The sequence below is a fragment of the Leuciscus leuciscus genome, assembly GCF_965113295.1.
Source record: "Leuciscus leuciscus genome assembly, chromosome: 20".
Taxonomy (NCBI): domain Eukaryota; kingdom Metazoa; phylum Chordata; class Actinopteri; order Cypriniformes; family Leuciscidae; genus Leuciscus; species Leuciscus leuciscus.
The window spans coordinates 15,568,872-15,631,187 of record NC_138744.1 but is presented as its reverse complement, the minus strand read 5'-3'; the positions used below and the strand labels follow the sequence as shown (position 1 = coordinate 15,631,187).

At 38.8% G+C, this 62,316-nt stretch overlaps 4 protein-coding genes across 7 annotated transcripts; 3 read left to right on the top strand and 1 right to left on the bottom strand.

Moving 5' to 3' along the window:
- The first annotated feature begins 7,040 nt into the window (after positions 1–7,040).
- Positions 7,041–40,589, top strand: znf1035 (zinc finger protein 1035). 4 transcript variants are annotated; one of them, XM_082149441.1, is made up of 6 exons: positions 7,041–9,284; positions 10,016–10,085; positions 12,351–12,413; positions 17,883–18,025; positions 31,459–31,512; positions 31,594–40,589. In XM_082149441.1, the coding sequence occupies exon 6, from the start codon at positions 31,629–31,631 to the stop codon at positions 39,720–39,722; it is 8,094 nt and encodes a 2,697-aa protein (XP_082005567.1). In that variant the 5' UTR covers positions 7,041–9,284; positions 10,016–10,085; positions 12,351–12,413; positions 17,883–18,025; positions 31,459–31,512; positions 31,594–31,628; the 3' UTR covers positions 39,723–40,589. The 4 variants fall into 4 exon arrangements, with proteins under 4 accessions (XP_082005567.1, XP_082005566.1, XP_082005569.1 ...); XM_082149440.1 differs by lacking the exon at positions 12,351–12,413; XM_082149443.1 differs by lacking the exon at positions 17,883–18,025.
- A 4,646-nt stretch (positions 40,590–45,235) lies between these two features.
- LOC309483552 (uncharacterized protein) lies at positions 45,236–51,542 on the top strand. Its single transcript, XM_082149444.1, has 2 exons — positions 45,236–45,526; positions 46,897–51,542. The coding sequence occupies exon 2, from the start codon at positions 46,978–46,980 to the stop codon at positions 51,094–51,096; it is 4,119 nt and encodes a 1,372-aa protein (XP_082005570.1). The 5' UTR covers positions 45,236–45,526; positions 46,897–46,977; the 3' UTR covers positions 51,097–51,542.
- Positions 51,543–51,998: 456 nt separating this feature from the next.
- On the top strand, positions 51,999–59,182 carry LOC309483553 (uncharacterized protein). The gene is made up of 2 exons (XM_082149445.1): positions 51,999–52,624; positions 55,952–59,182. The coding sequence occupies exon 2, from the start codon at positions 55,997–55,999 to the stop codon at positions 58,985–58,987; it is 2,991 nt and encodes a 996-aa protein (XP_082005571.1). The 5' UTR covers positions 51,999–52,624; positions 55,952–55,996; the 3' UTR covers positions 58,988–59,182.
- Positions 59,183–59,564: 382 nt separating this feature from the next.
- Positions 59,565–61,987, bottom strand: prss1 (serine protease 1). Its single transcript, XM_082149446.1, has 5 exons — positions 61,860–61,987; positions 61,513–61,672; positions 60,152–60,405; positions 59,904–60,040; positions 59,565–59,805 (listed from the first exon to the last, which is right to left on the bottom strand). The coding sequence occupies exons 1-5, from the start codon at positions 61,897–61,899 to the stop codon at positions 59,656–59,658; spliced, it is 741 nt and encodes a 246-aa protein (XP_082005572.1). The 5' UTR covers positions 61,900–61,987; the 3' UTR covers positions 59,565–59,655.
- Positions 61,988–62,316: the final 329 nt, after the last annotated feature.

Here is a 62,316-nt window from a genome sequence, read left to right as displayed (position 1 = left end):
TTATGCTGAATACACAAATTCTGCTTGCCCTTAAAGATCTTAAATTTTGTTACAATTTAAAATGAATCTTAATTATCATGAAGAGTTAAAGATGAAAATTGAGTAGTTGAAAAAATGAGTAGTTGAACATTTTGAAAAATGAGTAGTACTTTTTAAAAATGTGTTTACATCGCTTAATAAAAGCCTAATAAAAATAAATTTAATCTAGCAGACAAGTTGTGGTTCTATGAACAGTGGAATACTACACGCTTTGTCTTGTAATCCCTGTTATTACTCTTACAAACGTTTGCCCGTGGAATAAGTTTTAAACCATGGCTTAAACCATTATACAACTGAGAACCGTTGCTACTGGTTGATGCTATATTCACAATGCAAGATGTCAAGTCTGACTCGACTGTCATTTGGCCAGCACAACATCAAAATGAAAAAACTGCTTATGTATGCTTATATAACATGATATTATGTAATGTAATTTATACCATTCGAACTTTGACTAAAAAAATGTAAACTAATATTTTAAATTGTGAAATTGTATATGGATTTTGCATTTGTTTTTATTAACTAAAAAAAGAAGCCAAAGTATTTTTTTATTTTTTTTGTGGTAATCAACAGCATGCTACAGATTCTGTTTTCACAACTAAATATTACTTGTGTTACATGTGGTCCTTCGATCTTGCTTTGTTGTCAAATCTCAGTTCAGCCAGTGGTGTGGGTTCAATTTAGGTTTATGTCTACCATACACTAATCAGATGCGTTTGGGGGTATTCACATAAGAACAGAATACAGGTCTCAATCCATGTTTTTAACTATGAAACTATTGCAGATGATATGTTGGAGCTTCCACAGAAATAAAAATGCTGGCATACTGTGTCTATACATGACACCAGCATTGTAATGGGCAATTAGAAATGTTACATTTTAAGTTTTAATTAAAGTAATAGAAATAAGCTAATGGTCATGGGTAAATGACCCATTTCATCTGACACATCTGCTACCATGTTTACAAAGATGAAACACCCAGAAATTATTTAAAAGGCTGGACTGTCCTGAGGTGGCAAGCAATGAGTGCCACACTTTGAAATCAGAGGCCCCGTTTACACTTGGTATTAATATGGATTTTTGTCAATCTGATGGCAAGTTTTCAAATAAGACACATTACCATTTATACCTGGGCCTGGTTGCATAAACTCTTTGATGTAAGGGTACACCTAAGGAGAAAACAAACGTTGATCGACACCTTGGTAACCAGGGTTGGGGAGTAACGGAATACATGTAACGGCGTTATGTAATCAGGATACAAAAATCCAGTAACTGTAATCCGTTACAGTTACGTCAAAAAACGTAGTAATCAGATTATAGTTACATTTTGAAAAAAGAGGGAATACTTTCAGGATTACAATGGTTTCATTTAAAACTAAATAAATAAGTATTTTGGCATAATAACACTATATGAAGCGCTGCTTGATTGTGGTTCCTGGTTCTGTTGCCAGTAATGACTCACGTGTGCCACGCGCTGGTGCATGTGCAAATAACAGCTTTCTACAATCTCCTCAGATGCAGATTGAATCACTGCTGCTAGTAGAAACGATGCTGCCTGCGGGTAAAATTGCTTTTAATTCATGGAAATTCCGCTGCTATTTTGGAGAGTAGCTTTTTTAGTACCCAAAATGTCCTTTCTTATCTTTTCTCACGTAACGGGATGTTCGCTGTCTAGGTAAGGTATAGGGGAACTCCCACTGCCGACGCCCCAAGTTCAGTCAGGCAAATTAAGAAAGATCACGGCTTTAGTCAACATGTAGGCCTATTTTAAAATAAACTAATATGTAGATTGTGTAAAAATGTTAAATGTTGTGTTTTTATTTTTTAGTAAAAAATTTGTTAAAAATAAAACAAAATAATCTGTCATACCATACATTAGCCACTAGATGTCTGTATAGCCCGTTACATAAATTTGTCTGTGTGTATATTTTGAAAATATTGTACACTGGACCAAATTCTTAATAAATAAAAGTTTTTTAAATATTTTTTTAATAATATTTCTTCTTGCTTGACTTTATTTATATACGTGACCTTGAAGTAATCCAAAAGTAATCAGTTACATTACTTTCATACTATAGTACTTGGATTACGTTACTGAATACTTTTTTTATGAAGTAATTTGTAACTGTAACGGAATACATTTTTAAAGTAACCCTCCCAAGCCTGTTGGTAACCGTAGCAATGTTCTAGCTTCTCATTTGTTTGGTACCCGCTATTTTTGACCAAAGTAATATAGGTGACCAAAGACTTACGTTCTACAATTTGACAGAAGTGTCATGTTTTATGTTTGGAAGGCTTTGTCGCAGAGCACACTATTTCAGTGTTGCCATGTCCACTTTGGTCAGCAGTTTGGTCAAATGCATTTTTGTCCTCCAAATGTAGTTGAAAGTGGACAATCTCAAAACATATAACGCTGTCCACTTGTGATCAGGTTGACCAAAACCTTAATTCCAAGTGTAATTGGAATTAGAGATTTGAAGCAGTTTAGAGAACAACAGTGTCCATTGCTGACAATATTACTAGCTTATCTTGTCCATTGAGTAGTCTGAGAGAGATTGGTGATAATACAAAACACTAGATATGACCATATGATACCATAGACATAGTTCATCAGACAATACCAAGTTGTGTTTTTTCTATTGTAACAAAGTCATACTGCAAGTGAGGATATTTTATTTGGTGCTGTGGTTCATGAGGAACTCCTTTATCATGTCATATTTCTTTCAGACTCTTTAGAAAGTGCAGGAATTGGTGTACATGTTTTAGAATGGCTACAGTTATGTGGGGGCAGATCAGATAAGTAAGATTCAAGTAGAGCATCCTGAACCATCTGATAAGTTTCACTGTAGTACTGGTAATGTTGTTGCACCTTTATTGAAATTACTCCCTCTGCATTGTGAAGCCATCACAATAGGTCTTCTTATTCAAGGACATCTTTAAAGACCCTCACCTATGTTCTTGCATGACTCATTGTAACTGTTAATTAGCCCAGTCATGATATTGGCCAACTTTACTGCTGTGAGTAGCTGTACAGCAGCCTGGAAATCCAGACCCAAATCCGAAAGATTAAGGGTCTGGCATTGAGTAATGAAAATCGCCCTACTCGAGGGGCGGCACCAAGCATGCATTTGAAAATCTCACTGCACTCAATTGGATAACACTACGACCAATCACAACAATACATGTCATTCACACGTCGCAGTGCTGTCTCATCTGTTTAGCTCGCCTCTGGCCCGCCTATATCAGATACACTGGTGTGATTGGTGCAACTAGGCTACAAGGGCATAGTTAATGAGCATCATTACTCAATGCCAGAGTGACTCGCTGAGCAAATTTAAATTGTGCTCTCATTAGAACTCTGGATTTCCAGGGTAGCTGTACAGGTGTACAAGGAGGCATATAAGTATAGACCAGGACTAAAACATTAAGCTAGAGAGGATGTATTGAGGTCTTCTTGTTAGGAATTCTGGTATCCAACTGTAGACAGAATTGCCTAAGCCCTGGTTCTAAAGTTTCTGGAAAAACTTGTTAGGAAAAAAAGAGCCCCTAATGTAGATTAACCAACCATTCAGATTTTCAAGGCAAGTATACAGTATTAGTTCAAGGATTTCTGCAATGCAGCTGCTTAAATGCAATAGATTTAATCTTTCCATTTTGGGGTTATATCTAGAGGGTAGAGACAGCTCTTCCATTTGCTGATGTATGAAGTGGCCACCTCTGTTCATTTAAAATTAAAGGAATCATCTTTGAATATACTTGAATCTGTTATTTCAAAACAACCAACACTTGCATGGTTCTCACCATAAGTAGTGACAGGTAGTGAGCTTTGTTCCTCCAGTGTTGTATTACAGTTTTGTATAACAAATTAGTTTTTGGAGAACATTTACCAGATCAACAACCTTTATAAAACTGTACTGCAAACACCCAGAAAGTCTTCACAACATCTCCTCTATCATCCTCCACATTCTCCCTTCACCTCTGACTGGTTACATCTTTGTCAAATAGCGCGCCTGGGCAGCTACAGAGAAACTGGTACCATGCAACAGACAAGTGAGCAATCCTGAGTGGTGACGTCACTACACGCATTCTACCAGAATGGTTCAGCATGGTTAGCCAACCGTGCTGAGAATTCTGGGCCAAGAACGGTTTGTAATCGTGCCCTGTCATGCCGTGCCATAACAGGCTCAAGTGGAAATACAACTAGAATCATTCCTTACCGTTGTTAGAACCGTTCAGCCCAATGGTGGAAAAAAGGCTAATATCCCCTAGAACATGCTTATTTTCCTCAAACCATCTCTCTCGCACTCTTGTCTGTACTCTCACACACATCATAAACATGTCTATTTCCAGTGGAATCTTCTCCGCTACATTTAAGCAGGTTCAGGTATACCCGCTGGTCCCCCACTCAAACCAATACTTAACCCAGCAGTAGTACAATGCCATTTATGTATTTGCTGGTGCATTTATCAAAAAGCCACTACAAGTGAATTTAAAACTCAAATCAATGATGATTCTAATTTCTGATTTCTTCCTGTCCAAAAACATTGAAAAGGCAGTCTTCAAATTTTGGCGTTCCTTTTTCAGAACTGAAAAGGAGACATTTCAAATTACTGCAATGCTCTTCTTTCCTGAATCCCTTTGTCTGGCATGACTTTGAGATCATCTGTCCTCAATCTGCTTAACCTTTGACGTCATCAGATCTCCTGTCAACCCTTTCAAAATTGTGCATCACTGGTACTGTTCTTTACTGCTTTGAGTCCCATCTTACAGGTAGATTCTTCAAGGTTTCATGGGAGAGGGGAAGAGTGTCTGAATCACACCTGCGAACCACTTGAGTTCCCTAGGGTACACTAGTAGCCCTTTCCTTTTCTATACAAATAACACAGCTCTTCTGGTCTTTCCAGCCTGAGAATCCTACTTTCTCATTCTTTCTTTTAGATGAATTGTTTTTGACATGGACTGAATTAAGGAAAGTCATGTCCAGGTCAATCTTGCAAAGGCAGAACTCCTTGACATCCCAGCCAAGGCCTTCAATTGAGCACAACAACAACACCAAGTTGTTGTTAGACTCAACCATAAAGCAGCCATATTTGTGTAGTATTTAACAACCATCCCAATAACTGCCCAGTTTATGCTCTTTAACATAAAGAAAATTAGCCCACACCTGTCGGATTATGCTGTGTAGCTCTGGGTCCAGACTCTTGTCATCCTAAACCTGGAGAATTGGAATGCTTTACTATCTGGCCTTCCTACTGTCAAGCCTGGCAGATGATCCAAAATACATCAGAGTATCTTGTTCTTGTCTTCAGTTAGCCAGAATTTGGAACACCACACAAACCTCTTGACTCTCTGCCTATAGGCATCTACATCAAATTCAAGGCTCTAATACTAGCATACCGGACCAGTACTTCATTCTCCCATCATCCCCTGCAGTCAGTCAAAGAACACATGATGGTGCCATTATAGTGTCACAGGGTACTTCCTAAAACCTTCACACTGTTCCTGTCTTTTGGTGGTGGAATGAACTCTCAACCTTCACTCTAACCATGCAATCCCTTACTGTCTTTAAGAAATGGCTAAAGTCACATTCTGTAGGAGATTAAAAATCTATATGCACTGACACTGCATAAACATACTATTCTAGTACGTAAAAAAAAAAAAAAAAGTTTGGTATGATATACTTCTGTTGTGTTGTCCCTTGGATCAATTGCTTCTACATATGTTATTCCCAAGTCGCTTTGGATAAATCATCCTCTAAATCAGGGGTGCCCATTTTAGCTTCTGGAGGGACATGCCTATACATTTCTACTAATCCTTAATACCTTGATTAGCTGGTTCAGGAGTGTTTAATTAGGGTTGGACTCTGTAGAACTCTGCAGGACATTGGCCTTCTTGGAGCAGGATTGGGCACCCCTGCTCTAAATGAAGAAATGAAAATGCTTATTTGCAAAGTTCTATCCTATATTATAGGTAGATTAACATAAAGAATGTTTAAATAATCTGTCAGAAGCTACCAGAGCAACTATAGATAAGTGAAGCGACTCTGACATCAAGTAACTGACCTGGATAATTAGGTTGTTTTGTGTCAACCTCAACTTAATTTTATTTTAGAAAGAATGTTACAAAACCCCAAATACCCAGACACAAAAAGGCACAACTATACTGTCAAGAGTTACTTCACCTCCTCCATTATAAATCAGGCAAAGGCTAGTGTTTTTTATTTATTTATTTAACAATATAAGGAAGCCATTTAAAGGCTTTAAAACAATATCTCGTTTTAATGGTCCTTTGTTTGTGTTCTGTAGAAATCTGTTTTTCTATACTCATCTTCTCCAAGCAGTAATGTAGTCAACACGTGTGCCAGTGTGCCCCTTTCTGAGTGAGAGCATGTCATTGGATTTAAAAAAAAAAAATCAAGTAGGCTACAAGTGTCCATTGGCATATTGCCCCTACCTCCCAGTTAGAGTCAATTCCTTATACAACACCCTTTCTTAATAGTCTTATGTCAGGGATGGGCAATTCCAGTCCTGGAGGGCCACTGTCAGAGTTTAGCTCGATCCCCAGTCAAACATACCTGAAAAACAAGTCTAAAGGATTGCTTGAAAATTATAGGCAGGCTGAACTCTGAAGGACAGTGGCCCTCTAGGACTGGAGATGCCCGTCCCTGTCTTATGTAAAAAATTAATCTGGGCAAGTTTCCACCCAATTCGGTTATACAGCATGTAGTGTATTTCAAATATTTCTTATTGAGTAAAGTAATTTTGTTTTTAGGACCATTTTAGTGAGTGGCACAACACTGTGTTAAAAGGTGAAGTATGTAGTTTCTGTGACACTAGTGGCACCTAGCAGAATTACAAAAATATAGCATATTTTGCAAATGGCCATTTTGTGTGTCATGCCTCCACCAATTCAAACATCACAAATACAGCTATTATGGGTGCTTGTGAAGGCATGTCCTAACAGGTAAAAGCAGGCTACTTTCAATAAAGGTCCTAAATTTTAGGAATACTTTTAGCTGTGTTGCTATGCGTCATGAGTAAGCAATTGAGAAGGCTAACCCTCTGCCAAGACCAAACCTGAGCATCTGGGGTTTATAATAAACCCATTCAACGTAAGTGCACCAGGCGTATTTTATGACATGACATCTCAACTATTTGAAGCTGTCTACACTGGACATGTCAAAGTAAACATTATAAACTTGTACTTTGTTTTTCTGAAAGGATGCATGATGATTCTGTATGGCAGAGGTCTTCATCCCTGCTCCTGGAGACCCATGTCCTGCGGAGTTTAGTTCTAACCCAAATCAAACACACCTGAAGCAGCTAATCAAGCTCTTCAAGATTGCTTGAAAAACACAGGCAGGTGTGCTGAAGCAGATTGGAAATAAACTTTGCTGGACAGTGTGTCCCCAGGAGCAGGGTTGAAGAACTCTATATTGAAGCTTCCATTGTAACATGTTTCATCGCAGTGCCCGGTTCACTTTGATGTGTTCATAACCTGTTTAACCTTTGAAGGTCTAAATGCAGTGAAATTTGGCTTGCACTTCTGCAGAATGTCTTTTCCCATGTAACATGTCAGCCTTGGTCCCACACTGGCTCAGCCTGCAACAGTAACCTCGCCAAAAACTCACGATGTTGGTTGAGCTGGAAAGAGATTGACAGATCTGAGCAAACCCCTCTCAATGTTTAGATGGTGCCTGGAGGGCTCAATGTTTAACAAACTGGGTTAAGGGAATGTATTTTAACATTTAAAAAAAAAATCTTACATACTTCACCTTTAAGGTATACTAGTAAAAGCGCTCCTGTTTGCCAAAGTCAGCAACCTCCCAAACTGTTTGCATGCTTACATTTAGTAATTCATATCAATAGGCCTTAATGACATTATAGACTCACCATGTTCCTTGTTTTTTTTTGTTTTTTTTCTCAAGTTATGTTTTTGGCCTGTTATGCCTTTATTAGATAGGATAGTGTAGATGAGACAAGAAGCAATGGAGAGGAGAGAGGGGAACAGGACAGGCAAAGGACCTCAAGTCGGTACTCGAACTTGGGTTGCCTGAAGCACAGCTGTGCCATATGTCGGAGTGCTGACCACAAGTCTATTGCTCTGAAACTATGTTCCCTGTTTATAATATATGTAGCCATAATGTGTTGTTTCAACCAATTTACACTTTTTAACGGTTCCCTTTCACTATGAGTGACAGCTCTCTAGTATTGAATCTATGCTCCTTACAGAGATACAACTCTAGGAAGAAGAGGGAGGGATTCATCCAAATAATTGAAATTGAGCTAAGAAATGGGTAGAGCTGGTGAAGGAGTATAGGGGGAAATTGTAAATATTAAGGGCTGTTTAACTCCCTGAGCAAAGTTGAGCCTTTCACTGAGTGGTACATTTATGCATCTTTGCCAGGACATCCCTTGGGGTTAAAAAAAGTAAGCATTTGCATTAGTTGTGCCTACAACCTGCTCAAATGAAATGAGTGAATGGATGCTTTCAGTGATATATATTTTTTTTTATCAGACTCACAATGTTAATCTGATTTATCCAGAGGAACCACATTAGTTGTTTAGTTCATTAGTTGTTTGTTACAATTACCTTTTCCAATATACAAGATAACAGTCCACATTGCTTATTAAACTTTTACAGTAGGTTATCAGGTGCAAAGGTGTGGTGGGCTCCAAAATCGGTTCTGTGACATATTTGTCACAATAGTAATAATGAAATATCTTACCGCATTAAAGAACAAGATAGGTGGCTTGGATTGTTGGAACGCTGGGTAAGTCAAGTTCTTTGACAAGAAACTGTGGTACTGCACCCTGCAACAATCAAAGGCATCATGTAGGATGGTCGACAGAATATATCTAATAAGCACCTCCCACAACATCGGCAGCCATTTTAAGGTATGTTCCTAAGATACCATGCGCAAAAAAATGCTTCCACACATTGGACATTGAAATGGAGGCCCCGTAGAACTGGAGGCGGGTCTTCCTCTCCTTTTGCCGTCTTCTCATAGGTCCAAGTGGTCGAGTGTCACGAAATATCCCGGGGTCGGGTGAGCCACATTGTTTGGTGAATGTGCATCGAATTGTACTAACATCAAACCCGTAATGATTTTTTAAAATAATGAATAGTGTTCCAATGAGCTTTAACTTGGATTGAAAGTTTGGGAATATCTTATGTGCGCATTGCGCAACGGGAAGGTGCATCTTACAAAGGAAAACGACAGCAGCAGGAAGCCGAGCACGACGGTGAGTACGAGCCGTTCTGAAGGGGAGAATCTCATGGGGAGAAGCTTATACTGCTTTGCTACGTTATTTAACGGGGAAATATAATACTAAGAGTATAATGCACTAGGCAAGATTTACATCGCAAATTTAGACGTTGATTTGCGTAGTTTCTGGGATCGCCAGTTCTTGTTTGTGTGCTCGTACTCCAGGTTCCAAGCATGCAGCCCATTTTGTTTTGTGACGTTGGACTTCCATGTTGCTAGCCAGCCAGCTTAGCTTCGTGCATTTCTCTTTCTGGTTGCTCCGTTAGCATTATATAAACAACCAAATTACAAATAAAATGCATAAATTAACGTTTTAATTCAGTATACATCCTTATATTTATGTTACTGTACTTGACACATCTGATCATTTATTGACTGTTACAAGTGTCACTATAACTAAAAATCTGCATCACTTTAAAACAGCCACTGGTTTGTCACTGTACACTGTCAGGAGGGACTCATACTCCATCATTTAGAGGCTAAAGGTTTCCATGGTGAACCTATTATATAGCTGTTTTGTTTTAACAATATATTTAGTTTGTATAGTTTAAAGAATTTGAAATGGTTTAAGATGTTCGTGAAAGTAACACTGTTTTATGTGTAAAGAAATGTATAAATGTATTATGATTAGAAGTCTTTCCCCTTTAGACATGAATGTTTGATAATGATGTCAGCCGTTTTTTTCTCTCTTTTTTTTTTTTTTTGCAGTGTATGTTTAACAACGAAACGTTGATCACTGGAGTGAGTTTGCTTTTGGAATGTGTACTGGCATATTAGGGTAAGTTGACTTTACTAATTTTGCAGGCTGTTTTTAATTCTTCTCACTATATGTTATTGCTCATAGAATATATGGGTGTTTACTTGCTTTCATGTATAGATAATGATGTATGGTATCTTCTGGTGGAATTGAGAGGAGTTATTGCATCTTGTCAATGAACCTTCCTCATGTATCTTTATTTTACAATATAATAGCCACATGCAAAAGCTTTGAGTACTGTCAAAGCAGTGACTTTTTTTACTTACTGCACACATTCATATAACACACAAGTTAGCGTGTTATAATATAATTATTAGTAAGGTAACTTGTGGAATACTCTCTGCATGCACATCACCCTGTTATCCAACCTGAGCATAACATTTGTGACTTGAATGCAGGCATTTGTGTATGAGCCCAAGATGACATTGATTATGATAGAGTAGTATATTAATAATAAACTTTGTTTGTCATGTCAACAGCACTGGTTAGCTAATTGATCATCTTACTTGATGGCAAAATGAAATGTACACGGTTGAAGACACATTTTTTTCTCACATTTAGCTTACACATTTAATAATGACTTTACAAGTCATTCATATAATTTTCCATTAAACCTAGAGTGGTAGCAATACTAATCCAGTTTTAAACACAGTGCAGTTTCAGAACCAAATGTGACTGAAGAGTTGTCTAAACGTATTAGGATTATTTGTTAAAAATCTTGTGTGTGAATGATAGAAGATGGATATGTGATAAGGAAAAAAATTGATTATTAAAAAAAGCTAACATTTAATGGTCTTTCCATCGCTGACATTTTAAAAGTGCGCTCAGTTTTATTTTTATTTTTTTATTTTGACTTTTTAAATGAAAAGTACATGAGATGAATATTCAAGTATTCATATCAGTAGCCTAATAAAAGCTGATTTATTTTACATTAAAGGAGAACTCCGGTGAATTTTTAAGTTAATCTTGATCGTTTTACTTTTGTGAGTAGCCTACTGTCTATAGAAAAAAAAACGAACCGGATTGGTGCTTGCAACGCGGAGCTGTTACAGTTAATGCCCAGAGCTCCCATTCAGCTAAAACGGCAGTTATGGGGGCATAAACCTAAAGAGTGTCTTTGTGCCTCTTAACAGACACAAAATGCAATTAAAATGTCTGTCCAACATGAACAGGGCCCTTACATGACAACAAGATGCGTTTAGCAACTTAGCCATTGTTTAAACTCACCTAAATAGTGTTTTAGACAGCTAGCTGTAGTCTCGCGTTGAAGTCCCGTGGGAACTCAGTTGTAGCCGGAAAAAGGTAAATAGTAAGTGCGCGTGATATTTTTTATTTTTATTTTTTTTTTTTAAACCACTTCAGCGGAAATCCCGCCCTGCAGCTGATTCTAAGGTTTTGATTGGTCATGTCAATTACAGATTGCCTACACCAAACACTGATCCCTAAACCTACCCGTCACTGTAACCTAAACCAATGAAATCAGCTGCAGGGCGGGTTTTCCGCTGAAGTGGTTTGGGGGGAAAATCGCGCACATAGTGCAGGTGGGAGGAGCGTCGTGTTCCGGCTACAACTGAGTTCCCACGGGACTTCAGCGCGAGACTACAGCTAGACCAAGATGGCACCATATTTTTTAATTACAGAGTACATTTTAAGTCGACATGACATAAGTTGTGATAGTCTTTTTTTCCCTATTGTGATGAATACCCAGGTAAAAAGGTTTCTTTGAAAAGAAAAAATTGTATCATTGTCATTTGGTATGATGCAATCTCATGTGAGTGACAGATTTTCCCGGGGAAGAGATGTCGTTGCAAATGGGAGGGAAAGTTATTTTGATTAAAGATTTTGAGGGCACGTGAATAAAAAAAAAATGAGCATGGATAAATATTTTATAATAAACACTGCAATATTGCATTAAAAGAATTGTCCATTTTTATTGTATGATGACTCTGTGATTTCATGTACTGATTCGGACGGGACTAACGTCTCCATGTTTATTACAGAGGTGGGAGTGTATTTTCTAGAAATGGGTGTTACAGAAGGTCATGTGCTGTGCTTGCGTGTATCACGTATGACTTAGGCCTATGTCTTTTAATTTATTATTTGTTAAAACAATTTTAAGTTATTATAAAAGAGCCGCGGATGTTTATAAAAAAACTTGCATAAGTGAGTAGAGAAATCTAAACCAGTATATTATTCTTAACTGACACTTAAAATGGGCAGTCTTTGCCGTTTCTGCAATTTGGCTCTATTTATTGATTGTAGGCCTATATGTTATTTTTTCGTCAGATACTATCCATATTGAAACTAAATGAAAGCATGCCGAAGATTGGTGCGGAAACGGTAGCTCAGGTAGGTCAAAAACACATGAGGACAACAATCACTGACATTTGCATTTGGATGAGATTAGATTTCTCAGAGGACCGTTGAGTTTGCCGAAACAGTGGGTAATTTGCCCTGGAATCTTTACAGTGGTTGATTGAGAAAAACCCTGACTTGGCAGTTTCGGACGGGATTAAAATCGCAAAGTACGTCTGTGAAACATGAATTCCTCTAACATCCACCTGGAAAACTAGTCCTGTCCGAATAAGGCTTATGAATTTTCACATGTACTGCACCTGTCTTTAATTATTACAATACAATTATTTGCTTTATAATTAAATTAGATTGATCTTAAGTTGTAAAACAGTTGATATGTTTACTGCATTTTCGACATGCTGTCTGACGAACTTAGCATGTGCTTCACAGCGAAAATATTGAAATATCTGTTTAGCCTAGAAATCTAGACGCACCCTAGCAGCAGCAAATTTTATTTTGCAGCCAGGGTGGTCTAGCAACTCTCCGTTGGCTTTCGAGCTGAAAAAACAAACTCTAGTCAGGCCAATCACATCGTGTATAGAGTTGGCGGGCGGGCTTAACATAATGACAACAGAGTTGCGAGGGTTCCCTGCTACTTGAAAACAAAGAATGGCTGCTGCTGCTGCTGCTGAACAGTGGCCTTTCGTGACTTTTGGAGGACTTTGAGTTAAAGGAGAACTCCGGGCAATTTTTAAGTCAATCTTGATCGTTATACCTTTGTGAGTACTGTCTATAGAAAAAAATACGAACCGGATTGGTGCTTGCAACACGGAGCTGCTACAGCTAATGCCCAGAGCTCCCACTCAGCTAAAACGGCAGTTATGGGGGCATAATACGTAAAAAGAGTGTCTTTGTGCCTCTTAACAGACACAAAATGCAATTAAATTCTCTGTCCAACATGAAAAGGGCCCTTACATGACAACAAGATGCGTTTAGCAACTTAGCCATTGTTTAAATTCACCTAAATAGTGTTTTAGACGGCTAGCTGTAGTCTCGCGCTGAAGTCCCGTGGGAACTCAGTTGTAGCCGGAAAAAGGTAAATAGCAGTGAAGAAGAAATGGTTCGCGTTTGTGCCGTTCCGAATTGTGGCAACAGAATGCGAAAATACAAGAACTTAAATTTTCATCGTCTTCCTTTCCATGACCTCGAGATTCTGCAGTTGTGGCTAGTTGTACTTCAACTTGATGTGCAAACTCCTATACAAGTACTACGCGCTAAAGATTACCGCATTTGCAGCGAACATTTTGACAAGGATGACTACACAGACACAACACAGCGGGGCCGGTTGAAGAAAAATGCCATTCCGTGGACGAAGACGGGTGGTAAACTTTATTTATCCTTCCATTTCTGTTGCCACAATTCGGAACGGCACAAACTCGAACCATTTCTTCTTCACTTGTGAGCAACTCCGATCTCTTCAGTCTTCACACACTATGCTCCTCCCACCTGAACACTGCTATTTACCTTTTTCCGGCTACAACTGAGTTCCCACGGGACTTCAGCGCGAGACTACAACTAGCCGTCTAAAACACTATTTAGGTGAATTTAAACAATGGCTAAGTTGCTAAACGCATCTTGTTGTCATGTAAGGGCCCTGTTCATGTTGGACAGACATTTTAATTGCATTTTGTGTCTGTCAAGAGGCACAAAGACACTCTTTATGTATTATGCCCCCATAACGGCCGTTTTAGCTGAGTGGGAGCTCTGGGCATTAGCTGTAGCAGCTCCGTGTTGCAAGCACCAATCCGGTTCGTTTTTTTTTTCTATAGACAGTACTCACAAAGGTATAACGATCAAGATTAACTTAAAAATTGCCCGGAGTTCTCCTTTAAGCTTTTCTTTGAGAAAAGAACAAAGAATGGCACTTAAGTCGTTCTAAAAAAGGTAGATGTGGTCGTAGTTTTGCCGACTAGATACGGCAAAAGTTTAATCTATCAAAACGCTCTGGTTGGTTGTAGCGCTATCCTATTGTGTGCAGAGGGAATTTGAAAGACAACCGTTTATCCCGCCCCTCGGATTGAGCCCTGCCAATGGTGTGTTCCCAGACCCAACATCTTGATGTGGGTCTGGCTTGCCAGGCTAGCATCTGTGAGTATTGTAACTGAAAATGCGCAAACAGTATTTGTGAAAAGGGCCATCATTTACGCCAAACTGGTGGATGCAAGTATCCCACCTCCATCAGTATCACTCAAAGGGATAGGCCTAGTTCACCCAAAAATGTCATTAATTATTCACCCTCATGTCGTTCCAAACATGTAAGACCTTCATTCATCTTCAGAGCACAAATGAAGATCTTTTTAATGAAATCTGAGGGATTTCTGTCCCTCCATTGACCAATATGCAACTACTATTTTGACGCTTCAAAAAGTTTAAAAAGAGATCGTAAAACTAATCCATATGAATTGAGTGGTTTAGTCCAAATTTTCTGAAGAGACTTTATTGCTTTATAGGATGAACAGATTGAATTTAGGCTTTTATTCACATTTAATTGTTGATCAGCGAACATAAACAGAAGCTCAGCCGAACCTGCAAAAACAAACCTCTTGCGGAATACCTTAATTGGGCCAAATGTTTATGCCAAATTTCTGATCACCCAGTAAACATTGGTCCTCCATAGACCATTTCTTTATGGATACCTGCTTTGTGCACAGGGGTATTATGGTATCATATTGGTATCCCATATTGCAGGGTTGCCCAATCCTGTTCCTGGAGATCCACCTTCCTGCAAAGTTCAGCTCCAATCCTGATCAAACACAATTGAACCAGCTCATTAAGATTTTCTGGAGCACTTGATAATTACAGACAGGTGTGTTGGATATGGGTTGGATCTGAACTTTGCAGTACGGTAGATCTCCAGGAACAGGGTTAGGCAACCCTGCTGCACGGTGTACCTACAATGTCATTGTATGCAGCAGAATTAAGATTTATCCTCAGAGAATTTACTGTAATATCCAAACTTATTAAGTAAAAGGAGTTGTCCATTTACTTTTGACCATATGGTGTATCTGGAGCTTTTCTTTATATATATTTTTTGTTCTTTTTTGCAAAACAGGTTATGTGGCACCTCTGTTTTCTAGGGTTCAGAGCATGGGCCATTGCACTGAAAATTGCATTTTCAACCATAAACAACAGTCTCATTTAGGTTCTCTCAAAAGGACAGTTGCTTACTGGATTTTACTGATAATATCTATTACATAATCTTACAGTTAGGTTAAATTGTTTACCCTGTCCTGTTAAAACATTTGTGTATAGAATGTCAGGTAGTCATCTGCTATGCAGCCTGCGTCAAGGCCAGCATGGCAAAAGTGTGCATCAAGGGCACATAACAGTCCCAATGCCTGGGAACATCCTTCTTAAACCTAGAAATGTCAAATGGGGCACCCTATGGTCTTGTGGACTTGTGCTCACGCTTGCAGCAGTCATCGCAGGTCCACAAAACTGCAAGTGCACAATGTGCGCCATTTGAGACAGGTCCCAGGTGTGCATTCAAGCTTGCAAATGAATTTCTTGTTTTACAATGAACTTGCTAAAGGCACATGCACTTTCATTCGTTTTTTTTAGTTTCCCTTGGCTGTATTCTTTGACATGTCAGTCAATGATCTTGGTCCGTGATCTTGGACTTGAACATGCATCCACTCCAATAGATTTCAGTATTGTTTACTAACTGCTGCCGCTTTTACACCCGTGCTGTGAATTTGTTGATTTTTATTCCTTTTATCAGTTTCATACTACAAACATTCATAATGGACATTCTTGGATTAAATCTCCCTTTTATTTTGTGAATTGTTGGTGGTTCGTGTTATGAGGCTGGCTGCTTCATTACACTGCAGGCAGAGAACTCACGGCTGTCTATTCACAGTCTAACCTTGATCTGTGTATAGAAGTAGTGGATCATTGTGGTTGATTTCATCTAACAGGAACAGCGTCAGCTCATACTCATTTTATTTGGACCAATGGATTGCATGTGCTTAAAGGGATACTTCACCGTTTTTTCATATTAAACTATGTTATTCCCTTAACTAAGACGAGTTGATACATACCTCTATCGTCTCAGTGCGTGCACTAAATCCCTCTGTCTTGTGGCGAAACTTTGTTAGCCCAGTTCATTTAATATGGGCAAAGCAGAGAAGCTACCAAACACCTCCACGTTTTCCCTATTTAAATACAGTTACTCGCGAAGTGTAACTCGACCTAGGACGGTGACACAAAACAAAACGTTGCGCTTTTCTAAGCGTGTAAAATGGATAACTATTTTGTATGGTGGAATACCATAGCAAGTGCTTGTAAGCACTTCGACTTGGCGCAGTAATATCTTCACTAGAGGGAGCGGGGGCCGGTGAGAGGATTTTTCACGAGTGAAGATATTACTGCGCCAAGTCGAAGTGCTTACAAGCACTTGCTATGGTATTCCGCCATACAAAATAGTTATCCATTTTACACGCTTAGAAAAGCGCAACGTTTTGTTTTGTGTCACCGTCCTAGGTCGAGTTACACTTCGCGAGTAACTGTATTTAAATAGGGAAAACGTGGAGGTGTTTGGTATCTTCTCTGCTTGGCCCATATTAAATGAACTGGGCTAACAAAGTTTCGCCGCAAGACAGAGGGATTTAGTGCACGCACTGAGACGATAGAGGTATGTATCAACTCGTCTTAGTTAAGGGAATAACATAGTTTAATATGAAAAAACGGTGAAGTATCCCTTTAACTCATGCTCCATTGTTATTTTGTGTCTGTAGGTTTATTTTTTTGTATATTTTTAGATTGGTTTGCTTGTTTTGTGTTTATGCATCGTATAGTCTTGAGCACTGGTCAGAAAACAAGTAATATTATTAATGTTTACGAAGTATTATTTACTAATATTAGTAACTCCGTCAAATGTATGATATCTTATGGCAGGGGGCGACTTTTATTTTAGAATAAATTTTTTTTTTCTAGATGACTAATGTCTAGATCAGGGCTCTTCAACTCCAGTTCTGGAGGGCTGGTGTCCTGTGGTCTTTAGTTCCAAGCCTAATTAAAAACCTCTGTAATTTGCAAGTAATTCTGAACACTGTGATAAGCTTGTTTTGGGCTGTTTGGTTAGGGTTGGAACTCAATTCCTGGAGGGCCAGTGTTCTGGAGACTTGAGTTGAAAAGCTCTGGTCTAGGCCAGTGCTTCTCAAATCTGTCCCGGAGACCTTCTACCCATGCAGATTTTGGATGTCTCCGGTTTTGGGCACACCAATTTCGGGTTCTGCAGTCTCTACTAATGAGCTAATGAGTTAATTCAGGTTTGTTAGATGGAGAAAACTAAAATGTGCAGGGGTGGACAGGTTTGGTAAACCTCCAGGACAGGTTTGGTCAGCCATGGAGGGCAACCATCTTGCTGAGTTTAGCTCCAGCCCTAATCAAGCACATCTGTAGCAGGTTGATCAAAGGTGTTCAGGATGCATGATTTCTTTTTCCTTTTTCCCCCCAAACCAGTTAAGCGCGCACCTCACCCTGCAGACAATTTTATTGGTCAACTCAATCACAGGTGTGTTGGAGCAGGGTTGAGAATGAAGTCTGCAGAAGGGTATCCTTCAGGAGCGCGGTTGGCTACCCTTGGTCTTGACATTTCATCTCATGTGAGTCAACATTATGTATAAATCTTTTAATTGGGGGGGACTTGAGCAAATCAATATGCTGCTTTGTGTAAATTATTTTAATCTAAAAATAGCTTTTAGAATTTTGCATTTTTTTTCATCAAACTTCTTACAATTAATGCTTTGTGTTCCATGTAATTGAGGTACTTATGCTTGCATGGCATCTGTGATGTGTTATTGGAACTGTACTGGACAACTAACCATGCGTCACATCACAGTGGGATAACCACTCTGTACTGCATATGTTGCCTTTTCTTTTTGTTTCCATTTGGGGTTCCGGAGATATTGCTGTGTGTCATCTGATGGGTTTGGAACCAGTTTTTGTCTTTGACTGGAACTGCTCCCATCAGTTTGTGGTCTGTGTTAGGGTTGGGCGATGTCCCCTAAATTGGCAGTTGACGATGTTTACAGTAAAACATCGCGATGGACGATGATATCGTCGGGGGGAGGGGGGTTGTGTGCTCACGATCACGAAGAGACACGGAGAGTGCACATTGTAGCTACTTACATCTACTGTGTTTACGCCACGGGAATACTCGGCTTGGCATTTTGAAATATTTCTATGTTTATTTGGCCGTTCAGGCGCGCAACCGAAGACAAAGACTACTTGACCATGTTGCGCTCGGAGCGCGCGCGCACCATCCTGTCAGTAGAATTCAGTTCTCTTTCGCGACTTATCGTGCTTTTAATATTTCTTTTCAATAGCACATCCTGCTCTTTTCTTTCTCATTCATGTTTTGTTATGAACTTTACATAATCGTCAACTGAAATCTGCGCGGATTATCAACAATACGATACATTTATAGGACATAAAGGGTCTCTGCGGCAAAAGTGAAAGTACCAGCGGCCAACGGGTGAAATGTTTCTCTTTGCACAGCAAAGCACCCGTTTCAATAAAAGGATATATTAAAGTTTATAAAGCCTACTTTTACATTTTCATTGCTGTTTTAAACTGAATTTCGCCATCACCTTAAACAAGCTGCTCTGCTTGAATCCCAGTGCAGGAGCAGTAACTGTTAGGTTACCACAGAAACGTAAGCGTTTGGTAGATTGCTGTGGTGACTCGTGACACTCGCGAACAGCACTGAACACACACGTCTTCATTTTTTTTATCGTTTGTTGGTAAAGGGTGAGAGACCTTGCGAGCCACACGAGCCATAGGTTCCCAACCACTGGTGTACACACGAAAACGAACTGCCGTGAGACTGGGCTGGTCTGACAGGGTGGGGGGCGTGGCATCACGATGGTGGCTCTCCATCGTGATGTCGGTCAGCCATCACGATGGACGATGATATCGTCCATCGGCACAACCCTAGTCTGTGTATGACCCAAATGCTACACCATACATTCAGTTATAAGAAATCAGTTATTCCGATATTAACTTTTGAATTGAATGCGTGCGCACGCTTTTATCACTTTAGCTTTTGAAAGCGTGATCATGTGTACTCTGTGTATAGGCCTATAATTCGTGGCAAACAGGGAGCCGCTTTCAATATGCAGGGTATTGAAATCGATTTTGAATGCGTGCTTTTCAAATTTGTGATCATGCATAACCAGTGTATAAGGTGCGGTGGGACTGACCACACATTTTACAAGCTAAGGTTTTTGTCAATGATGCTCAAGATCTTTTGTACACCAAATCATCTACTTTCAATTTATCTGCTATATAGGCTACTGTCGTCTCATGAAAAGTGAAATCTGACTCCTGATGCACTGAGACTACTTTAGAACAAATCTTAGCAACAAGGCACATGTTTCTGTATCTGTGTGCCTCACTTTGTTTGGATATTTTTATTTTGGATAGTTTATTAAATAAGATTGTGTCCAGTCTGATGAGACTTTCTGGAGTTATGTTGCTATATTTGGTGTTTGTTTTACTATATTTAAATTTTCTCTGGTGATATTCTTGGCACTAATTGCAAAAATATAATGGCTTGACATTTAGTTCCTCATTCTTATAGTACTTGGCTGCGTTTCCTAAAAGCATCGTGAGCTAAGTTGATCGTCGAGACCATTGGTGGCAATGGTTCTACGATCTACTTGGGATTTTGATGCTTTTGAGAAACGCAGCCCTGGCTGGTTTACAATAGTTTACTGTATGAACAGGACAGTTTGAGTCACACCTGTCAGTTAACATGTTTGTCAATCTCAGAGACTAATGTGAATGTAGTCTATTTTTCCTCAACATCAGTAGATTTTTCACAGTTAGTATTTAACTAAAGCCTGGTTCACACGGGACGATTTTAAAATTGTCGGCCGATTTTCCAAACCTGAGAGACCCCACACACAGGGATAAAAAAATCACGGGTCTAACAGTTTTGGTCGTACAGTGTGTGGTGCGCAGCCACACGGCAAAATCAACACATCACACACGAACCGATTTGACTCCCGAGCATTCCCAGATCAGACGGGAAATCGCGCAAAATACCTCGAGATCAAACGTGACTTCAGAGTAAACAATCATGGCGGACGAAGAGGATGCAGTGGCAATAGTTTGTAGTTTGTTTTTAACCGAAAAAAAAACGTTATCAAAAGAAAAGGCGATGATCTCTGACGTCCACCGGACTTTCTGGTGCGCGATGCCGCCGGCTGTTTTGATTATATTTCCCGGTGTTTCCTCGCCGCCTCGTCACCTCGCTTTCTGATTGGCTACACTCCACAGTCCACAGGCTGCGTGCTCGGGGGACACCACACACGAGAAGAAATCGGGCCAAATAAATCCAACATGTTGGATATCCCCGATTTGAGATCGGAACGGTCCCGACGTCCTTCCGAGCAGACGAGAGCAGCCTTAACACACCACACACGGCAGGAATATCTGATCAGATTATTTTACGATAATCGGAGCATCCTTAAGATTGTCGGAAGGGGTGAATCGGGGCTAAAATCGGCCTAATTATCCTGCCGTGTGAACCAGGCTTAACAATAAGTGTAAGATATGGTGTCTACAAAACTTTGTGCTATTCCTGGATGTAGAGAAGCAGAGTAGCACCTGCAGCTTTCAGTGGTTTTCCAAAGGACTGGCTGAAGTTTATTTATTTATCAAGGTACCTGGTTACAAGATGGGCAACTCTGAACCTGGGGGGCCACAATTTTTTTTTGCAGATTTTACTTCCAGCCTTATTAAAACACACCTAAACATAGTCTTCAGGATTACAGGTAGATGTGTTAAATTGTGGTTGGATCTAAAATGTGACACAAGTGTCCCAACAGGAGCAGAGTTGCCTATCCCTGCCTTAGATTCTTAGTCCCATATTTATTTTTTGTTCCCTAATTTTAACTTAAAGATTTGCCTTGGCTAAGGTCTTGTCCAAGGCAGTTAACAGTCTATATACTTTATGAGTTTAAAAGTTATGTGTTTTGGTAAGTTGGGCAGTTTTGAGTAGGTTTTTATTTTTTGGATTGTGGCTGGTAGAAGTCAGGCTAAGTACTGCAGATTGTGAGAAGTTAGTTGAGTGACGTGTGGTTTTTTTGATAGGCCTGACTTCACAAAACATCTTAAGGCTAAAAGTAGCTCCTAACTTGCAGATTTAGGAGAAACTATTCAAAATAATTGCCATTTTAGTTCTAAAACCAGCTCTAAATCTGTGAAAAGTTAGGGGTAGTCAAGAGGACTCTTAAAGGGATACTTCAGGATTTAGCATTAAGCTTTGTGTTAGTAGAAAACTTGTAGTATTTTCAAATTACCGTGCTTTCCACCCTCATATCCCCCTGAGACGAGAGATTTATGTATTTTTTTGTCTGGAAAAAAATCCTCCGATGACGCAAAAATCGTCATTTTGCGTCATCGGAGGATTTTTGGGCCAGAGGCTAAAGACTACAGTCAGTAGTAGGGGCTGTTCCACATGTTCTCAACCCGCCCATAGAGGGTGGGATCTCACTCACAGAATGTACACATAGTGTCAGCCATCTTTTTTTGGAAGCTAAGCTAGCAGGCTCTTGTTCTGTGGAGAAAGCTGAGTAGTAGGTGAAAGCTGAGTAGTAGGGGTTACCATCCTCTTTTTCCCGGATATGTCCGGCCGTCGAGATCGTCCAAAATGTCTGGGATTCTGCTTTTACTTTCTGCAGTCACCATTCATTGTTTACATGCACACCTTTTGTTTCAATCTAACTGAATTCATTCCGATTGGTGAATCTGAATGTAGTGTTTACATGAACGCTAAACAAGTAATCGGTTGATGTGCGTTTTAACATTGCTAAGAAAATTCCCGTCTCCTCCGTGAGAGATACGAGACCGGTGCGTCTCAGTAATCACGCCACCGGCCTCGCGCTGTTCTCCCGCGCCCCTCAGCCTCGTCCTGCTCGCCACAGTAAACATAATGAATGGCGACTGTAAAACGCAAAAGCCGAATCCCGGACATTTTGGGCAATCTCGAAATCAGACTCGTCACGGAGACTCACTAGTAGCCTAGCCTTGTTTTTAACTGCGCTCTCTTACCTGTAGGCGTGGCTTGGGAGTGGCCTCCTAGGGCAGCGAAGCAAGTGCATTCTGGGAGTTGTTGTCATTCATCCACATAAGCCAAAAATAAATTTTCTGGCTTTTCTCAGTCTAGAAAGCTCCAAATTCAAAAATAATTTCACATTTCTTCTACATAAATGACCAATTTTAAATACACATTCATCTTTCCAGAGGTGAAGTTTCCCTTTAAGTCACTAATACCAAATCAGCAACAATCCTAAAATGGCTGTTGCCAGCAATCTGCCCAGAGACATAATACGCCATTGAGGCATTAAGCGTAGAGTCTTTGGTGCTGAGCCTTTTCTTCATAAATGCAATAAATATTTTGATTTATAGATTTTAATCTTTGATGACATAACATAAAGATTCATTTATTTACAGGCAAAATATTGAATGATGGAGAATAAAACATTGCGGTCAAGTTGAAAATAATTACCTATTGTCAGCGAAGATAGCCTTGTGGGCAGCTCAGGTGACCCGAGTAAGAGTTCCTGCTCGTGGACCTTTCCCAATCCCATCCCCCTTTCTCTCTCCCTCTTCGTTTCCTGCCTACTCACTGTCCTATCAAAATAAAAAGGCAAAAACTATAAAAATAAATCTTTGTAAATAAATAAAAAAGAAGATAATGTCATTACCTGGGGCAGTTGTTTACACTAGTTCGCACTTACTAATGAATAGAGTAAAAGAGTAAAATAAGCGTATTTGCCGTGCTGTCCGTGGGGATTTGGTATTAAGAAACGACCATTGATTAGCTTGATCAGGTGTGTTTTATTAGGTTTAGAGCTAAACTCTGTAGGAAAGTGGATCTTGAGGGCAAGAGTTGAGAACTCCAGGTGTAGACTATAAAGGAGAGGAATGGTAGAAGAATAGGGTATATCTGGAAGAAAGAACCAGAATGATTGTACATCTCTGCAATGATCAGAGATGTACAAAGGTTTGCCTCCGTTTCCACACAAGAACAATAACAGGAGAGGGAAAAAAATAGGATTTAGCAGGCATTGGGGCTGAAGGTGAGTGATGTTGGTATTAAATGATGAATGCAATGTATGATAATGCAGTACAAGATTATGCTAAGTTCTTCAAATCAGCATTATGTCCAAGAACACAACAGACACTGGGGAATCACCTTTTCTATTTATTCCTACCTATATCTATTCCTTTCTGTCAGGAAATGGGCTATTGCCTTATCAAGGGATGTCCAATTCTGTTCCTGGACAGCCATATTTCTTAAGAGTTTTCTCCAAATCAAATTAAATTTGCTTGAACAAGCTATTCAAGATCCGCCAACATTATTGGAAATTTCAGAGCAGGTTGGAACTCTGCAGGAGTTCCATTCAGGAGCAAGGTTGGACACCCCTTGGCCTTATCTAATACAAATTAAGGGGTGTACTATGTCTCAGGATGTAGACACAGGATGTTCTGGTGTTTACTTAAAATAGCATCTAGGCTATCTTCCTTTATTATTGTTCCTAGTTTTATACCATCTAGTTTTGTTTTGAGTTGTAATTTTTTAAAAACATTCTTGGTAAGGGCACTATCCTGTCCCTGACTGGCCTCTGAATCCTTAGACCCTTGAAGGTGCCAAGCTAATTTTCCTGGCCTGAAGAACCAATTCTTTCGTGGAAATGCACAGAATGGTTCTTGATTGGGCAGTGGCATCATGCCAGTGGAATAGGGGTTCTAGAAATCTACCAAGATCTCCAGTTATAAGTATTTAACAACCGATCTGCTGACAGAGCACCATGCTATCACCTTTCTATAAATGGATTTGTGGTTGACGATGAACTATTATATAGTATTGTCAATTGTGTTAAGAAAGCTATACTGAATGTAGCACTGAGAGTGCAGAAGCCATAACTTGTAGCCAAATATATCCAATATATAGGCTCATTTAACTCTGAATCTTCATAGTGAACGTAATTTCACCAAGTACATCATGTTCTTGGATCAACATTAGATTTTGCCAATCAGATTTGAGGAACATCAAGTTTGTCAAGTTAAAGGTAGGGTAGGCAGGTTTTTTCTAAAAATATTTTCCAAATTTGTTTAAACTGTCTTTATATACCAATACATAATTAAAATGTAAGTACTCCGAAAAATAGTTTAAAAAATCGAGTGTCTGTAGTCCTCACAGGGCTGCAATAAACACAGCTACTTATGTCCATTCGGAACGAATGAAATGATTGGCTGGGCGACTGTCACTCTCACTTGCTACCATGGCTACCACCCCTGCTGCTACAGGAGCTGTCCACATGCGCGCACCCGTTTGACTCGAGGAGGGGAAGAGGCACGGAAGCTAGGAAGAGCAGTCAAAATTCCCAGTACCTGCATATACAATCAGCAAAGGCAAACAAGGCAAAAAAAGGAACTAGTAAGGTAGAAAGGTAGGCTACTTGTCTCCGGAGTGTACATTTAGTCCTCATCAGAGCCAACAGTGCTTTCATCGTGGAAGCTCTTACATGCAAAACACCGTTATGAATCTTACACGAAATTCACCTTCATCACAGTGTAACTGATGGTAAGGGGAAAACGTGTATCAATGCAACCTGTTTTTAGCTTTGCCTTATGTTACTAGCTCGTTACCGAATCAAACTCAATATATTTTAAACTTTACCAGTATCGATATGCTAGCTTGATAGTGAGTACTGACAGCCATGTTAGTTGTTTATATTCATAATGATAAAGTTAGGTATTTTATTACATGTGATTCTGACATGATGTCACGCACTACGCTCCTCTCCGCTCAGCGCTGTCCTCCAGCTGAGCGGTCGGCATTGCGCGTTCATGTGTTTTGGGGGCGTGGCTTTGGAAGGAGCCCAGAAGGGAGGGGGTGGGAGTGAATGGAATAAGTAGCTGTGTTTATTGCAGCCCTGTGAGGACTACAGACACTCGATTTTTATACTCTCTTTTTCAGAGTACTTACATTTTAATTATGTATTGGTATATAAAGACAGTCAATAAATCGGGGATTTTTTTTTTTTTTTTTTGAAAAAACCTGCCTACCCTGCCTTTAAAGGGAAGTAGGTACTTCTACATCGCTGTTATTCACCTATCATTTCCCTCTGATTTTAAGGATAAGTTGTGGTTAGCTTTAGGGGTAGGGATAGGGTTAGGACTATGATTTCGGATAGGGATGTTGATCCATGATCAACTAAATATTTTGACCCAGGAACATGTTTTACTTGGCAAAATCGCAGTGACCATGGAGAACTAAAGATGTCAGTTTTCTAAATCTTATTTGATTCTTAAGTTCTTGATAATTTGTAGAATTTATTCCAAATTGTAATAGAAATTCCATACACATTTTGGGGCTGTGTATTGGCAACAAAGTCATGATATGCATCCTGATACAGAGGCCACAGTACAATATACACTCACCTAAAGGATTATTAGGAACACCTGTTAAATTTCTCATTAATGCAATTATCTAATCAACCAATCACATGGCAGTTGCTTCAATGCATTTAGGGGTGTGGTCCTGGTCAAGACAATATCCTGAACTCCAAACTGAATGTCAGAATGGGAAAGAAAGGTGATTTAAGCAATTTTGAGCGTGGCATGGTTGTTGGTGCCAGATGGGCCGGTCTGAGTATTTCACAATCTGCTCAGTTACTGGAATTTTCACGCACAACCATTTCTAGGGTTTACAAAGAATGGTATGAAAAGGGAAAAACATCCAGTATGCGGCAGTGCTGTGGGCGAAAATGCCTTGTTGATGCTAGACTTCAAGAGGAGAATGGGCCGACCGATTCAAGCTTATAGAAGAGCAACTTTGGCTAAAATAACCACTCGTTACAACCGAGGTATCCAGCAAAGCATTTGTGAAGCCACAACACGCACAACCTTGAGGCGGATGGGCTACAACAGCAGAAGACCCCACCGGGTACCACTCATCTGCACTACAAATTGGAAAAAGAGGCTACAATTTGCACAAGCTCACCAAAATTGGACAGTTGAAGACTGGAAAAATGTTGCCTGGTCTGATGAGTCTCGATTTCTGTTGAGACATTCAGATGGTAGAGTCATCATTTGGCGTAAACCGAATGAGAACATGGATCCATCATGCCTTGTTACCACTGTGCTGGCTGTTGGTGGTGGTGTGATGGTGTGGGGGATGTTTTCTTGGCACACTTTAGGCCCCTTAGTGCCAATTGGGCATCGTTTAAATGCCACGGCCTACCGGAGCATTGTTTCTGACCATGTCCATCCCTTTATGACCACCATGTACCCATCCTCTGATGGCTACTTCCAGCAGGATAATGCACCATGTCACAAAGCTTGAATCATTTTAAATTGGTTTCTTGAACATGACAATGAGTTCACTGTACTAAAATGGCCCCCACAGTCACCAGATCTCAACCCAATAGAGCATCTTTGGGATGTGGTGGAACGGGAGCTTCGTGCCCTGGATGTGCATCCCACAAATCTCCATCAACTGCAAGATGCTATTCTATCAATATGGGCCAACATTTCTAAAGAATGCTTTCAGCACCTTGTTGAATCAATGCCACGTAGAATTAAGGCAGTTCTGAAGGCGAAAGGGGGTTAAACAGTATTAGCATGGTGTTCCATATATAATATATATAGTGAGGAAAATAAGTATTTGAACACCCTGCTATTTTGTAAGTTCTCCCACTTAGAAATCATGGAGGGGTCTGAAATTGTCATCGTAGGTGCATGTCCACTGTGAGAGACATAATCTAAAAAAAAAAAATCCAGAAATCACAATGTATGATTTTTTTAAACTATTTATTTGTATGATACAGCTGCAAATAAGTATTTGAACACCTGAGAAAATCAATGTTAATATTTGGTACAGTAGCCTTTGTTTGCAATTACAGAGGTCAAATGTTTCCTGTAGTTTTTCACCAGGTTTGCACACACTGCAGGAGGGATTTTGGCCCACTCCTCCACACAGATCTTCTCTAGATCAGTCAGGTTTCTGGGCTGTCGCTGAGAAACACAGAGTTTGAGCTCCCTCCAAAGATTCTCTATTGGGTTTAGGTCTGGAGACTGGCTAGGCCAAGCCAGAACCTTGATATGCTTCTTACAGAGCCACTCCTTGGTTATCCTGGCTGTGTGCTTCGGGTCATTGTCATGTTGGAAGACCCAGCCTCGACCCATCTTCAATGCTCTAACTGAGGGAAGGAGGTTGTTCCCCAAAATCTCACAATACATGGCCCCGGTCATCCTCTCCTTAAAACAGTGCAGTCGCCCTGTCCCATGTGCAGAAAAACACCCCCAAAGCATGATTCTACCACCCCCATGCTTCACAGTAGGGATGGTGTTCTTGGGATGGTACTCATCATTCTTCTTCCTCCAAACACGTTTAGTGGAATTATGACCAAAAAGTTATATTTTGGTCTCATCTGACCACATGACTTTCTCCCATGACTCCTCTGGATCATCCAAATGGTCATTGGCAAACTTAAGACGGGCCTTGACATGTGCTGGTTTAAGCAGGGGAACCTTCCGTGCCATGCATGATTTCAAACCATGACGTCTTAGTGTATTACCAACAGTAACCTTGGAAACGGTGGTCCCAGCTCTTTTCAGGTCATTGACCAGCTCCTCCCGTGTAGTTCTGGGCTGATTTCTCACCTTTCTTAGGATCATTGAGACCCCACGAGGTGAGATCTTGCATGGAGCCCCAGTCCGAGGGAGATTGACAGTCATGTTTAGCTTCTTCCATTTTCTAATGATTGCTCCAACAGTCAACCTTTTTTCACCAAGCTGCTTGGCAATTTCCCCGTAGCCCTTTCCAGCCTTGTGGAGGTGTACAATTTTGTCTCTAGTGTCTTTGGACAGCTCTTTGGTCTTGGCCATGTTAGTAGTTGGATTCTTACTGATTGTATGGGGTGGACAGGTGTCTTTATGCAGCTAACGACCTCAAACAGGTGCATCTAATTTAGGATAATAAATGGAGTGGAGGTGGACATTTTAAAGGCAGACTAACAGGTCTTTGAGGGTCAGAATTCTAGCTGATAGACAGGTGTTCAAATACTTATTTGCAGCTGTATCATATATTGTGATTTCTGGATTTTTTTTTTTAGATTGTCTCTCACAGTGGACATGCACCTATGATGATAATTTCAGACCCCTCCATGATTTCCAAGTGGGAGAACTTGCAAAATAGCAGGGTGTTCAAATACTTATTTTCCTCACTATATATATATATACATTTTTTTTTTTTTTTTTTTTTGAAGCCAACCTTCTTGAATTGCCTATATTTGTAACTGATTGCTGAAAGAATGTAACTCTGTATGCCTACAACAAACAAAATGCATTGAAAAGTGCAAAAAATGTGGATGAACCCACAACAAATGAATAACTGTCCTAGACATAAACCTACTTAGCCTACTTCTTCACAAAGTGGCAGGTTCTTCTTTATGAAAAGTAGCTTCTCTGCTTTCTCACATGAAAGTCGGTTCCTCTTCTCATCCATGACATCAGATGCAGCACTAAACAGTCTCTCACTGCCGGTGCTTGTGCATGGAGCAGACAAGTACCTGGGATCAGAATAGTAAAAAAAAAAATAATATTGCAGTTCTCTGACAGTTGCTCATTTCAAAACAATGTCTCAGAGATACTGAAATGGTTGAAAACCGGTGTAGACTCGCTTTTGCGCAAAAAGGCTTTCCAGTACTGTTCCACCTTGTGCTCAATCCAACATCCTCTACAACGGAGAATGGTTGATCATCCAATGCGATGAATCCCATTATCCTTTTAGTAATGCCTTTAGCTTTGGCACGGTCATTGGCAAACTTTTTTGCCTTTTCTAAGAAGTCAGCCACAGATGGAGTGGGTGTCCTGGGACTGGGAGGAGCTACTTTTCTTTTTGCTGCTGCCGCCGTGTCTTTCTTGTACTCTGCATGCTGTTCGGGGTGTCTTGATTTTAAGTGATAAATTAAACTTGTAGTGCTGTAAGTTTTTGCTGATGCACCCCCTCTGGACAATTCAGCAGAACAGTGTCTGCAAACAGCCGTTTTTGCCTCTTTCTCGGACACTTTAAAATGCTTCCCCACCGCCGACATGTTTGCTGCATTTATAAAGCGCGCGCCCCTCACTCTATGCTGATTACTATTTGATTCCGTCATCAAAAACGTCATTGTTCGGCAAAATTGATTCAGTCGGTTTACTTACTCTGAATAATTTCGGTTGCCAAACATTCGGTGAATCCCTAGTACTGGCCATTCCATGGTTTGACGTCTTCAGAATTCAGTATCTCTCTTAGTTATAGTTTTGGGCTGTATTGGAGAGCACAGTAGAGGAGAGACTAGAAGTGATAGGAGAGAGGGGTGTGGGATCAGGAAAGTCGGGTTGCCCAAAGCACTGTTGAAAATATGTTGGAATACTGTCCACAAGTCAGTGGTTCCGAAGCCTACAGTCTTGTTCTTTTTCTTATAAGGTAAATATGATATGAGATGTTTTAAGTCTTTGTCTTGCTGTAGGACCAACTAGGTATACCAGTAGAAGCCACAAACTATCCCCACCTTCTCCGTGTTTTGCTCACAATAGGTGAACCAGCCTTCCTCCTCAACATTTTCCACTTCCATTACTTCATGGCCATTTTAGGCTTTCTTGTTACCACTTGAACTGTCATGCCTGTAACTGGAAGCTCTTTCTTTAGTTCATTTGATAATTACAGACAGGTGTGTTGAAGTGGTAGGAAGGTAGATCTCCAGGAACAGGATTGGGCACCCCTGATTAAAGTATTTTGATCATATACTTTGATTGTTGATCTGACATCTACCTTTTTGTTTTGGCAAATTATTCAGAACAGTTGAGAAATACTACATTATATTTAGGAAATTTTGGCAATCTTTAAACTTGTTTCAAACTCTTTCCATTGCTGGTTATATTCTTGAACATTCTGTGTAAAAAAAAAGAAGGCCACTCTTAAACTTTACCTTCAGAAAACGAAGCTTCTAGATCAGTGATGTCAAACACTGTGGCACTTAGGTCCTCCAGGAACTGGATTTGACAAACCTCATCCACAAGCTGACATTTAAAGTCATCATGAAACAGAAGTTGTGATCGTCTTTTCTTCTCTATGGTGACCTATATCTGTGTGAAACGGCTTCTCGAACAAGAAAAATATAGGGCGAGGCTTCATTTTAGGCACAGGGAATTTATTGGATGTTTGTATGGTTGTGGTTTGCTATTGCTGAGATCTTGTGAGAGTGACAGATTGTTCTGCACTCATGCCAGTAAACGCGTCATCAGAAGAGAGAGATGTTGCAGCAAGAGGAAGTTAGTTTGATTTAAAGATTTAGGGCACATGAATAAAAACAGAAAATGTGCATGGATAATTTACAATAAATACTGAAAAATCCCATTAAAAATAGGAATTTTAAAAATAGTTCATTTTAATTTCATCTTGACATTTAAAGGGGGAAAACGTTTTGTTTTTATGTTCAAATGTATTGAAGCCCACACTCCATGTATCTTTGATCTTGTGTAGGCCTATAGTTTGAGAACCTCTGTATATCCTGGATCTTTTGCATATAATAAGAGTGATTGGGGCCTGGCTCTGTCTCACTCCAAAATTACAAAAAAACAATGACCGGGCACATTGTTCCAAGTCTTCATAAGCCATACAGTAACTTTGTGTAATGAACAAAGCAAAATGTAAGTTGTTTTTCTCTAATCTTCGGTTTGCAAAAGCTGAGATGAACTGCAAAAGCGCTCTGCAAGAACAAAAAGCTCTTAGATTTCTAATGATTCATTACCTTCGGATTACTTCAGCGCTGATGTCTTAGCATGATGCTGTGGCAGTACTACTACATAGTTGGCAGTAGTTCGGAGAGTGTATGTTTGATGATATTATTATTATTATTATTATTAATGGTAGCCTAGTATTTTAAACATCCATATTATACCAGTAAACAGCAATTTTATTAGTAATTGACTTATATATGCTGCTTTTGAAATAGATTTTTTTTTCTTTATGCAGGTCTTTGGGCAAATCAGCTATAATGTTCCTACTGATATGTAGTGGATAAGTGCGGTGAGCATTTCATTTCATCCTATTTAATTTTATTTACAAATGTGTGCTGTTTTGGTAATCACATGGACATTTGTCTTACAGAGTTTGAGAGCTAGCCTTTGGAGGAGAACACGAGGATGGCTCAAAAATGGAATGCATTCCAGCAAGCACAGATTCTTTCTAACCAGAGGCCAGAAATGTCTGTAGGAACTATGGAATGTAATGGAATTCCAGTGGAATCGGAGGAGAACCTTGCACATGAGATAGAACAATTAATTGAAAAGGAGAACTTTTCAAGCATGATGGATTTGCAAGACATTGCTGAATCGGACATGAAAGACTTTGAGTCTGGTTCTCTGCAGGACTCATGCTGTGAATCATCTTGGCAAGATGTAATGAATTCAGGTGACCTTGAACAAGAAAAGTCAAGAGATAAAGGAGAATATAATGGTAACATGACACCCTTTCCCTTGCCTAACTCAGTAGAAGTTGAGTCCACATCGGAAGCACATTCTGACGAGGCAGTATTAGAAACTGCTTTTGAGACAGATGCCGGTCTTGTGGAGTATTCCGATATTAGCAGCTGTTCTGACATGGAAGCAAATCTTGATTGCAATTTGAGTTCATCCATTGAAGTTAACATTAGTAGCAACCAAACTGGTCCATCTTTAGAGGAAGGAGACCAAAATTCAAGTAATGCAATGGACTTTTCTTCTGCTGAGGTCTGCCATAGTTCTGTGAAAGCAGATATGAGTGAAATAAATCTACAGCAGGACACTGGACCTCCAGTGACCATGGATGAGAGCAAAGATGTAAACCATACTTGTAGTGAGGACTCGCTTATCTCAAATTCTGAGGATCCGTGTACAGAAGTACAAGGCGTGGATAATATGAATGGTGTAATGCTTTTTTCAAAAGATGGGCAAATTGAGGAAAGGGACATTCTTTCTTGTGATTTGGATTGTTTTTTGGATCAAACAACGATGCGTTGCAAAGAACTTGATACCTCTCACGGTGGTTCCACTTCAAATCGTGCAAATATTGAGACTTCCTCCACTTCTAATGAAGATGAAAACAATTGCCTAACCATAGATTCACTAAGTGTTTGCCAATCGCAAAGGACAACCCCAGATGCTGAAAATGTATCATCAAAACCTGAGCTTGAACAGACATTTGTCATTTCTGGCATTAGAAAAGATCCACGTGGTGACTACCAATTGGACGGAATGAACCCAAATCCTGAAAATACATCTCCAAAACCTGAATTTCAAGAGACGACTGGGATATCTGGCCATGGAAAAGATTCACTTGGTGGCTGTCAATTAGAAAGCAACCAACCATATCCTAAAAAAACATCCTCAAAACCTGGCCATGGAGATTCTTCTCAGCTGGAAGGACAGAAATGCTTCACATCTGATGATGAACAAGTTGAGCGGAGTAGTTTTGGATTCCTTGAGTCCTGTTTTGGTTTGAAAAGTACAACACAGAACATTGAGGAACTGAAACATCTGGAAAATGCACATGTAAACCAAGTTGATGAGTGCAATCTGTTTAATCGCACAGAACCGCCAGTTCTTCTAAAAACTGCTTTTGAATCTAATAATCAGATGGATGAGGGAACTGATGCACCAAAAGATCCACTACTACTCAGTGTTGACCAGACATCCAGAACATCCTTATATCCTGGACAGCACAAATGTCTAACTGATAATGGCACCATTGCAAGCAAAGATTCTTTATCATATTTCAAGACCCAAAAGAGAAAACTGCAACCTGTTGTTCTCCTTAAGACGACTGAGAAAAAAACTTGTAATGGAAAAAACTACCATTGCTTTGAGTGCCAGGGGTCAACACAAAGTATAGATGAGCTTATCGAGCACTACCACAGCAAACATTCTCTCAATAATCTCAGTATATCTCAGTATTGTCCCACTTGTGAATGTCACTTCACTGGTGGCGCATTGACACAACACTTCTGTGGGGAAGTCAAGCTTAATGACAAGTTAAAATCATCACCATCATATACTAAAGGGCTAACCGAAGAGAAGGCAAAGTTCATTTGTAAATACTGTAGGAAGTCCTTTGTTCGACAAGCTTATTATGAAGATCATGAGCTGAAGCACATAGTTGTCACACAGCATAGATGTGACTGTTGTGGATTGTACTTTCCTAGTGCTCAGAAATGTCAAAAACACAAGCGTAAAGCAGCTTGCACATCCCTGATACTAGACCCTTCTGTACAGAGTGCAGAACATTCAGAATCAACCCTCGGAAAGACAGATATAACAGACATGGTTGAAACAGCCGTCTCCAACAAAGAACTTCGTGATTGCTACGTGAAACTAATGGATGTGTACAAGACAAGCCAATCGCCTGAACAAATGCGTTGTCAAGTTTGTGGGAAGACTTTCAGGCTTAGAGCACAACTAAAAGCACACCTTAGATCACACTCAGATGAGAAGCCCTTCAAGTGTGACAACTGTGGAAAAGCCTTCAAATATACCTGGAATCTTAACAAACATAAAAGAGAGCAGTGTTCTCAAAAGATTGTCCCTCATGAAAAATCTTCAGTTCCAGATAGCAAGTTTCCAAAGTTTAAATGCCCCATCTGTCCTCGCATTTTCAAGTACTCCTACAATCGGACACGCCATTTGCGTGAACAGTGTCTCAAAGAATACACGAAAAAAGGCAAAGGAAAGATTGGTGCAAAGTATCGATGCCCTTTGTGTAAGGATGTGTTTACCATGGCCAGCAACCGCAATAGACACATCAAGCAAACTTGTGTTAAGCTTAAACAGTATACAGCCAAAGGAAACGTAAAGAAAAGAAAAGAGTTAGAGCAAGTTATCAATACCAAAAATGAGGTCAAAGAGTCACCATTGACTATGCCTGTACAAAAAGCATCACAGTACAAATGCAGTTTTTGTCCATCTGTGTATTCTAGCAAGTCTGGATACTACGGCCATCTAGCAAAGCATAAATTGCTTTTAAATGCCAAAAAGGCAATCAAACACAAACATGGTAATGGTGTCAATTTGAAAAGTTCAAGCCCTGCCAGTCAAAAGCCAACTAGCAAAGAATCTGCTGATAAGGATGCAAGCCTTCCTTTCTCTTGTCGCTTCTGTGGAAAAGCCTTTACTTTATCTGACTCGTTAAAAAAGCACTTACGACTTCATAAAGGAAACAAACCTTTTCGGTGTTTAGACTGTGGTAAAAACTTTGCCAGGCATGGACACCTAATGACTCACAAAAATGTGCATAAGCGGAATGTGCAGTGTTTAGTCTGTTGGGAAGTTCTGCCATCTATTGGAGATTTGTTAAAACACAGACAGTCCCATCCAAAAAAAGGCATGCTTAAATGCCCTGATTGCCCGATGCAGTTCAAGTTTCCCGTTTTTCTGCTTCGACATGTGGCTGGGCATGAGAGAAGACGTAAACTTAAGGAACTTTTCCCTCCCAAGGACCAAGCTAGAACTCTAAAGGTAGAAAAAATGTACAAAGAGGAGTTCAAATGTGCTCTCTGCCAAGAAGCCTTTGCTGACTCAAAGGCACTTAGTGAGCATTGTTTAACTCATTTGCCTGGACCTTCTGCATCCAAATGTCAGTTCTGCAAACGCCATTTCTCGAATCGTGCTGGGCTGGTTCGTCACATCCGCATTCACACTGGTGAAAAGCCTTTTCCGTGTCTAACTTGTGGCAGACACTTTAACAGAAAGGAATATCTAAAAATACATCAAGAAAAATGTACAGTGGAGCAGTCAGTACAGACATCAAATGCTGAAGAAATACAGGCAGAAAAAAGTGTAGACACTGCACTAAACAAGACCAACAAACTCTATAATTGCTCATACTGCCCACATTCATTTCGTTTTCCCAACAATTTGAAACTCCATGAAAGAGCCCACTTGGCAAAGACTGTTTTCCCTTGTTCAAAGTGTGGGAAGTTTTACAGGAAAAGAAAATTTAAGGATCATGACGCAATCTGCAATGGAGACAAGTTAAAACCTGCTTGCAGAAAATGTGGGAGAATTTTTACAAGAAAAAACTACAGAAATGGTCACGAAAAGCAGTGCAAGGGCAAGCTATCAACTGAAAACAAAACTAGTACAAAGGAGAAGGGCAGGTTTGAGCAGCAATGTCCACAATGCTTTAAATGTTTTAGAACAAAAAGTTTTCTCCAGAAACATCTCTCTCTTCATTCAAAGAAAACCTCATATTCGTGCATACATTGTGGACAGAATTTTGACGATCAGGATCGATGCTTGCAACACGAGACTTTTTGTGATGGTTTATCTAAGGAACGTAGATTGGAAAGTTTAAAAGGATCTGAGAAAATTAAATCGATGTTTGCTGAAATAAAAAATCAGAAAGAGATCACTGTGGTTCCTGGGGAAAATGGTGAGGGATTGAAGTGCAAATTTTGCACTAAATCATTTTTGAGAGCCAGAAATCTAAGACATCACATCCTCACTCATACAGAAGTCAAGCCTTATCGGTGCAAGACTTGTGAAAGTTGTTTCTCACGCTATGATCATTTAAAACTGCACCAAGCCCGCTGCAGAGGAAAACGACGACTTGAGGTGCGAGTTGTAAAGATGAGTCTCGACAGCTTGAACACAAGTTCCCAAAGCAAAACACAGGAAGGTGACCCATTGCAATGCACAGTTTGCTTTAAGCGGTTGTCCACCCAGAGTGATCTGAAGCGCCATATGGCCATGCTCCACATTACCGATAAACCTTTTCCTTGCAAAAGATGTGGCAAAACATACAGTTCTAAAAAGACTTTGAGCAGGCACAACCTCACCATCAGATGCAAAAAGATTTCAAAGGAAAGTGTGCCATCTGCCACAAACAATGTTCAAAAGCAGCCATGCAGGGAAACTTCCAAACTTCTGCAACGTATACAAGTGCATTACATGAATAAATTTAAATACCAATGTGAGTATTGCCCTCGACGCTTTAAATTATCAGGACAACTGAAGGTTCATTTACGTCTTCATACGGGAGAAAAACCATATGGCTGCGCTAACTGTGGAGAGCATTTCATCAGAACAGACTATTTGAAACGGCACTTGGTTAAATGCAACGGAAAGGGGGAAAACCAAGAAAAAGTCCTTTGTGACAAGTGTGGTGACCTGTTTACCCGGGATGCACTGTCTATACACCAGAAGACCTGTGTTGTCAGCTCAAAATCATCTGGATCTTCTCAAGAGGTAAACAAGAGCCCCACTAAGATAAAAGGTTTTTCCTGTGCTAACTGTAGTGACCGTTTTTTATTGTTCTCGCAGCTCCAGCAGCATTTTTTAGCAAAGCATAGATCTGATCAGCCACAAGAGTCAGTTAATGATCAACAGCAATTGATATCAAATCACTTGCCAATCATAAAGCAAGAGCCGGTTGATGAGGGGTATGGGCAAAACCAAGAAAGCAGCAGTCAGATAAGGGAGCGACGTGAATGTTCAAAGAGTGACCTTATCAAGCCTCTTAAATGCCCTCAGTGCAACATGCGGTTTTCCAGGAGCACTGGACTAGGTATGCATATGCGCATACATAATGGCGTATACCCCCTTTCTTGCACAAAATGCCATGTTGGTTTTTGGACCAAAAAGAGAATGGAGAAACACAGAAGAAAATGTAAGGGTCACACAATTGTGTCAAATAATGAATCTGCCCTGGAAAGTGCAGGTGAAATAGATTGTGCTCTAAATGACACTGTGTTAATATTTAACAAGGGCTCAAATACAACAGGAACCGGAGTTCTGCAGACTAAATTTTCATGTAAAGATCAAGACCAGGAAAATGATGCAGAAAAAGGAGATGCTGTTCACAAGTATCAGTGTTCTGAGTGTGATCAGAGTTTTACAGATGGGCTGAGACTCATAAGTCATTTAGAGGAGCATGGCCGTGAAGATCAAGAGCGCAAATCGGATATCCACAGATGTCATGTGTGCAGTAAAGTCTTTGCTCAAGCTGGTATATTGCAAAGGCATATGAAAATCCAACATCAGGAAAAAATGGATAATACTTGTAAAATTTGCTTGAAGAGGTTTCGTTTTCCTTCTGACCTGGACATTCATAGATCTTGTCATGACCCCAGTCGTCCCTTTGTCTGTAACCGTTGTGAGATGCGGTTTTGGACGGCTAAATCCCTGACCATTCACCAAAGAATGGCTCATTGGCATGCACAGCTGCCCAGCTCAAAAGAACCTAGTGTGAAAGCAAGAACAGAGCACCCTGAAGTATATAGGTGTGAACCATGTGACAAAACCTATACGGTAAAAAAGTCATACACAAAGCACTGCAGAGTAAAACATGGATTGAATTCAGTCAAAGCCCTCACTGATGGATTGAAAAAATCCTCTGCCAGTGTAAGTCAGGAGTCAGATAAGGAAGAGTCCGACAGAAATTTTGAAGATGAAGATGACAGCGACAATGACTCTGATTCAGCACCATACTTTCCTTGCCATGTTTGTGGTAAAACATTCTTAACATCAGAAAATCTCGAGGATCATCAAAGATGTCATCTTGGCGAAAAGCCCTTCGAGTGTGAGGAATGTGGGAAATGCTTTTTTCAGCTAGCGAACTTGCAACAACATCAGCGATGCCACAAGTCTGAGTTTCAGTGTCAAATGTGTGGTAAAGGTTTTGTCTCGCTCTTCACCCTGCGCAAACACAAGCAAACACATATCAGAAAGAGCGCTCACCGCTGTAACAAATGTCACCTGAGCTTCACTCGCCCAACGGAACTAGCTGAGCACATGGTTACCCACCGCGATGAAAACTTTCCCTGTGACCTTTGTGATGAAACCTTTTCCTGTAAAACAAGTCGGGCGGAGCATCGTAAGATGCACACAGAGCAAGACGAAGAGCTTCCACCGTTGATTCCACCCCAACAGCCTCAAACAAAGCAAGGTGCTTCAGCCATCTCCAGTAAAAGCCTCTCATCAAGTAACATTGAGCAGTACAAGTATCGCTGTGGAATTTGTCAAGTAAGATTTCCAGACCCAGAACAGCTCTCAGAACATGGCTGCAATCCAGCAAAAGAGAGGCCATACTCATGTCCAGAATGTAACAAGTATTTCTTACATGGTTCCCACCTAAAAAAGCATCAGCTCAGCCATCAGTTGTCAGGACCATGTTCTTATCAGTGCAATCATTGTAGTATGAGCTTCACCCACCATCACCTTTTTCTCACCCATTTACGAAGCCACGGGAATGAAAAGGCTTCCAAGGACAGTAACTTTCCTACCAGTGAAAAGACTATACGTGTAGAAACTGTGAAGCGTGACAAAATTTACCAGTGCCCCATATGTCCTGAGAGTTTTTACCAAGCACTGGACCTCGCAAATCACCTTTCTGTTCATTCTCACATGTGCAGCGTTTGTAATATGACTTTTCCTTCTAAGAAAGACCTTGACGAACATGAACAATGCCATTTGACTGCTGCTACACAGTATGAATGCACAGAATGCGGAGACAACTTTCTTGGAAGTGATGCTTTCCGCAAACACCACTGTAGTAATCGAAATTTGTCGTCTTTAGACAAGCGCCATTCAGAGTCATCGGTCTCTTCCTCTAAGAAGCAAAGTTCAGGGACTCAATTTCAAGTAGGTGATGAAGAGGAGGAGGTTGATGTTGGAGAAGACTTCATTATTTGCCCTATCTGTAAAAGACGGTTCTCCTCCAATAGCAGTTTAATGGAACACCATAAAAAGCATCATGAGGATCCGCGTCCTTTCAAGTGCTTGGTTTGTAATAAAGGTTTTACGAAGAAACGGTACCTTACACAGCATCAGCAGATACACAATGAACGGCCTTACAAGTGTGATGTGTGCTCAGAATCCTTTAAAACGGAACCAAATCTTATATCTCACCGCAGAATGCATGATGCGAAAAGGCAGCACCAGTGCCCAATATGCTGCAGAACCTACCTTACAGCAAACGATCTGGCAAAACATAAACGGAAACATACTGAACATCAAAGTCTGAGTCAGGACAACGAGTTCCGGTGTGATATGTGCTATAAATCCTTTGCATTGTTTGATCAGTTGCAAAAGCACCAGGAAACCCATGTAGGACAAGTGGTCTATGAATGCACAGAATGTGACAAAGCTTTTGCTTTTCTAAATCTTTTGGAGGACCATCAGCTGACTCATGCTGCTGCTTCTGCAGAATCTCTTCAGTCCCAATCACCAATACATTTTCCCTTCCAAAGCCCAATGCATGAATAAAGGTTGAATTACTGATGACTCCATTTCCTGCAATGCAGGTTATTCAAACTCATTCAGTTTTCTGAACATTATTTGTTAAGATAAACTGTACATAGAATCCATTGTTCTTTTTACTTAGCCTAACTGCTTTTATCCACTTTGAAATATGGCGTGGGTGTTTTACTGTAGTTCTGAATCGGTCTGTTTGTTCATACAATCTACTCTGTTCTACAGTTCTGTGAACTGCTGACTAAATTCTCTTTGTACAGTACTCAGACTGATGTGTGTATATTAATATGCAATCTAGATGATGTATGGAACTATAGGTATATATGCATGCATGAATGAAGTAGTTGGAGATGTTAATGTTCCACGGTGCAGTTCACAAGGATGTATAGTTGAAAATCCTGCATCATTCCTTCATTGTTGAAGTAATTTTTGACCTTGCTAAATTTACTAGGCATATGTTTTAAACATCATTTTGAAAGTTAGAGGAAATTTGTAGATTAAATTGTTAATATTTCTTAGTAATGTTCTTTTTTTCTTTTTTACTATCCATGTGTTTGTAAACATTTAAGGTCAAGTTAAGGGTTCATCACACAGTCGTTATATATGATGTGAATGCCTTGAGTTAAAATGATGTATTTTATGTTTCATTAAAAACCCAGCGTTATCTTTTTGAGAACAGTCTAACTTCAATGGTCTTGCTCAACAACAAAAAAAGAAGAGAAAACATGAAACTTTAGGCTTGACAAAAATACTGTACCCTTTCTGTGTAAACTACATTAGTGCTAACGTATATATGGCTATAAAACCTGATGTATAGTTTTACTTTTGTATTATATGGCAATGTTGAGAATTTCTTCAACTAGTAAACATTTACATCTACTTTGCTGTTATTGAGAAATTTCTTTCACTTTTGGAATGTCTTGAGGTAACTAGTCACATTGTGTCATGTTATTTTTATCCACTTAAAGTAGGCTTCTCTAAGAAAGTCTAACTCAAATAAAATTCACACTAAATCAAAGAATTTAGATTTTATTGCAATTATAAACAATTGTTATTCAGGTATTCTCTTACTGTCAAATTTATTTTATAAGAACTACTAACAGTTTGTTTATTTATATATATATATATATATATATATATATGTGTGTGTGTGTGTGTGTGTGTGTGAATAATATATGGCTGTCATTTATTTATATATATATATATATATATATATGTGTGTGAATAATAAATTAATATATGACTGACTGGGAGACCAGACTGCTAGTCACAGTCAGGTGTGTTTCATATACCCATCCATATCTGCCTGAAACCAACCTAAGATAGTAGATAGTTCCAAAGCGGGGTTCACCACATGTATTAACAAAAAGAGCAAATTTTTCTTACCTGTGGTAAGAATTAGTCATGTCAAAATTAAAGCATCTATTATAATGTTTTATATTCTGAGAACATGGTCAGTCTTCCTAGCCTGTAGCTTTTTATTAAGCAGCCTTTACTATTACCGTTTTTTACTATTACTACTATTACTATTTACTATAATCCTGTAGCCATTGGAGCAGGAATCTCAGCATCACTCAGTTAATTATAGGGTTGTTTAGCCTTTCACATTTCACTAATCCATTATCTTTTAATTGTGAATCTAATTAAGATATCTACAGGTCAAGAGCTACCTTGGTTCTTTTAGAACTATAATCTGTTTTATAACATTTGTCAGGTAAGCTCATATTCAGACTGTGTGGTGCGTTTGGTGTTGGTGACGCAAGCATTAAAAGTGAAACCTGCATCATCAGTAACTTTAGTTTAGCCTTTCATCTATTTTTTATTTAATTGATTTAGAACTTTGAAACAGAAGTATATATTGCTGCATGATTATTTCACTGGTTTCCAGTCAACGACAACAAAAAAAAGTTTATAAAACCACCACAGGACCATCAACAATTATCAGTTAAAATAATATCAAATTTAAGGTGGTTATGTTTTGGTGGTTGCTATTTTCTAGCTGGTATGATCATAGCTGGATTTTTGCTGACCCAAGTTGGTCTACTGGTAGGCACCAGTTAGAAACCAGCTACATAAATAAGGGAGTAAAGGTATAATTTTATTTTTGTATTTATTTAACATAGGTTTAGGTTTAGGTTTAGTTTATTTCCACAATTTTACACATTGCATTTGTTGCTACATCAGTACAGTTGTTGGGGGTAGCAATCACAGAGTAACAAGTTACAAAATATATTACTTTCCCTGCTGCCAGGACTACACACTTTACCCACACAAAATATGATAATATATCATTCATCACAATACAAATAACTTAAGTTACAAACAATTATGATTGCACATGCCAACTCAAGCTGGATACTGTTGTACAAGATCTACAAGAGCTTATAGCCAACTTCGAAAAAAACACAAGAGAATGGGCAAAAGGAATCTTTAACTGCACCCCGGGTCGGTGACATCACTACCATTTCAGTCCATATCTTGCCAATGGTGTCAAGCAATTGAAGTAGTTACTCAGTTACACAGCTACATTTTCGAAGGAGTGTAAATTTTACAGTACAAAACACATTACATTTCAACTGCAGCTACAACTAGTACACACCACAGTTCAAGGTAGCTTGACCAACAGCTGTTCCGGAAAAACAATTGTGTTCTATTGTGAAAAAATGAACTCCCAAGAAGCAATAGCTTATAAATAGGGGTCCATCCCACCACCAATACCACCCCACCCACCTGTCAAAGATTATGTGACTGGTCCAACTTTTATGCCAGGACAATCATTCTTTAAATTATGGGTGTTTAGAATACAGTTACCTCAAGCAGAAAAAATAAATAAATAAATAAATAAAAAAGAAAAAAAGAAGAGAAAAGACAGTCACTGTACTTTTATACCTCAATTTAAATAGATCCATGTACCAAGAGAAAGGGGTTTAGCTCTCAGCCGTAAATCCCTCGGGGTTATATCTCTCCAGTAGTTGTTGCTTTAATTTCTTTTTAAATATAAATAATGAAACAGATTGTTTTAAATTAGTATCCAGCTCATTCCATAATTGTGGACCACTGTAACATAAAGTAAACCTAGCACTTGTTCGGTTCCTACATTTACCTTTTAAGAGCAGCTTTTGTCTAGTGTGGTATGTGTGAGAAGGTGTGTATAGTGGAATGAGCTCACACAATCGGATGTTTAACCTGTTGACAACATTGTACATTGTACATGCATTATGATAAAAGTTACTTTCAGGAAGCTTTAGTAGGCCGTGTCTATGGAAGAGAGCATTTGTATGAGAGTTACGTGTGGACCATGTAATAGCTCTTATAGCTTTCTTTTGTAATATCAAGAGTTTCTCAGTATAAGAAGGGTAAGTATTATTCCAAATAATATTACAATAAGCCAAATGAGGCTCAAACAGAGTCCTATACAAAGACAAGAGCACGTCTAATGGGAGCACGTGTCTCACTTTAAAGAACAAGCCCACAATTTTAGATAGTTTTTTAACTAGCTCATTAATATGTTCCTTAAAGTTTATGAACTGATCTATATGTATTCCAAGAAATTTTATTGCATCCACTCTTTGAATAGCTCTACCATCTATACTTAAATTAATATCACAATCACTGTACTTATGACTACTTGGTCGAAAAACAATATAAAAGGTTTTACTAATATTTAGTGATAGTTTGTTACATTTAAACCAGGTGTCTATATCTGCTAGTCTATCATTTAAGAGTTTTTCAAGATGACATAAATATTTGTGGGATACAAATAGATTTGTGTCATCAGCGAAGAGTATTTTATGAACATCACTGGAACAATGTACAAAATCATTAATGTAAACAATGAACAAGAGAGGCCCCAGAATAGATCCCTGGGGAACCCCAAATACTATATTTTGCAATCCAGAGTCAATACCATTTAAGTTTACATATTGCCGTCTTCCATAAACATAGTCCCTGAACCACTGAAGAGCCACACCCCTGACCCCGTAGTGCGACAATTTTCCAAGTAAAATTTGAAAATCAATCGTGTCGAATGCTTTTGAGAGGTCGAGAAAGATCCCAATACCAGCCTCTTTCCTTTCAAAAGCATCAGTTATTTTCTCTACAAGATCTAAAATAGCCATACTTGTGCTGCTATTCTTCCTAAAGCCATATTGTGAAGATTCTAGTATGTTATGTTTATTTAAGTAATCTACAAGTCTTGAATAAACCACCCTTTCTAATACTTGAACGTTGGCAGTATTGATATGGGTCTATAGTTTTGAAAATCACTTTTGTCCCCAGATTTGTATATTGGTATTATCTTTGCCACCTTAGTTTGTTTAGGAACTATGCCATGCTGTAATGATAAATTAATTATATAGGCGAGTGGCTCAGCTATTTCATTCACTATGGTTTTGAGGATCATGCTACAGATTCCATCAGCACCAGCTGTATGAGAGCATTTAAGTTTATTAATAATGTTAGTAACTTCCAGTTTACAGCTAGGTCTAAAATAGCATGAACTGGGATAATTATTCCTCAAGAATGTTTTATAATTGGCACCCCCAGGTGGACCAAATTGTTGAGACAAATTCTTTCCAACAGAGGCAAAATATCTATTAAACAAGTCTGGTAGTGAATCTTGTATTGTATAATTATTAGATTGAGTTTGCACAACGGTGTCAGGGATGACTGTGGATTTATTACTGCGGCCAAGTATCTCATTCAACACCTTCCAAGATTTCTTCTGATCCCCCGAGGCAGTTTTGAGACAATCAGTGAAGTAACTCGCTTTGCTGTCTCGTATTAACCTAGTTAATTTATTTTTATACCGTGTATATAAGGTTTTGTTATTGTTATTCGGATTCTTCCTGTATTGTTTGTAAAGTTTATCCTTCTTTTGGATAGACTTTAGGATTCCTTTGGTGATCCATGGATGAGTTTCCTTTTTATGTTTGATTATCTTTTCAGGAATAGTCATGTTAATAGCGTCAGTTATTCCATCAATTAAGAAATTATAAGCAAAATTGGGGTCTATGGCATTGTATATTTCATCCCAGCTTTTACTTTGGAGGTGTTGAATTAGATTTGCAAGTGTTTTATTATTAAGAACTTTTAACTTCCTTTTAGTACATGGATCGGATACTCTTTTTATGCAGTTAGTAAAGAACACAACAGGGTAATGATCAGAGATGTCAGAAAATATTACACCCGATTTACAACCAGTATTTTGTAAATTTGTTATAATATTGTCAATTGTAGACATACTTGTCTCTGTAACACGTGTGTGTTTATCAATAGTAGGATAGAATGATAACAAGCCTACTCGTATTTCTTTTCAGCCTATATTCATGTATTTATTATTTTGTCAACTTTGGTATTCCATATCTTCAATGTTTTTAATAAAAAAACACTTAAATTCACTGAGCAGCATAAATTAAATCAGAAATGTGTCTCTGTTCAAAGTTTGATGATGATAATAGACATTTATTTAATAAAGATTATAACTATATTGTAGGCCTACCTTCCATATCACCTAGGCCTATGAATGATACTGTTCAATGGTGTTTATCTTGTAATATAGCCCAATGAGGAAGGTGTAGGTCTATTTCTGTAGGGAGGCCACACCGGTCCCTCTCGCCAGTTGATGGCGGTATGTTTAATCCGTGCATGTGGGGACTGGGAGTGGAAGTGAGCGCTCATATATACTGCCCTCTATAGTGAATAGCGGGAATAACATGTCACTGAAACCCGTTGCAAAATCATACCGTCTTTCGGATTGAAAATAAATAACTTCTTTGAGTAAAATCATGTTAGTTTGCACATCGTACTTTCCCAAGGTGAGTGCAAGCCAATAACGGTTTGAAATACTTGTTATGCTTCGTTTTTATTCGCGCATGCATTCGTTAGCTGCGGGTTTTGTCATTCAATTCCCCAGTGCAGGACGTGAATGACGTTCCGCACGCGCTATATCAAGCAATCCGATATTCATATAAAGCGCGTTTGTTTTGGAAAAGAGGTGTTGTTCGCGTTTAGATGTTGGAGGTTGGTTGTATAGTTAAACATGTTTAGTCTGATGCCAAGTCTGCAGCATCCATTGCAGTGTTTGTTATTGGCAGGGTTTGTGTTATTTTTCACTCTCTTTTAAACTATATACTAAATCTAAATCAGTGGGTGGTATGCATATTAACATGGTGATGCGTTTTATTTATTTATTGACATGATGTTTATTGAACATATTTGAGTAAAGAGCCACGGGAAGCGGCCAGGCCTATAAAAATCGAAGCATGCAATGAGCCGTCTTGCCTCTTTCTCTGTCCTCTTTTGTTGCTGCATTTGAAACGTAGTCTATTTGTAACGAATAATTAAACACTTTTCTTAAAAACGAGAGCAGGGCAGCAGGTTTATTTGTACCAGCTTGAGTTTTCTGAGCAGAAATGTTTTTTCTCATTTGCATGAGAATATGCATGTACTCACTCTCACTGAGGTTAATGACACATGTGGATGTACGATATTGTAAAAGGCACAACTTACATCTTTCAAAAGTATTTAGTTTTGAACAAGTGTGCCAAGTTTTTTGAAATGTTATCTTTGTATTCGTGTTTGTTTTACACAAAAGTAAAAAATTACCAAAGTAAATTACACTATTTAATCATATTTCTAAACATTATAAATAAATAAAATGTTATGTAAGGAATATCGAGAATTTTTTTTTGACATTAGCAGTTTCTTTTAATAATATTAATATTAGCTAATCAATTAAAAAATACAGCTTTTTCTATTTGAGAACAGTCTGGCTTTGCTCAATAAATAAATAAATAAATATAAAAAAGGCTATATTCAATTTCTGCTTGTATAACTTAAAAAATAGACAATATACTGTACCTTTCAATGAGAATTTGTTATATCAAATAGTGTTTTATTAGTCAGTATATTTCAAATTCATCGATCCAGTTAAACCAAAGTTTTATTTTAGTTGAGAACAGATTAGAGTTTGTTTTTGATGCTGGTATATTTTTTTTATTTGATCCACATTTTTAAAATGACATGGGTAATTTCATTTTTAGAACTACTTCACAGAATTGTCTTTTACTAAACTTAATAGGGTCCTAAACATGACAGTGCCTAGATCTATAACATTACATGATGTATGCCTGTATTGAAAACTCATGCTATGCCACTAATTTTGTTTATTTGCTTTTGTTTTTAGGAGGTACTCAACAATAACAAAGACCTTGGTAACACTTCTTAAATTTAACATTCGGCAGTGGAATCTTCTGGCACCTGCAAAATGCTTGGACTTCAAGAAACAAAGTCAGCTGGGAGTCCGAAAACTTACAGCTGTGTGGCATGCTCAGCTACGTTTCATAATTTGTCATCACTCCTGGTGCACCAAGCAAGTCATGCAAGTGAAATCTCTTGCCAGACAGAATCAACACTACCTACTTGTGACAGTTGCGGAAGCTTATTTGCAAGTAAAGATCTCCTTGAAAAACACCACTGTATAATGTCGGCCTCACCAGTTTCTCCAGCCCAAACCTACTTATGTGAATGTGGTGAGGAGTTTAGTGGTGTTACAGCTCTTGAGGCCCACAAAAAGCAACATGGGCCAGAAAATAAGGATAAATCAGATTTGGGTAAGGTTCCTATTGTGCCAGATAGCAAAATAAACTCCAGCCGTCCTGTCTCCGACCAAGTTTTTCACAGTCTCTCACCATCCCATTCCAATGAAAAATCCTTTGCAGAAAGTGCACCTCCTACTTCAAATGCTGATATCAAGAAGACTGAATCCTCTGCAGACATGGAAAGCAACATTTTGAAGCCATTTGAATCTCCCTCTGTGACCGAAGAGCAAGTGCAGATCCTTGTAATGAATCCTTTAAAATCCTCCAATGTGGTAGAAGAAGAGCAAGATGAGATGGACACTTTAACATCCTCCGGCGTGGTAAGAAAAGAGCATGTGCAGATCTGTGACATGGACACTTTAAAATCCTCTGACGTGGTAGAAGAAGAGCAAGTGCAGATCCTTGAGATGGACACTTTAAAATCCTCTGACATGGTAGAAGAAGAGCAAGTGCAGATCCGTGATATGGACATTTCAAAATCCTCTGACGTGGTAAGAGAAGAGCAAGAGCAGATCCACGATATGGACACTTTAAAATCCTCTGACTTGGTAGGAGAAGAGCAAGTGCAGATCCTTGAAATGGACACTTTAAAATCCTTCGACGTGGTAGGAGAAGAGCAAGGGCAGATGCTCTATATGGACACGTTAAAATCCTCCAACGTGGTTGGAGAAGAGCAAGTGCAGATCCTTGAGAATGACACTTTAAAATCCTCCAACATGGTAGGAGAAGAGCAAGTGCAGATCCTTGAGAAGGACACTTTAAACGTGGTAAACCATTCTGTGCATGACAATGAGAAATCACCAGAATCTTGTGAAGAATCAACTGCATTTAATAAGAAATCAATCCTGAAGATGCTAGCATCTGCCTACATGAGTCATAAACAACCCGTCCAAATGAAACAGAGGAACTTGCCTCCCAGAAAAGTTTCACCGAGAGCACCAATGCAACCTGCAACTGCCATGACGATTTCAAAGCCAGAGCTACTGGAGGATCTATCAAAGATGAAACAAGACAATGTGGTCAATGTGAAAATTGGAAAGATGTTGTCAAAGAAGGGGAAGATTATATCCGTGACACAAACTCTCTGCCCCGTGGTGGTTCTTGAGACTCGTCAAAAACTTTTTGGCCGGGACAACGTTGAAGGCAAACTTCAGTGCAGGCTCTGCCGTCGAGTTTTCCAAACCGTAGACAGCTTGATAATGCATCATGCCTTGCACAAGAAAGAGAGAGTTAAGTTTTGTCTTTGTTGCCAACAGTTTGTGATAACCGTAATCTCTGTCCCAGAGAATCACGTCTGCTCTGATGCATTTTCTAGAAACTCTCAATCTTTGGGAAAGAAGTCTGTGACACCTATCAGCCCTACAGCTCAACTGCTGGAAAAATTGTTCTACTGTTCTTTATGCAAGCGTGGCTACACACGGAGGCACCGCCTCAAAATTCATAACTGTCCTTATAAATCCTCTCTGAAATCCTCGCCCACTGTTGCCAACCAACATCACGTCAAACTCCAAAATATGGAAGAGTGCAATAGAGCGAAGCAAGACTCAAAAACAAATCAAAGCATGTCATCACAGCATATAAATATTGGCGTAGGCACAGAGCCGGTAAAGATGGAGGAACAGAATACAGAATTTTCTATTGACAAGAAAAATCAGACTGGGTTGAAGATGCAGCGGAAGGATCAGTTAAATCCCCCAGACACCCATGAGTCCATTTTTGCCAGTGTTTCTAACTCCAAACCAACTGAATCAACTAAAAACTCTGTTGGAGTACCAGCCAAAATGGTTGAAATGAAAGTAGAGGAAAAAGGTAAATTGGTTGAAAAGGAGTGGACCATGCCATTGGATGATGCTGAAATTGATGTACTAATAGATGTAGATCAGAAGGACTCAGATGAGGATGATTTGATTGACGTGGCTAAAGACGACTGTGATGAAGATCAGGATGTTGTCATTGTAGAGCTACCTGAGGACAAGGAAATTAATTCAGCAATACCTAGTAATGGTTTTCAGGTGCATGTGACTAATAAAGGTGTGAAACGGTATGTTTGCAATGGGTGCCAGAGAAGCTACTCTCGCCTATTTACGCTAAAGGAGCACTTGAAGATTTGCGAGGCGAGAAAGTTGGAAGAGAAAAAGGTTGAGAATACATCATCTGATTTGCCTGGGCCAGTTAAACGGTTTCCATGTCCTCAATGTGGCAAGTTCTTCAGCCGCAAAGACAATCTAAATAAGCACAGAAAAAAGTGCCATGCAACAAAAACGGATTCAGTAGTAGGTTCTAGAACCGTGGTGTCTAAAACAACACCTGCAACTCAGGAAAACTTATTTGTCCTGTCTCCATCTACAGAAAACCAAGCAGCCCAACAGGAGAGCACTCAAAATACTAGCAGTAGCAGAAACTGGGGGATCATGTCACTTCCATCTGTACTCCCAAGAAGGGTGACATGCGAATGCGGAGCCTCGTTCACTTGTCCTCGACTTCTCTTCGAACATCTGCAGGTGCATGCGCAGGAGTCTTATATTTGTCCTCACTGTGGTGAGAACTTGCAGTCGTGGATGGACTTTGAAGCACATCAGCAATTGCACAAGCAATCTAAAATCCCAGCAAATGAGCAAAGAGGTTCCCAGCAACAACCTCGTTCATTTACTCAAAAGGTACCATCGCACGCTCCGACTCGACCGCAACAATCTGCAGGTTTTTCGCCGCTTAACATAAAAGCACAACCACCTGCACTCTTGTCACCTCAACATGTGAACAATAGGTCATTTCCTGAGACACTGACTTGCCATAAATGCAAAAAGAACTTCAGTCTCCGCAGTTCGTTGTTAAGACACATACGGTTACGTTGCAAAGGTGATACTTCAAGTCAGAGGAAACACACTTGCTCTCGTTGTGGTGCAACATTCAACAACCCATTGACCCTTAAAGTTCACATTCAAAGCAATACCTGTAAACCCGCATTTAAACCTATTCGATGCCCGGTGTGTGTGCGTTGGTTCAGTTGTCTAGATGGGCTCAAGAGACACCTAGTCTCGCACAGCAGGCAAGCTGGGCTGACATGTCAGATTTGTGACCATAATTGTCCAACACCTCAGGCACTCGAGGAGCATAAAAGAAATGTTCATGGAGTCATTAGCAGAATGAGACCAGCGGAGGACACACCGGAACGGTTGCCCCAAGCAGCCACACAAAGCAGTTCATCTACTCCTTTTCAATGTCCTATTTGCCTTCGCAGTTATCCAAAGCTTCAATCCCTGAAGGATCACTTAAGGAAAGTTCATCGGCCTAAACAGCCAAATCTGGGTACCGTAGAACCGGTCCGTTCTGGCCAGTTTCAGTGTCAGATATGCGCCCGCTCCTATCATGACATCAAATCTTTGAAAAACCACAGAAGAAGAGTGCATCGGATTTTTAGTGCTGCATTTCAGCCATCGAAGGGAACTGAGCAAATCAGCACTCCCAATCAGTTTCAGTGTCACATTTGTGCACGCAGCTATCCAGATGTACAGTCCCTCCGAAACCACAGAAGGAGGGTCCATGGTATCGTGGGTGGTCTTGAAGTGTCGAGGGGCATGGCTCAACACAATCTGTACAAGTGTCAGATTTGCCAACGCAGCTATCCTGACATAGTGTCCCTTAAAAATCACACAAGAAGGGTACACCGCATATTAGGGCCAGTGCCTGAAACAACATCAACAACAACAACAACAACAACAATAACAACATCAAATGACACAGATGATGATCTAGAGCAGAAACCGATTCCTTTTCTGCATACATAAAAGTTGGATCTACTGCTTGCTTTCATTGATGCATATGCGATCAAAATGTAATGTAAAAAAAAAAAAGACGTTATAAAGCAGAAGTTTGAATACATTTTTAAAAGAGTAGTGAAAAATAATTTTGAATAGTTCAAAACATTTAAAAAAATGTTTCATATCTAATCAGTAGTAGATATTTTTTTTTTGTCTTGTTAATATCATATTTGGCTTCCTCTGTATTTTATTGGTTTCCTTAATTCATCTATTGAATACAAATGTTTTTTTTTCAATACAGAGATGTTTGGTGAATGCACTGTATAAACTGTAAAACAACAACAACAACAAAAAAACAGTAGTTTTCGGCCTTTTTTTATGTAGCCGTTGTGTATTGTTAGTCTTCTGTAAATAATACATTCTGATGTAAACATGTTCTACGTTGCATCAATAAAAACAATAGTGACACCTTTCTAAGTCTCCAGTAAAGTAATAAAGGATGTGGTCATGCACACATGTTATAGTGTGGTAAATGTTGCTAGCAATAGCTAAACTTGCCGGACACATCTACTGTAAATTATAAAGATTGAAAGATTTGGTGAACTGATTAAATGGTAAAACTGACGGAGGACTGAACAAATTAAAATACATGAATTGCTTTAGGCAGTGAGCTAAGTCAACATGTTAAATTTGCATCAAAAACCGCTTCAGGAGTGACAAAAAAATTTCACAATTGTTTTTCAAGTGTTATATGTGGTCATACAAAAAAAATCTGAAAATCAAGTTGCTTATCGGAGTTCTGTAGTTATTGTGTAAACATTATTTTGGGAACAATTCACTATAAGGTTATATGTGCTAATTTATTTAAATAGCAGACATGGAAAAAAAAAACAATGAATAATATTTTTGCATTTATTAGTCTAAAATAATATTCATTTTATACGGACTAGAACATTTTAACATACCAATAACTAAACTAATATCAGTTCATAATCTGTATTATGAATGAACAATTAACAATGACCATTAGGCTATTATAACTTATACCTGTTCTGTTTAAATGAAGGGCAGCATCAGATCAGCCCTACAATTGCCATTGTCATGACTTATGTTAAACTGCTTATCGTTTATGGTTTTAGAATTTTATATAGGCTATTTATTTTTTATTTATAATTTCACATTTAATTTGGAACCATTTATATGGTTTGGTTTGCAACTTTTAATGGAATATTAGATGCATGCCTTTTGCAGTGAACAATTTGTTTTCTGAAACGTTTTAATGCTGTATATATATTTATTTAACTGCAATTAAAATTGAATAAAAGTCATACCCATATATGTAATTGATGGTTTGGTATACATCGTGCGCGGTAAATGGAGTCAAATTATTTAACATGTGTTTACATATTGGGGTGATTTTCTTTACATAACCACACATCCAGAAAAAGACGTCGAAGAGGCTTTTATCGGAAACGGAAAAGGAAACTCCATTTGTTTAGGGTATGAGTCCTGAATCGTAGTTCATTGGTGCTGCTGAAAAGAAAGAGCATGAAAGGTTGGTTGCTTTTCTTTGTGTTGCTTGTTCGCATGTACTTTCAACAAAGTTAAGGCAGAAGCTCATTTTATGCAGTCGATCAAACGATGAGTAATTTTGCATTGAAGTGGTGTTTCTTATTATTTAAAAAATTAAGTGTTGGTGTTTAAAATTGTTCGTTTAGTCCTGCGTCGGGCGTTGTAATCGACAGACACATTAATCCTTTTCAAAGACGCTGATTTCGCTTTTCAAAATAAGCTCGTTCTTAAAGGACAGGTTCTGTAGTATTAGGAGATGCAGGGCTGACTGTAACAGCGCATGCATAAAGCATTACTGAGACATTATGGAAGGAATGGCCTTTGCAAACGCATGCAGAGCGTCATATCACTCTGCATCAACCGCTATCTACTGCGGCACTGCATTTTTTTACCGTAGTTGTGCTTTTGCGGTCATTATTGAATATTATTAAATACAAATACTGGGTAAGCACTCAAAAAGGGGACAATGAGTTGAGAACCCTTATTTGTTTTGTTTTCTTTGTTGTAGTTCTATTCACTATAACGAATGACTCGTATGAGCCGGTTCTTTGAAAGAATCGCTCTAATAAAAGAACGGACCACGAGCCACTATTGACAATCATAGAAACACGTGAAACATAAATACTTTATGGCAGTAATGATCTAATGAATAAGGATCAACTTAAATAAATAAATAAACGTAACGTATAAAAACAATCATTAGGAATTCAGCTATTTAATCTCCTATGTTTTATACATTAGCCCCTTCAGACCTGAATTATGTTTTAAGTTTCTGAAAAATATAAAAGTACATTTTCCCTGCTCATGAGGCTTCTATAAATGAGACCAAATAAAAATAAAATAAAAAATGTTTGGCTTTAATTGTAATTTTTTTTGTCCATTTCAATGGACGTCAGGTCAAAACAGGTGTACTTCACAAAAATGTACCAACATAAAATTAAATAATAAACATAAAAATTGTTAGTATATACTTAAAGCTTTTTCTCAAGGTCAAAAACTTTTCAACAGTATATCATTTCAACTTTAATTTTGAGGCTTTTGTTTTACAGATTGCACATTGTTTGTAACAAACTAAATATCTTAGAATCAATCAATATGGTCATGTTAGAGTCATTTTCTTTGCGCATCTTTCTTTTTTTAGATCAAAAACTTGAACATTACAACATTTCAACTTTAATTGTAAGGTTTTTGCTTTATAGATCGCACATTTGTTTATTCATAACAAAATAAACCTAGGAATCAATCAACGCATTCACGTTAGAGTAATTTACTGTGTGCATCTTTGAAACAATTTCTCTGTTAACGATTTTCTTGTATTTCTACAGTACATTACTGGCAGCACGGTTGCCATGCATGATGCATGTATTTCGATTTCCAGTAACTGTACTGTAATTCACTTTACAGTACACAAGATCAGTACTGTAAACTACCAAATAGTACTTTACTGTATTTGTACTGTATTTCGTCATTTGATCTGCTTTTGCTGTAATTAATTATACGGTATTGTACTGTAATATCTATATTGATACATTACTGATAAATATTTTTTCAAAATAATTACTAATAATTATAATATTATATCATAATAAATATAATATGTAGTTATTAGGAAATATAGGCTATAGTAGGAAAAAATATGGAAATCAATGGCTATACTGTCAACTGTCTAGTTACCGACATTCTTCAAAATATCTTCTTTTGTGTTCAGCCGAATAAAGAAACTCATACAGATTTGGAACAACATAAGGATGAGTAAGTGATGACAAATATAATTTTTGGGTGTACTAAACCTATAAAGGGATAGTTCACCCAAAAATTTAAATTGGCCCATGATTTACTCACCCTCAAGCCATCCTAGGTGTGTATGACATCGTTCTTCTTTCAGATGAATTATATTAAAAAATGTCCTGACTTCCAAGCTTTATAATGGCAGTGAATGGTTGTTTCTGTTTTGAAAGTCCATAAACGTGCATCCATCCATGATAAAAGTGCTCCATGCGGCTCTTGGGGGTAAATAAAGGCCTTCTGAAGCGAAGCGATGCGTTTGTGTAAGAAAAATTATTCATTTTCAAGTTACGCTTTAGATTTATGTCAAATCTGTATGTTTTGTACAGTTTCGCCGGAAGCTAGTCATTTTACTTTATAAAGTTTTAAATACGGATATTTTTCTTACATCTCCATCTTCCTCATCATCACTCCACATAAAGTCAACATCTGAGATACTTCCATCAGCTATATGTTCAAGCACTTCAAGAACTATATATTCTGCATATGAAAAAGTTTAAAAAATGTATCGGTACTGTGATATAGATTTTTTATATAAGAAATTTCAGTCAGCATTACTGGACTTCAGTTACTGGAATGTGATTTCAGTAACAGGCTTTTGAACCCACTGTCCATTCTAATGGACAGACACATTTGAAAAAATCCTGATTTAAAATTTGAAATTCTACAATCGATTTTTAACTTTAATTAATAATTTCAATCTTTCTATTTTACATACAAACTATGAAATACTGACAAACATATCAAAAAATGTAAATAAAACCATAGAAAATGTTGCTTGCTTCTGTGTTTGGAGTGAAGTGCTGACATGCTTCTCTTCAAAGTAGTGTTTTTTTTAATAATTACTACATGCAGAGCTTTACTGCCATTTGATTGGATGACAAGCGTCCAATCTAATGGACTGCAGGCTTTAAACTAGGTGAAATGCTCCAGAAGTAAAAAAAAAAGGGGGGTTGACATGTGATGTCCATTGTAATGGACGCAGGGTCTGAATGGGTTAGTTAGGCTAAACTCTTTGGAAGTTACAAATATTGAGGCTATATCCTGCATGAAAATAGCAAACGTGGGTGTTACAGATGACATTATGCATTTAAGGATATAATATTTTGCCATCAAAATAATACAGCAATACTATTTAAACTCAATACAAATGCTTGTATGTGGCGTAACAACTTTTTAAAATTGGCCATATAACCATTACAATTCCAACTTGGCAGTAAAAATATGATCAGTGTCTATCAGCAGCTCTCAATCAGGTCCAGTGAATGTGCCGTGTTGTTTTTCAGTCGGATGCCGTGGGACACTCTTCCGGAAATGAAATATGATGTATATAATATTATTTTGATATAATATGTTATGTATTTTTTAATTGATGTTGTACTACAACAATATTAATAGATCCACCTATTATGTGGATATCATGTGAAGCAGCTACTAATGTGCTGATGAAACTTATCATTAGATGCAATACATCTTATAATATCTTATCTATATCTTTCATTCCTTTTCCTTTGTCTGGTTTCAGCTTGAGTGAAGGGAAACTCAGGCACCTGCAGGCGACTCGCACATCATGCTTAAAGGAGAGGATAAGAAGCAAGGAACCAACACTGATGAGGATGAAACCAATGAACAATCTGTGAAGAGAGGTATGGGGGAATTCATTTCAAAAGGTCTGGCATTAAGCTCCCAGAACAGAAGAGTGGAGGAACCGTCGCCTGCAGGCACTAATGCCCTACATGAGTCCTTGCCTGTTAATGTTGACGAAAAAGAGAGTGAAAAAGGCTCTTGTAATGCAGATGTAAATACATTTCCAGAGCAATTTAAGTCTGATTTTACCCCTGTCAAAGAAGCTGAAATGGATGCTCAGAAATGTTTGGAAGACCTTGATCAGCCAGAGTCAAATTCTAATTGTCTTTCCAGCACCACAGATAATGGACCAAAATCACTGCCTCTTAATGCAGAATTAAATAAACCACAAATCGACACTCAGATATCTGTTCAAACAGATGAAATCTCAAGTAGTCAGTCTGAAAGAGAATCTGACATGAATGAAGCCCACTGTTCAACTGTCCAAACATCTGAGAAAGATGTCTGTGATGCATCCTGTCCTATTATAAGTGATAGCCAGTGCGAAGAAGATTCTGAAAAACAAATCCATGAGGACACTGCAGATGCAAACATTTCTGACACTGAAAATCAAGAAGCCCTGCCCTCTGACACTTTAAACCAAACTGATGTAACATTGGATGATGCATGTGTAGATCATTCAACTGAGAAAACGCAAGAGCCTAATTCAGAGCTGAATAGCCAGACACCTTCAACCGAAGCAAGTGCGGAGGCAAGCAGTATGGAGATCAAAGAAAGTAAACGTGGATTTCATTCATTTTCTCGCGGACGGCCACGCAAAGAGAAACGGGTCATCAAGTGTGAATATTGCGGGCGCCCGTTCAATCATGCCTCTGCGTATATCATTCATCTGCGTGTCCACACAGGTGAGAAGCCCTTCACATGCCAGGATTGTGGGAAAGCCTTCGCTCAACTCTCTAACCTGCGATCTCACAGCAAAGTCCATAAATCCAAAAGTCGGAAACGTGCGCACAGATACCAAGACCAAAGTAGAGCCACGACTGAGAAAAATGTAGACATGAACCATGTGAGCGTGATCGACAAAGTGATCGACAAAGTGGAAAGTGACTGTCGTAGTAATCAAATCACCCCTAGAAGGAGGAGGGGGCGAGGAAGAGGGAAAGGGAAACCTCAAACATGTCCGATCTGTGGTAAAGTCTTTTGCTACAAGTCTGTCCTCAAAATCCATCTTCGTATTCACAGTGGAGAAAAACCATACTCTTGTAAGGTGTGCGGCAAATCCTTTACTCAGGCTTGTACTGCACGTGTCCATGAAAGAGTGCATTGGTCCATCAGGCCTTACTTCTGTTCCAAATGTGGTAAGGGATTTTCTCAGATCGGGCCATTAAAGATACACACGTGTGAAGGTAAAAGACACCCACATTCCACATTGAAAGATATGGAATTGGATGGTGTTATCAGCTTCAGGTGTCACCTTTGCAAAAGTTGCTTTGGCACCAGAGATGAGTATGAATTACATTTGCAAGGACACAAGGATACCCAGCGTTACAGCTGTGACTGCTGCAAGCAGACGTTCAGTCTTCTCTCAGAGCTACATACGCACAGCAAGCACTGCATTTCCATGCGGCACACAAAAACCAAGTCTTCTGGTTACAGTTCTCCTCACAGATTACAACACAAAAACTCCTTGAAAAGAAGAACAGCACAAAAAATGCGAAGTGCAAGTCCAGTAAAATCTCCTGAAAAAGATTTTTCTTTGCTGAAGAAGTTCAAAAGATGCTCTTCTTTGCTTGCTTGCCCTCCTCAGGTCATGGCCACTTCGGTTTATGACTCTCAGAATAATCTCTATTCAGTGAATCAGCCGATCAAATGCAGCTATTTTGTATCTCAACTGAACAGTACACATCAAAAAGCAGATCCAAGAAAGTACTTCTGCCCACGGTGTGGACGAGTATTCCGGCATGTAGGAAGGCTGAGAGCCCATATGCTCACTCATTCGCGGGGTCAAGGCTTCACGTGTGTCGATTGCAACAGGATGTTTAAAAACTGGAACAAATTTTGGATTCATCAGCGGCTGCATAGACAGAAGAGAGGACGGTTTTTTTGTCCCAAGTGCGGTCAGGGGTTTCGATTTGTGGGCTTGTACAATAAACATCTGCAGAAGCATCCAGAGCTTAACGCTCATGTTTGTCCCTTCTGTCCTCACACGTTCTCAAATGCACAAAAGTTGAGAAATCATCAGCAAGAGTGGCACCGCTCAACTATGCCCTTTATTTGTGATATTTGCGGAAAAGGTTTCCCGAGTGCGATCGTTCTTAAACGACACGGAGTCGTTCACTTCACAAATGAAACAATGGAGACACATTACACCATTCATCCACAGTCTGCTGTGCATCCCTACGAGTGCGGTACGTGCAATGCCAGTTTTGAGACCCTAGACTTGCTTTTCCATCATCAGCTCCTCCACAAGTCTGTAGAGAAAGAACCAATAGCAATGAAAGGCCAGCTACTTATAACAGGGGAACATCAATCTCACCACCCCCAGCGTCAAAGCCACAACTACTGCCTTTCTGATAATCAGACACAAAAGAAACTCCTCTCATTCTCCTCTTCAAATGGTGCTGAAATGCCTCATTCATTGTCACACTTAGGTCCCTCAAGTTTACATCCATTACCAAAACAGCAGCAAAAACCGAACACGGAGGCCCCGAGCACCACCAGGACATCGTCTTATGTGTCATCAGACCCACATTCCTTTCCTAATTCTCAAAATAATGTGAGGCAAATTGTTAAAAAACACACTGAGAACAGTTTTTCAACAATGGAAGAATTAAATGGTTCAAGCCGGTCACCATCTGTATTGAAGACAGAGGACACAACTGGTAACTTAGTTTGCACTGAATGTAACGCTAGTTTTTCCAACCTTCTAGAATTGCATGGACATTACTTGGACCATGCCAGAGGACAAATATGAATATTCTGTAAAAGTTGTTCTCTTTTGTTCAGTGAGTGTGTGAGGAACTTTTGTATGGGAATGACATAACTTCTGAAACTAGTGAAAATGTTGACTGTATATGAATATTATGTTTTTCATGTGATATCAACATTACTGATGTACTGACACATAATTTTGTTTAAAAAATAAATTTTCAAATATTTGGACTAGTTATTCCCTGTAATTGACAGTATTGTTTTATTTGGAGATCCTATAGTTTGATTTAGATCTGTTGGTGTTGGTGCTGTAAGTGAAATTTTATCTGTTGCTTATAACAGATTAAATGTCTTGTCTGATATCGCTCAAGTCTTATGTTATTTATGCTTGTATAGTTGTTTGGGCTAAACATTCAGATTTTTTTACAGATAGTAATAAGTACAACCAGATCTGACAAGAAATTAATAAAATACAAATACAAATCAATGAAAAGATCCATAATAAATGTATTCAATGTTAATTAAATTTGTTAATTTTAAATATGTCAATTTAATTAATGATAATGTGGAACTCAATCTCAAAACTTAGCTAAAATATAATATAAATAATACAAAGAACATTCTTTAATGTTTGTTATCAGATCTTTATTTTAGTTTGCCAAAATGATATTGCAAAATGCCATGATTATGGCCTTGAAAATCCGTGGTAGCTTAGTTGGAGTTCATGGTGTTTCTGATCCAGGTGGTGAAGTTGCAGACTTTGGCATAGACACCAGGATTGTTCCTCTGGGCACACCCGTAACCCCAGGACACAATACCCTGCAGCTGGTTGTTGCACACCACTGGGCCGCCAGAGTCACCCTGCGATACAGAAGCGTTTCAGAGAAGTCAATAATTGCTGCAAAAAGTATTTTTATATATCTGTTAGCTTGACATCAAAAGTTTAGCATTGATCTTACCTGGCAGGAGTCCTTGCCTCCCTCCATGAAGCCAGCGCAGAACATGTTGGAGGAGATCTGACCAGGGTAGGCACTTTTGCAGGTGCTGTCACTCAAGATAGGAGCGTTCAGGCACATCAGACGGCTGGGGTAGTTGCCTGAGAAAACATCAAGTCCCCACTTGGTTAATTTGCATTAATGGGTTATTTTAAGATGGCCTAAAGATTTACGCAGGAAGTTTCATTCCATATTAATTTAGTGGCACGCACTTCCACTGGCGCTCATGTTTCCCCATCCAGAGATCAGGCAGCTGGTACCAGATGAAGCACAGCTTGAAGGCAGAGCAACGGTCTTAACGTAGCTGTTCAGAGTGGCGGCACTGCTCAGCTTGATCAGCATGACGTCATTGTCCAGAGTATTGCTGTTGTAACTGGGGTGTCTGATGACCGTAGCGGAGTTGATGAACTGCTCGGTGCCCTCAGTGGTGTCAATGTTGTGCTCACCCAGACGCACCTGGACACGTCTGAGAATAGAGACAAGTGATTATTGGTTTATACAGAAAGCATAAAATGTTAAACTCTTTAACATACTTCTACAATTTATTTTTTGAACCTAAGAAAATGTGCAGTTTGTTTGCTGAATTTTAAGTGATTACTAATGATGTATCCCTTATGTGCCTCTTATAGGAGATATTTATTTTTGAAAAGTAATTCCTGTATAGACACATATGGTAGAATCTTGACTACAGTAAGATGATGGACATTTCTACCCCATAGCAGGGCATATATTGTAACACTATGAGCAGATTGAGCACTGCCATTCAAAAGTTTGGGGTCGGTAAGATGTTTTTTGGAAGAAGTATCATAAGCTCACTAAGGCTGCATTAATTTGATCCAAAATATAATAAAAACAGTACTACTGTGAAATGTTATTACAGTTTAAAACAGTTTTCTATTTGAATATATATATTTTTAAAATGTGATTTATACCCTGTGATGGAAAGCTGAAATTTCAGCATCATTACTCCAGTCTTCAGTGTCACATGATCCTTTAAAAATCATTTAATATGCTGATTTGGTGTTTAAGAAACATTTCTTATTATTATTATCAATTTGAAAACAATTTAAAAACTCCATATTATTTGTGGAATTTTTTTAAGGATTCTTTAATGAATAGAAAGTTATATTAAACAGCGTTTATTTAAAATAGAAATATTTTGTAACATTATCACTGTCTTTACTGTTACTTTTGATCATTTTAATGCATACTTAATTTAAATAATGGCATAGCAAGTAGAAATTTGTCATTACATTGGTTATTTAGTTGCTTTCTGTTATATTTAAAAGGAAAAAAATTAAGCACAAAATAATTCATTACAAAGTTAAAATGTTAAAAGTAACATAACTTCCTACACTATAGAAATCGTAAAAAAAACAACAACAACATTATTCTTAATTCAAATCCAAAGACAAAGTTTTTGTGCAATTGGACTTTTGATTCAAACCTACTGAGATATAATTATTGTAACAACTTCCCCATGTGACAAGCTCCAGTCCAGTCTCCAATATATATATATATAGGCTATATATAATGCACATGAAAAAAAAAAAAAAAAAGGACTTTCACTTACGACTTGTAGCAGTGAGCAGCAGACACAACCCAGAGGTTGCTGATCAGAGAACCACCGCAAAAGTGGTAGCCAGAGTTCAGGGAAACCTGGTATGGAACACCATTCTTAGTGCACTCGTATCCGCCAACAATCTTGTCATCCTCATTCAGAGGAGCGGCATCTGGGAAAACATAAGGTTTCATTGTTTCATACATTTTACCAATATTAATGAAGAGAGCTGTAACCATACGGAATTAAATAAAAAATTGATTATATTTTACATGATGATGTCTATTTAGATAAACCCTAAAAACCCTTAATAGATCTGTATTAATTTCGATCTAAATCTTTCATGCCCCTTTACTTACAAGCCACAGCGAACAGAGCCAGAAAAATGAGAGCCTTCATGTTGAGACTGCTGAGTGTGTGTTCCCATGCTGTTAAGACCCACCTTTTATACTCCGTCTACTCCACAGCTCGAGATAATTTTCAAGGACATACATACATGTTGGTTCATTATGTAAGCCTTAAATAGCAACCAGTGTGTGACTCCAGCATGTGCTTCAACATAATTCAGATTGTCTTTCTAGAACATATTATTGCAAATCATTTTTTGCATGTTGAGAAACAATATTCACAAACTGATTAATTGATGTTTCTTATTTTCTAATAGGCAATCATTTGCAGCGGTTATTTATAAAGGGGAAATTTGGTTGCATATTAGTAACAACTTGTAACAAATATGTTCAGAAAATTAACAAATTTGTCATGAGTTTTAAATATTAAGTGCTTATCATGCGCTACTTTAAGAAAAATGTTTTGACA

Bases quoted from the DNA above. Each gene is read 5' to 3' on its own strand.
- prss1 (XM_082149446.1), bottom strand. From the start codon at position 61,899: ATGAAGGCTCTCATTTTTCTGGCTCTGTTCGCTGTGGCTT. The intron at 61,673-61,859 runs GTAAGTAAAGGG...ATGTTTTCCCAG, and splicing joins GGCTCTGTTCGCTGTGGCTT to ATGCCGCTCCTCTGAATGAG. The intron at 60,406-61,512 runs GTAAGTGAAAGT...CTCTATTCTCAG, and splicing joins GCTGCTCACTGCTACAAGTC to ACGTGTCCAGGTGCGTCTGG.
- LOC309483553 (XM_082149445.1), top strand. From the start codon at position 55,997: ATGCTTAAAGGAGAGGATAAGAAGCAAGGAACCAACACTGATGAGGAT.
- znf1035 (XM_082149442.1), top strand. From the start codon at position 31,629: ATGGCTCAAAAATGGAATGCATTCCAGCAAGCACAGATTCTTTCTAAC.
- LOC309483552 (XM_082149444.1), top strand. From the start codon at position 46,978: ATGCTTGGACTTCAAGAAACAAAGTCAGCTGGGAGTCCGAAAACTTAC.